The following is a 71,642-nucleotide window of genomic DNA, read 5'->3' as shown; positions in this document are numbered from 1 at the left end:
GTACATTTCAAAGCTAGAAAAAAAAAAAGAGAATATCTCTTATGTAAACTACTCGCTGCTTTTGTTCTAAACATACGTGCTCATGCATTCAGTTTTAGCAGGACCTTCCCCAGGGGGAATCAAACCCTTATATCCGGCCACTAGAAGCACTGAACTGTATAGAACAAACTGAAAGCTGTTTCTCTCCCTGAAGTGGCAGCCAACTGTTTGCCAGTTCGTCAGGCCGCTGGGCATGCCGTTGCAATGCTCCTTACAATCCCAGAGGTGTGACAACTTCACTCCTGGCCGACCTGTTTGGGTGTGGGTTCTCGAAGTTCTATCTTTGTGAGGACCAAATGTCTTACCAGTGATGGTAGGAGAATGAGACCTTCTCTGTCAGTGATTCGCTGATTTCTCCGGGCTTGGGTTTGGGGTTATAAATTGGGTTGAGATTAGTCTATGGTTTTAGGTGAATCTAAGGTTTGAGTTTAGGGAAATAAATGTTTGCTTTAACATTGTCGGTCCTTGCAAAGATATGGAAACAAACCTGTGTCTGTGGCTGTGTTTTGTGAGAGAGGGACTGTCAGATACTCTCATGGCTCTGCTCTGCAGTGGAATTTTTCACACATCTACCTTTACCTTTGAAATCAAAGCCTTCGCTCCTCTCTGTCTGTCTCATAGGGCTAGGCTGTCTCCAGACTGTCTTTTGTACCCAAATGTTCAGTTCTCCTTTTTTTCTGCCTGTGTTCCTTTTTCTTTGTGGTTGCCTTGTCGTGTGGGTGTTAGTTTGCAAACACCTGTATTTCTCGGCTTTCTGTCTTTTTCTTGTGGCTCCCTTTGTTTTATAACCTTTCTTTAATTTCTTTTAGCTACTACCAGTGACAGCCCCTCCACCTCCTCCACATCGTAATTATTTGGCTCAAAAGAATTTGATATCTTTATACTTATTTTATATGTATACATACAGACGAGTGTGGCAAAAAAAAAAAAAATAATAATTTCACTGTTTTCATGTATTCACTTTGCAGCAGCTGATCACAGTATTTCAAAACCATATATTTTTTAAAAATTGTCTGGAAAAGGTCCAATCAAAATGTCCACCCTTTTAGAACATCTTGCACACAGAAGTGCCTGTTGGAAATTTGCTGTACTGAGCCACTTGAATCATTAAGCTAACTTTAAAGCTAAGAATGACACACACACACACGGGAATTAAATATTGCAGGTAAAACTATTTTCCATCGAGCCTGGGGGGGCCCTCACGCAGTTTTCAGGACCGCTGGGTCTGGTGAAAACAGCTCTGGGCTGACTCTCAGGGGCGTGGGAGTGGCTAACGCAAGTTTTAGGTTTTAAATCCACACGTGGTCCGGGTCTTGGGCTTGTTTGGCACCGCAGACGCTGCTGGAAACTTCGAGCCAACTCATGCCAGCGAGTTGCCCACGTTTATCACTGCGGGGGCAGACGGGATCGGACGAAGCTTTTCATAACTCAGCAAAATGCCATCTTACCCCAAACTCAACCAGTTTGCTGACCTGGAAGAGATGATGTGCAAGGTAAACGAAAAGCGCAAAGAAAGTTGAGCGGAGAGTGGAGCAAAAATCGGCTAGGTCAGTGGAGGGGTTAATGTTAGCTTAGCTAGCTACTCTGCTAACTTTACGCTTGTTTGCTCTCTTCATCTGTTCCAGTCACCTTCTTTTAGCTGAGTCTCTAGCTGCGGTGTTTTAACTGTTTGTTGTTAACCAGGGGCTTAATCGAGCCCCCGAGGGTTTTATGTGATTTGAAAGTTAGTCCGGACCCGAGGATAACTTGTCTCAAAGTGGGAGCCTCGTTGAGGCTGGTGTTACAGTTCATCGCAGCATGGGCCCATTAAACTGCCTACTTATTAGCCAGCCCGGTCGTTGAGTCTGAGTTGAACTAGTTTAGCTAGAAATCTGCCACCACTGGTGACCTGGCAGGTTACAAGTGATATCGGTGGCTTGCAAACGGTAGACGACGCCAACAGGTTGAATCAAAACACCCCCGTAAACAACCGGAACTTTTTGTGCTTAAAAACAACCAAAAGTTGCTAGTCGCAGTTGTCAGGCTGCGCTGACAGCAAGGAGATGTTTAACTCTGTAACTGGGAATTAAAGCAAGTAATGCAATGCTATTATTATTATCCTTATTATTACCATTATTATTATTATCATTATTTTATGATGACGAGGGCTTTAACTGTACTATACTGCGGTGTATAGCAGCATGCTGTAAGTCGTGCTTACCTGTTTTCATCTCAATAGAAGATGCAAGTATGTGTAGGATGCCAGGTTGAACCTTGGAGGTCTTGTTAAGTGTGGATTTAAAAAGGTAGGAAAGATTGTTGCTGGATTTTGATACAGTTTGTGCAGGAATTACGGGTGGTTAGCTGTTAGTCTGCAAATGCATCTGGCAAGTTTTTAAAAGAACCGCAGCTGTGTAGCAGCAATTCAGATGTTGTTGTTGTTGTTGTTGTTTCAATTTTCAACTCAGCTTATTGTTGTGGCCAGTCTGAACAGTCCTATAGCTGGTCACCGAGATAAGCACATCAGGGTTTTAACTACTCCTCTGCCAATACAGTACTGTACAGTCAAGGTTTACCACACTGGGTTTTACAGCGTTACTGCTCTGCCTTGAGTATTGCATCAGAGTGTGCTCTTATCTATTTCTGAATCTTCATTTTTGTCTTATGGCTGTTTGCATAAGACAATCGATGCCTGTTAGGCCCTGAGAGGAAATTTATACTAGACAACATTAAGATGATCAAAATACAAACAGAAGAGGGTGGGTCACACTGTACATATTGCTGACTGAAGTACCTATAGCTAACTTCATCTGCGTCTGTATCACATGACAAAAAACAAAACAAAACACTGTAGGGGTTGACAGAAGTTCACAAAAATTGAACATTTGGCAAAAGTTCACATTTTTCGTATATTCTTGTACAACAATATTTAGTATCCATTAAATTCAGTTCTTTATACATAAATTTATTCAGGGTGCCAGACACAAAAAAAACCCTCATATTTCAAGTAATACCTACCAGAAATCACACTCACAAACATAAAATGTTATGTAAAAAAAAGCACAACTGTGTTTCAATTGTTCTGTAGTTTCTGTCAACACATGTCAGTTAATAGACAAGTGCAATCACTGGACAAAGAACATCCCGCAGTGATTTTTGAAAATGAATCACCGGATATTCATTGTAAAAGTTATGGGCTAATGTTGTGTTGTTGTCTGTTCTTGTCTGTCTATACAGCAGTTACTCAGTCTCGACCTGAGGGAGTCAAACAGACCGCTACCATCCCTCAGTCTGGCTATGAGAACACCAGGTTACATCGGTCAGCCACGTGGCAACACATCGTTTTCCCTCTCGTCTCTCTCCTGTCTCCCCACTGACCCTTCAGACAGTGTATTTCTGACTTCCAGCCAATGGGGGCAGCAGTCAGAGAGCCCGCTGCCCTCCCTGCTAGCTAATTCCTCCCAGTGGGGAAAGTCAGGCTTCCTTGCCCAGCGTTCCGTCAGCATGGTAGAGACCAGCAGCACTGCAGCAGCAAGTCTAGGCTGGCCCGGGACTGACATAAAGCACTCCCAAAGAGACATCAGCCCCACTGCACTGAACACTAGCTCCTCCTCATCCACATCATCTGTTTCCACCTCCTCTTCCTCATCACGCTATAAGACTGAACTGTGCCGTTCTTTCACCGAGAATGGGTTGTGCAAGTATGGTGGGAAGTGCCAGTTTGCTCACGGGCCAGAGGAGCTGCGGGATCTTAGCAGGCATCCAAAATACAAAACTGAGCCGTGTCGTACGTTTCACACCATCGGTTTCTGCCCCTATGGGATCCGCTGCCATTTTGTCCACAACAGTGAGGAAGAAAAGAAGCACTCCTTCTCTCGTTCCTCCTCGTCCTCTTCCTCCTCCTCAAGCATTCCCCAGCAGCCACCTTGCTCCTCTCACACACACAGACCTCCTCTCGTCAGACAGAGCTTCAGCTTTGCTGGGTTTCCCTCTGCTCCTCAGCAAGCCATTCAGCATGCCCTCACTGCTCATCCTCCTCCTGCCACCGCCTCTTTCACATCTGCTCCCTCAGCCTCTCCTCCTTCCTGCGCTGACATCACTGACCTCCTCTCTCATGCCTTCCTGGAGATGGACTCTGCCTTCGAGGCCTCCCCTTCCCCTCAGCACCAACCCCCAGTGGGCCAGGCCAATGCAACAGATCCCCGGTCTCCATTCTTGCCTTCCCCAGACTCCGGCTGCTCTCCATGTGGGCTTTCTCCGACTGACTCCCCTTCCCTGAGGCAGAGTCCCAGTGCTACTGGGGTCTTTTCAGGGCCACTGGGTGCCCGATCCCTGTCCTACACCTCTCTGTCAGATCAGGACCAAGATGGAAGCAGCTCTGCTAGCTCACTCAGTGGCTCAGAATCTTGCGGTGGCATTAATGAAGGCAGCGGCAGACGCCTGGCTGTATTCAGTCAGCTCTCTGTTCCTGAGGATGCTACTGGGTTCTGCCTTTAGGCTGCATTGTGCTGGACCACAAACATACATATTTACATACACTCAGACACAGACATACAGACCCTGGAGAGTCTGTTTAGACACAATATATGCAGCACACACATCCCTGCTCAAGCACACATAATGCTCATACATTTGACACATACAAATTCAGATTCCCCTCTAACACACAGCCACTGGACCGACACCTCACACGTTCTTTGCACCTGTGTGGCGTCAAAGGAAACAAAGACTTTAGTAACTGACTCAGAACGCTGAAAGAGATCACCTGTTAGATATTGGTGGATAAATGCCGCTGTCGTGCGTAAGGGAAGCCACAGTGATGCTGAAACTAAAATGTGTGTTGCCACCAAAACAGAGTACATATCAAGATAGAAGTCTAATAGTGATGGAAGTGTTTGACGCCTTATCAAAAAAGTATGTTGAGATGGCAGATTGTGAGAAACATATTGTAATCACTGTGATTGGCCTCAGTGCCACCTGTTGTTTAGTCCAACCACTCCATTCATATGTACATTTTATCAGTATCTTCAGATTGATCTAAAGAATGTGATAAAGCCAAAGACATCTGTTTGTAGCTCAGACTTTTTGATTATGGTGGGACAAACACACAATATGACCTGTGTTCAGGAGTTGTTGTTTTTCCATTAACTATACACAGTATTGTGTTTTAATAAGCTGGTGAAATTGTCCCCCGCCCCCCCGATAACTGTACAGTCTGAGGTTATGTTTAGATCAATGGCCTTGAACCTGAATGTTACGTTTTTAAACAACTGAAGTGCCTGTAGCGTTATTTAACAGGTCATGTTAGTGTTGAACCAAGATTTCTAGGTGTTTTGGGAGAGAGATGTGTGGAGGGGTTGTGAATCTTTTTTTAAATTTAGTCACATAAGCTAGTGTGAGTTCAGGTCTCTATGTTAAGATGTTGTTCTTCTGTCTGTTGTGCATTGTTGACAGGCTGCCACCAGTAAAATGCCAAATTTACCAAATTTAACCTGCCCTACAAGAGGAAGAAGAGGTACTCAGTTTGAGCTTACAACAAAAGCCAAGTGGGCTTGATCATACTTTTACAAATCCCATGGTAATGACATAATGTTATCTGTATGACTTGTCAGCTGGGAAAACAGGAGATGCAAATTTTATGGGCTTTGATATGTGAAGTGTGCCAGCACAAAACGCAGGCTTTACAGAAATCCATCTAACCTGGGAGTCAAAGATGGACAAACACCTAAATGAGATGCCATCTGTTGGTGTGAGCATAGCTTGGGTTTCAAGGCACTTGGCACAGAAGTTTAGTCAAGTCAAATTACTACTTCATGAAAATGCTGTTTTTTTTTTTTTTTTTACCTTTGGCAAGAAGACTTGTTGCGCTAATGTGTGTTTTTAGATTATCTTAAACACAAACATTCCCAGGAGTGGGATTTTTTTTTTTCCTACCTTGTCCACAGGCAGCACTGGTGTTACATTTTTGATGAATATTCATGTTTTTGTGACTCTCACCTGACCATCTTCCATCTCTCTGTCATTCAGTATTAATTCTTCCTGTTACGACTTTGTACTGTTACAAATGTGAAGCACAGTTACATGTATACCGTGCCCCCGGGTTTGTTGCCTTACTGTGCTAGATCCAGCATACTGTAGGGTTAGGGTATGTATGCTTAGTGTTTTAGAAATGTTACTTGGCTGTTTTGTGTGTTTATGATGTAGTTTGTTAGATGAGCAGACACTGTGCTGTTACTGGTCTATTTAAAATTGCCTTTTCATCAACATGTTTGAGGCCTGTTCAGTGTTAAAGGTGATAATCTTTAGTAAATTAATTTCTTTAATTTATTTTAACGTATTTATAGAGGACTTTGAGTTGTTTATGCTTGTATCAAGTTTAATATATTTGGGTTTCTTTTGCTTTTTTTTGTACTGGAAATAAAGTTTTGTTTTTTTTGTTTTTTTTAATCAACTGTTTTAGTTTATTTTATATATTCACCTTCTCAGGGTTTTACTACATCCTGTAGAGGTAAAATCCATGCACATACAGGCACTTCTGCTCGGAAACCTTGTATTGCGGTGCTGATGCAGCAATGCAGAAGTTACGAGGCTTTTGTAGGTTTCCTTCCCTGTAGAATATGCTGTTATAGTGTATTTGCAACAATGTTAACTCATTTGTGACGTTTTAGATGCAAGTTGCAGGCAGGAAGGAACCAAGCATGAAACCACTGAACTGTCATTTATGGTTTTCATTTTAGATCCTACTTCACCAGTGGCCCAGTACAGATGAGGTTACCTGTATCTGCACACAATGTCAAAACTGAAGATAAAGCTAATACGCTTCACTCTGAAGTTGATATCTCAGACCAGGGGTGTAGTGAGTGATAAGACAATGAGTATTGTTTTGAGCTCTGTGAATTTTAAGAATTTAATTGATTTTTATGGCAGGTGTTTAGTTTCTTCATTATTATTATTATTATTATTGTTATTAGGTTGAGACTCAAGTGAAGTGACTAGATTCATTATCTGAAAACCTAAAAAAATCATCAGATACTGGGACATGGATTTCACTGGATAGCTGCACTGGAAAGAGAGCTTTAAAAATTTCCTTTAGTGTGAATTTTAATTAGTTTATTCTAGTGTGTATTCAGACACTAGAAACCTCTATTTTCATCCACAAGTTACACTACAGAACTGAAACACAACAGACCCTACATATTTCCAGGTGAGACTGCACCGGGGAGCAGAAAATTATTCACTAAATTCCTCCATGATGCAGCCTCTGCCTGAAGATTGTGCTTACAACCCAATGTTGATGATTGCTCCTTGGGTCAATAAAAATCTTAGCAGGTTTTTAAACCTTAAGGCTTTAGCAAGCTTTCCACGTCTTCCCAAATGAGGCAGGAGGAAAGGGTATGAATAATTAAGCAAATGCAAACCATGGACACTGCCGACTAATGTGAGGTCTTAAAGGTTATGAAAATAAGAAATGTGCTACGATGTGGTCTTGCATTTTAAAAGGTCAGGGCCAGTTACACATTTTCTGATTCAAAATTTGCAAATCAAAATTGATTTAAGCCAGTTCGCCCACTCATGCCTGTCCCCGCCCACTGTTCTGTAGGATAGCAGGGCACTGGTGTACATATGTGTGTGTGCGTGTGGGTGTGTGTTGTCATGCCTCTAAGATTTCATGTGGAGATAAGAAGTCTTTTGTTTGGGTTTTAATCTTACCAACCCTAGGCTCCCACCCATTTCCCTTCTCCCTCACTGCCTCCAATGATTCCATCCTTCCCCTTTCACTTTGTTCTTCTCCTTTGCTTCAGTTACATCCCCTCACATGTCCCTCAATGGGACAAACCCTGTTTACCCTGCAAGTAGTAGTTTCATCTGCTTTAAACACAAAGTTGGTGTTTCCATTGTTAATGCCCCCCCCCCCCCCCCAAAAAAAAAAAAAAGAGAGAGAGGGCTAAAGATGCATGGCTGACCCTCCAGGAATCTCCCTGTCATGCACACACACACACACACACACACACACACACACACACACACACACACAAGAGCTATTATCTTGTCACCTTCGACATGAGATGGCCTGACTGTCTGGGAGTGATTAGTGGCTGTGAAGGGGTTAAAGGCATGTGTGTGCTCGTATGGTTTCTGTGAGTGTGTGTGTGTTTGTGTGAGTGTGTGTGTGTGTTGCATTGTGCCTGATAGACATTCTCCCACACTCTTGCCCTGTGGGACATAGGAGAGGCAGGCAGATGGCTGTATTCAGGTCCACCGCGGGTCAACATATGGCCCCGGGAGACAAAGTTTGTGTTTGTGTGTGTGAGAGACAGAGAATCTCAGTCTTAACTATGCATGAGTGGAGGAAGTTGAATAGGTAGGTGAGAAGTAAAAAAAGAAGTAATAGTGCGGGCAGGAGAGAAAAAAAAGCTGTGGAAAAGAAGCTGTGAGATAAAGAAGGGGTGGTGACAATTTGAGAGACTGAAAATGGGCAGCATCCTGTGAGATCACACAGGTTGTGAAATACAGCAACTTGGTCTTCTGCAGATTTCTTCAGATGCTCTGGAATAAGACTTGCCTGTTGAGGCCGTTACTTTATTCTTCTGAAAGTGTTGTATACTACAATTCATTTAGGAATAAAACATCCAAGTAGATAAAATCAAGAAGAAAAACATTTAAAAAAAAATGTCGGAGTTTGGTCACAGCTTTCATAATGAACCGTTACTTCTTGTTGACTAAGTTAATGTAACACAAAAGATTCTTTTTTTAGCTTAGCTAGCAGGTACCTGTTTACTAGTCCACCAACCACCCATGTTAATGCTAGCTGAATCGGCTTGATGATTACAGTGCTACTGCTACTTAACCTAGCTAAGTGCTACTTAACTACTAAAGGATAAATAAGTTTAAATATGAAATAACTATATATTCAGCCGCAGCATACTTCGTTGATAGCATCCTTCTTTTAGCATCCAGGTAGCGTCAAATACCTGCTTTTTTTGGACATATGGATGTTATGCATCTGTACTAGTGAGCTTACATTGTTTGGGAATTTAGTATTTGATTTTAATTTAATGGCTACTACCAAATTGTCAGGGTTCAACGATGATTTTGAATTGCAACTGGTGATTTCCAACAGACTAAACTGAAGTGAACTGCTTTCAGGCAACCTAACCCGGATCAGTAGTCTCTGTCAATTTCTCACACTACAAAAGACTTTAGCCAGCCTACGTGGACAGTGTTACTGAATTGTAGTAAGTCATCAGTTTGAGAGAATGAATGCTGGTTTTACTTGCACACCCCCAACACACCCTTTCTTTCTTCTGGTCTACAACTCCCCTCCTCCTCCTCCTCCTCCTCCTCCTCCTCCCTCCCTCCCTTTCTCCATTCACCATTCCTCTTTGTGAGTGTCTTGGTGACATTGTGATGCAGGCTGGAGCAGGAGGAAGCAGAGCAAAGCCGTGTAAGAGCAGCACAAAACAGCTGTTGCTGAACCCTCACGGCCAACTCTCAGTTTTGCTGTCCCAAGTCTCCAGGTTCCCTCCCTTCATACTCTTTGTGAGACATTTAGGTACAGGAAGAAGAAAACTCTCACGCCCTCACCCATTCCTCTCCCCACTATAACACCTCCTTCATCTTTCTATTTTTTCTACACTGCTTCCTCTCCGCCCCCACGTCTGATAAACTTCTTTCTACCTTTCGTTTCCCTGCAGCCTCCCGTAGAGGCGCTTCATTCTCTCCATCTCATTTTCACCTGCCCACTCTCAATCTCCTCCTCCACCAACTTTCTAAAATTCCACCCCCCCCCAGGCCTTCTCTCTAATCCCTCCTTCTGATTTTTTTTCTTCTTTGCAGAGAGGATTTGGGCTAAGTGTTTAATGGGTTGCAACAAATGGGCAAAAGAGTGGGCTATAGTCAGGTGCTGCACATTTAGGCAGACGCCTAACTCAAGTTTCCTGACTGTTTTCTTCTCTCACAGCATTCGTACAATTGTATAGAAGTTCCAAAAACCACACATTTTGACGTGTTCACGTACGATGCACTACGCAGATGAGCAGGGGTAGAGCTTCAGTCTACTTATAACCAGGGATCTTATTTAACTTTTCTTGCACTCTTAAGCTCATTCAAGTACTCTTGTCTTGAGGGCCTCCATACTGACATAAGGACACGACCCAGCTTGAGTACTAACCCAAAATTTAAGACAAAACAGAGTTAAGAATATATTAAAGGGGTACTACAGCGATGTAGCATTGCATTTCATTGAAGCTGGAGGACTTGCAAACGTTTGCGAAGCATTTGTGTAAAGCAGGGACAACAGAAATGGTCAGCACATACTTTTGTTACTTTATTACGAAAAACATTTTTGCAGGAGTGAAAACCTTCAAAACTACGATATAAACAAAACTTTTAAATTTTTATCGTTGCCATTAACACAGCCAAACTTTGGCTATGCTTTCTAGGATATCTGTTTATCATCTACTGTGTTTTAAAAAGAAAGCATGTTTAGATTTATGCACTATTGCCTAAACGTATATGTGCATGAGGTGATCTAAATTAACTGGCTAGTGAGCATGATTTTGCCCCACGCTACTGACAGCCCTTATTAGCACCATTGTGTCAAATATTCAATGAAATACTGAGGCTGGGGTTTCTCCTTGTATGGGAAAATACAACTTCCAAGTTGGGTCTAATATGGATTGTAATGACACAGCAGTAAGAGCAAATATGGGAATGAAGCATCCGCAGCAGTTTTTCAGGTCCCCGCCTGAGCGACAGACACGTTGGGGGCACATTTAATGGATAAAGTTTCATGTAGAGACCTCTAATTCTTCAAATTATTACACTGATGGCAGTGGAATACTGGAACAGAGCCAGGGATACTTTATCAGAGCAGAGACTAAAGTAACAGCAGAGTGAGCAACATAATCCAGCTAGCGCAATAATGTCAGTGGTCCCATACCAAAACACAACTATAACGAAAACCCAGAGGGCTAATACCCAAACTTTAAAATATATGTACCAAATCTGATGATGGATTTGACTGAACCTGGTTGAGCTCATTGTGAATGCTAACTTAGAGCTACGATTGACCATGATTTTCTTGTAAATGTAAAGTTAGAGTTGAGCCTGCTGGGACAAAACTTTTAAAATGAATACCTCAGAAGTGCAGTGCACTCACATACAGTAGAACCTCCTAATACCAAGCTCATGATATGGATCAGAAACATGAGATAAATATTTATAACTTAAGCAGGGATGATGGTAGATTGAACAGCTTTTGCTAGTGCACACTGTGAAATGTGTTGTTAAGTAGAGGAGTAATAAAGAGAGAAGGTAACACATCAGTTTACAGTAGAACAATAAAACCAAACAGTTCTCCTCCATGTGCATTTTGTCTGATCTTTACAGTGCCGTGAAAACGTGGACAAGTTCTGAATTTTTGGCATAATTTTTCTTGTTGCAACATGATCTTTTAGTTCCTTTTTTCAAGTCAATAATGTGACAATTTATTTTGATTATTTTTAAGAATTAACACACCATGAATGAAAAAAAAGGATGTGCAGTTGGTATGTGCACATCTTATGTGCACATACCAATCACAGGTTAATTGTATCAATAACAAATATTTGAAGACTTAATGGAAGAAACTGTGATGATTCTTTGCTGTTCAAGATTTCTTTGACACAAGACACATCATGCAAATACACAAGGGGTGTTTTCATGGCAATTTACAGCCAAGTTTGTTCAACTATGCGTTCTCCTTGCTCCCACACATACACTGGGAGTACAAAACGATAAACTGGAGATTTGAGACAACAAGGGACAGCAGACAAGGTGACACTGGACGTAACTTGGTAACATGGTAAACTGGTAAAGCAACAGACATGAGAATAATGACAGCTTTATGTGTCCCTCTAGTGGCACAAAGAGGCAACTACATCAACCAGAGAGGTGAATTTCTTCGTCTTTTCTTTTTTCAACAGGCCTTGTTGTTTTTGTCAGAACATTATTATTCCATTTGAACAAAATGTTTAATTGAGAATAAAAAATAAATAACAAGAACACCACACACTTACGGCTTATGCTGTGTTAAGCTGTTCTAAGACTCATATTTGAGGAGACTTTTATGCAAAGCAAGGTGTCACCCAGAAATCCATGTAAACTGAGTTCAAAGCCTTACAACATGACTCATTTGTAGCTTACTGTATAGTTTGAAAATCTCAGTAATATACATTTGTATATCAATGTTGTATAAAAGGACAAAAATGTACATCTTAGTAGAAAAAAAACCTGTAAACCCAGTCTGAGTGGTCAGCTTTGAAATGAGACATCACTACAGAGGAAGAGAGTGATGCTTCACAAGCAGCTGTCATTCCACTTTCATTCGTAGAAAAGCTGGGCCTAGAAACTTATCACATCTAATAATATATCAAACATAATTAAACTGAAATTGCTGTACTAATGACTCACTCTGGATTAAAAATTTGCCTTATATTGAAAAGATATTTAAATGACTGCCAGCATATATGACTCACCCAGCTCCTAAAGGCAATCTGCTACAAGGCAGAGCAAAGCACCAGGTGCTGGTTACAGAGAAACAAGTGCTGAATAATGAATCTGATGTGTCTGGTGTAATGATTTTTACGGAGCCCGTCTAGGGTCAGCTGAGAATACAAAAAAAAAAAAAAACAACAAAACAAAACAGCATTTGTAAATCTGTACTCGTCATATACAAATCCTTTCGCATGGGTAATGAACCGTCCTCTCGGATTCGTAATCCGGGCCCACAGATTTGTAAACGACTTCTTTCTTCAGGTTTTGGCGTGAAAAGCACAATAAATACATCGTTACACAATGATAGATGTGGAACGAAATGCAAAAGACAATGTAGCATCAAATCTACCCTTCAATCTAGATAAATTAGACTGACTTGGCAAATGCGGTCGCTGTCAAAATGCTCCATTCCTTGTTCTCAGAAGAAAGAAGTTGTTTACCACAGATTTACACATGGTTTTCTTCTTTTCTCACATGACCCTAGGGGGGCTCTGTAGATTTTCAAAGGCTCATTAGCTAATATCCGGATGGATGCTAAACGAAATGGTTTGGCAGTTGATAGTTCACAATATCATCTAAAGTGATGTCTTATCCAAGATTCTGCTGATCGTTCTGCCTTAAGTTTTTTCTTTTTCAATTTTTTCTTAGTAAGCACTCAGTCTGACTCAACACTGCAACACATTACAAAGGAAATTAAATTACCTTGTCATTAACAATACATTCACATTCACATTATTGTATTCACAGCCACTGACAGACAATACTTCTCAAAGCCTGGCTAAGTGGGGTCAGTCCGGGCCAGGCTCCACTTATTTAGTTAAAACTAAAGTTGAGAACATCATACATTACTTAGCTCAAGTGGGGAAAACATCTACATCAAAATCAAGATGCAAAAGGGATTCAACAAATGTTGTTCTGTATCAGAGTACCACAAATAAAAGGTAAGCTCTGGCTAACCCTGCCAAGGGTACCAGGATATCAGCAAAAACCGGCTAGTCCTGTTTGCCCCAACTGTGGAAGTCAGGGTGGTGTTTGATTCCCTCTGTGGTTGAATTGCTCAGTCGGAGGACAGGAAGTGCTATCCTCTCTTTTGGATTAACAGCGCCCCTCAGGGCCCTGTTCATCAGCACTAGGGTAGCATAGAGGATCGGGTCACAACTTCTGGATCACCACCTGGAATTTACCTGGCAAAACAAAATGAAGCCGAGGTTAACCACTTGTTTGGACCTTAACAGATACATCCAAAATTCAAATATTTAAGTATGTTGCTCAAGGACACATCGTATGAGAAACGGCAGTTTGGCTGCTATTGGTAGCCACTGAGCACGTTTTGTCGCCTCACTCCTTCCAATAGTAATCAATAGTAATCATCAATAATCATGGATTAGCATACTGATAGTACTTACAGGATGGCATGACAGAGACCTCAGCTGTCACCACACTGTCCAGACCTAGGTTAGACAGTGCTCCTCTCACCATGCCACATGAAAAGGCGAGGTGCTGAGAGAAAAGACACACATACAAATTAGCCATAGCTACTGCGACTGATTCTGATTTCTTTCACTGTACACCAAAAAACAAAGCCTTAACTGATTTGACATTTGATCCCCAGGTAACAGCAGTAGAACTGTCTCTTCATATGTGCTTGTGAGAAAGAGAGAGAGAGGGTGTATACTGACCTTAGGAGCCTGATCCAGGTACTGTTTTCCGCTGGAGAGCTGAACCAGCAGAGCAAACTTGTTGTCCTGTAGAACATAGGTACCCTGTGGTGGATCATAAATAGAGGTATAATAGCCAACCTAGTAACAAATTAGAACAACTAACTAACAACTAACACTGAATATGCATATATATTTTCAGTACTTAATTAACCAACCAGGTTTCCTAGAATTTAAATTGGATTGAAAGGTTCACTGTGGAGTCTTTGACCTCTATTAGCACTGGCTTTGCAAATAATTTATGAGGAAGAAAATGCACTCAACACATTTGTTAGACCTCAAGAATACACAGTCCGTTTTGGTGACTAACACTGAACAAACATAACTTCTGTTTTTCTACAAGACAACTCCACAAGGAACCTTTAAATCTATGCTCATATGACCTTTACTGTAATATCTTTGCCTCAGTGATATGTCATAAACAATAATCAATCACAAACAAAGTCAGACTTTTTTTTTTCTTGTATTCTTGGCAGCCGTCCAGATATTATTTCTCTACACTTTAATTTTACCTGGTGGTTTGTTCGGAGGTTGTCAACCTGCCTCCTGAACACCTTTGTCCAAAAGTCTTTGCAGATGAACTTCATTATATCCAACTCATCCTTAAAGCTGGGAGAGTCCCTAGTCAACCTGGACAGAACAAACATCCACGTACACACTTGACATAAGTGCGGATGCATGTCACAGCATTTCCTGTTGTACATACAGTATGTTTGTGCTCGTCTACCTCTCAATGAGTCCTTGTCCCACCCTGAAGCCCATGCCTTCGAGGACAGACACACAGACAGCTCTGTCCTGAAGAGAAGAAACTCAAGTGGTTTATTCGCTCAGTGGACCAAAACCAACTTCATGTGTGTGTTGGTATGGTGTGTCCTGTGAATGGCTGTATTGTGGGTCATGTAGGTTGCAAGTTTTCTGTGTATTATATGGGACTATGTTGACTGATTCATGCCTTTATTAAACGCACCTTGTTGTCCATCTCTCCTTTACTGGGTTGCTGCTCCTTGTAAACATGGGACACGATCTCCATATGGAGAAATTCAAACAGAGCCTCGTCTGCCATTCCTGACAAACACACACACACACGTGATTATACAGCCACACAAAGCTAAAAAAAAAAAAAAAAAAAAAAGTTTTATTTAACCTTGTTAGTTGTGCTTCAAATCACAACGTCAAGAGTAAATGTGAAAACACTTTGCCGCAGCTTAGCGTTAGCTACATAGTTAGGTCCAGATAGCTAGTGTTGTATGCTAGCAACATTGTCCAGGCCGTGATACCTAGATTTTTTTTTCTATCGCGGCATATGAGAGAGAATAGGAAAAAGCAATGTTTGTGTGTCACATACATACAGTTGATCGAAATACATTTAAAAAATGAAAACTGAATCTACGATACCTGTAAATTTGCTGCGTGCTACACGAAGTAAATACGAGCCTGTTTCCTAAGTTGCGCTCGATATTAACACTCGCACGCTCCTTTGGATTCACGTAGGCAGAGTTAGCCGGAATCAGCCTCCAAAATAGCGTGTAAATCGCACCCGGTGACGGTGCGTGCAAAGAACTCATACATCAAGTGATAAAACATAATGTTCTTAAGTGGAGGGCACCAATAAAGCTCGTAGCGTACAGCCAGCCTGAAACCTATTTAAAAAAAAAAAAGTGCGTTCAGTTTCGGCGTACGCCGGTTTTTAATTACTAACAGACGCTGGTTCTATGACTTGGCACGTCTTCCAATCGTGGTAGGAAACGTCATATAACACGTGACGGTTGGAAAACAAGCCACTTCCTTACTGCTCATGTGATTTCATAGAGAAGGTTTGGCACTTTTTCGATCTATTTCAGTATTTTTTTCAGTATATTTTGACATTGAGCGTTTAGCCAACATTACACTATAGTTTCTCACTGAGTTGCGGCAGACCTTGTATGTCGCTTGCGTTAGCGTTGTTGCTACCGTTATTTAGCTTTAGTAACCATCTATACTCGGGTTCAGTGGAGCTACATCTCGATGTGTGTGTGGGTGTCTGTGTGTGTGCGCAGCCATGTCCAGCAGGTACCAGATAGTGGTGCAGGGCGAGGCGTCTGAGACAGACTCTGACGATGAAGTCTACATCACCTCCCTTTCTGCTCCACAAACTGCCTCAGTCGGAGCCAAGGTGTGTGTGTGTGTGTGTGTGTGTGTGTGTGTGTGTGTGTGTGTGTGTGTGTGTGTGTGTGTGTGTGTGTGTGTTCGTGTTCGTGTTCGTTCACGTTCACGCACGGCATACCATTACTCCTCATCTCCTATTATGAATCTACAACCTGTTTTGTCTGTGATCTTGGATGCTGTCAGGTTCCTGGGGAGGCGTCTGAAACAGACAGCGAGGATGAGGAGAAGGAGCAGGCGGACCGGGCCTCTGCAGTGAGCCTGGAAAGCGCTCAGATACATAGGAGAGACCTGCCTCCTCTTATCGTAGTCAGAGACCATCCAGATATACAGTCCATAGTGGAGGACAGGCCAAGCCCCACACACAGACCACATGGTGAGGAATGACAGTCATAATTCTAACAATAATTATTCCAATAACAATACTAACTGTGTGACAGAAAGCTCTAAACTCAAAGGCCCACGCACTGGCTTTTTCGGAGCTTTCAGATGCTCAGACATCTCAGTCTTCATCAGTAAATGGATCATCTGGATGTATGAATGAGCGCACGTATGAATGGAGCCAGCTCCATTTCCAGATCAAAACTGATGCGTTTGAGATGCCGTCGAAAGCTCTGAAAAAGCTACTAAGTTTAGAGTATCCTGTCACAAAGGTCAAAAAGGAGCCTCCATGGTCAAACTATAGCAATTCATGAAAAATCCAGGTAGCCCTGCTTAAGATGATATATCGTGGAGTGGTAGTTGTAGTTATAGTGATAAATAATCATTCTTTTAACCAGTAATTGCAGTTTATTCTCAGGCAATTCGGTGTTCATTTTTTGTGTTAAATTTTTCATTACACTTCATCAATATTTTGTCATGGGTGGCTTTGATCACATGGATAAGAGAAAAATAAAAGGAAAGCCAGGACATTTTAGTCATTTCTCCGATCTGCCAATCTGTTAATTTTCCAGGGGACACACTTTTACAACAGAAGCTGCAGGAGTCTAACAGCCGGCTGTATCATGACGTGTTGCAGACACTACGGCAGGTTTATGGCGGTGCCACCAGGGAGGTATGCTGATGTGTTTGACTGACAAAACTTATTATTATTATTAATATATATATAATCTAAGTCCCCCAAAATACCCTTTGTACTACACCATTACCACAAAGGCTGCTGCACTGATGCTGTACTGTTTTGAAACTGGATTAGAATATTTGAGCTTAAAACATATTTCTTTATACAAGAAAAGTAATCGGAATAATGCTGCAAAAGACACTTTAATGCAAACCTGTCTTAAATTGAGCATCTAGGATGGCTATGACAAAGTAAGCGGGCCCTGTACAGTCAGAAGCATAACATTAGAATGGATAGAAATTACATACCAGTCAAAAAGGGGTGCATCTTAAGTGGCTGCAGTCAGACTTAAAATGATAAAAAGTAGAATAGAACTGAAAAATGAAATGATGATTTGTCGGACTAGACACAATATACAGTAAGTATGATACTTTTGTCACTTGTAACTTTCTGTAAGGTTTCTGAGTCTTGTAAATTTGAAAAATCATTTACTTTACATCATTAGTTTTGCGTTTCATTTTTTTTTTTTTTTTTTGTAAAAGGTGCGCAGTGCAACAGCTCAGCTGAATACGTCGCAGAGCGCCATCATCAACGCTTCTCACAGCATCAGATTAATTCTGGATGACCTGAAGGCTGTGTCCGAGAAGATTGACATTATCACCAGCTGTCAAATACTGCCTGATATTAACATCAGCAATCCAAATAATTACACGGCTCCTGTACCTTAAAGAAACAAATAATTTTATATAAAAAAAATAAATATATCATTATGATGTTTTAACATCGTTTTGGGTAAATTTTCAGTGAATATCAGAGAGTTGAACTCAGGCTGTAAAAAATAGCATGTTGGCTTTACTTCAGTGTTTACAAGCAATACCTATGCATATGAACAAGTACATGTATTTAACAGTCACATACTACATACTGTATGTATTTATCTGTCAGGTAATGTCTGTTACTGCGTCTGGAGCTCTGGGGATATTTCTGTAAAGAGCAGGAGTCAAGGAATAAAACACATGTTCTGTCATCTCATGTTTTGCACCTCTCTTCCAGGATTACATTTTGGCGTGCATTTTACATAGGAATTAATTGACAATATTTAGTTTTGTTTTTTTTTTCCCCCTGCAGTACTCTGTAAATGTCAGTATATCTCAATGTAATATCTTAAACACTGAGCTGATTTTTATATGGCATATCATTTTCTACCTTTGGTGTCCAAGGTGATAGGCCAGTAGGAAGTTTCTCATGCTATAATTTTAATTTTAGTTTCTTTTTTTGTTCCCCGTGTGTTAAAATTGTAAAATAAAAGAAACTCAGTAACAAATTGCCCTGATGGTTCACTGATTGGGAATTCATATAAATTTATTTTCAAAAAACCTGCATGAAAAAAAAAATGTTGCTAAGCTGACTGAAGCTGTAAATAACACGAACAGTAACTGCAGGTGGAATTTGCAAAAATATGTCACTTTTATTCACAGACTCAACAATTTGCCCACTGTTGACTACAAGACTACAAAGGCCTTTGTATTGTTATGTTGTATTGCTAAAACACAGTCGTGCGTTCCAAACATCCGTCCCTTCCTTCTACCTGTCAATCCATCCATTGAACAGCTTTACCATGAATCCACACAGTAACCTGTCTGTGGACATGTCAGACGGGTGTGTAGATATACACTAACACCAATACCAGCAGGTTGAGGACTGTTCCAACAATGCCCACAATGCCAAGCATGTGCTCGGGGTCCACTTTGCATCGGGCTGATGTAGGAAGCACATTTACAGGATCAGCCGACTAAAAGAGACAAAGACAGAGAGGTGAAAAGCATGTGGCCAGCGTGTAGAATTCACAGTCATGCGCTCAGAGCAGGAGATATTAGGTTACAATTTGTGTCTTGACATGATTCACGCACCAGATGGCGCCACTGATACAGACATGACATTACCCAGAAAACTGCTCTTTACTCTTCTGGCATCCTCTCAGTAAACCTATTCTGTTCTGTTCTATTCTGTTCCATCAACTGTAGTCGAGTCCATATCTGCGCACATAGTGTATGTGCATACGAGTACGTCTAATACATGTGTCATGTCCTGTGTAATGTATAAGTAATGTTTAATTGATTTTCAGACAGGTGACAGTCAGAGATACTCTACTGTTTTCTGTTCTACTATGGTTCATTATTTGCAGCTACAAACAGTGAGTGCACACATTTTATCTACGACATAAGTATGTGCAATATCCTGCACGTATTAAATCTTTACTATTTGATATGCAGCACAAGTTATGTGCAATTCACAGACACTTCATGGTGAGAGATTATTACGATAATGTTATATTATATATCATTGCATTCTTTTTTCTTCTATTTGACTCTGTTCTATTCAGTTCCATCATTTGCAGTTAGGTCCATAAGTGCTCACATTTTATGTCCCACATACAGTATGTACATATGTGTAATATACAGCATGTGTTATATCTAATGTAATAAATAATAATTATGACTAAATTATTTACAGACACATGATAGTGAGAGGTATTCTATTTTATTTAGTTCTCTCTGTCTAATAAAGTGATACAGTAAATCAGTAAATTAAAAATTGATCTTTGCTCTGATGAGCTAAAGAATTTTTTTTATTTTTTTTTAATTTACCTCCCTGCTGTTTCTTTTTCCTCTCAGTTCTGTTGCCGTGGTGGGCTCCATCTCTCACTCCTCCAACTGGCTCAAAGCGAAGTCAAAAACTACTTCAACCTTAATCCTGTCCAGTCCCAAAACAAATATATCCAAATATTCACAGGGATGACAATTTTCAGGCACCACTGCTAACACTCAAGAGTTTTAAGTCTTCTTTATCCTCTTCTCTCAGGGCTCCAGAGAACCACAGGTCTGTAATAAATGAGAGAATAAAGAGATGCTGTTTTGTTCAGCTGTGTGTCTGAAGGCACACATTGTCCCACAAGGCCAAGAAGCTGCTCAGCTGCCCAGTAACTATTTCTGTGTCAGGTCACACATAGTTGGTTCGTAGCTGCATCTGTGTGTGTCCAGTGGGTAATGTTACTGAGGGAGTGAAGAGGCCTCATGTACTTTGTGGTGACGTCACTAGCGCCCTCTTATATCTGTGTGTGTGTGTGTGTGTGTGTGTGTGTGTGTGTGTGTGTGTGTGTGTGTGTGTGTGTGTGTGTGCGCGTGTGTGCGCATTCTGATTATTGCTGTGTCTTGAAGTGAAGATTTGCCCCCTTGTATCTGAAGGTGTCTGCGAGGAGACAATGTGAAATCTCTTTACGGAGATAAAGAAAAATTTGATCGTACTTAAAACTAGCAGACACTGTCATGTCAGACTACTCCAATTTACTTTAGGGAATTAGTTTTCATATTACATCACTGTTCATTGTTCATCTTAAAAATATGAATCTAAAATGAACAGATACACACCCACGCAGTGCAGTGCTAATTCACATCCATCATTTTTAAAGCAGACAGAGAAGCAGAGAGTTTGCCATTGGACAGCCTTGATAATGGAGATCCACTGAGGCTTCATTATAGGCAACGCTGCGGGGCAGAGGTGAAGTGATAGTTATGGTCGTAATGAATCTCCTTCATTCGTCATCTCATACCACGGGTTTAGTCCATGCAAATAATAACATGACTTAATTAGCCTGTAAATTATTTAGAAAACATATGCTTTAGGTCCAGGAAAAAAATGCTCATTCAAAGCCACAAGGGATATTGTCTGATTACTGCTACCCCAAACTGAAATAAGAGGGTTAAATTATAAATCCTACTCTCAGTAATCATTTGTAACACAAGTTAGATTCACATCCTCTGCTTTAAAGCGCATGCTACCAAATGATGACAAATCTCTGAAGATACTGTTGCATCCTCCAAAACACCGCTCTAAATCACTTTCAACAAAACTAAACATCATAACCTTAATGAAGGTCGGATATATTGCAGGACTTTTGGATTACACTGTTTCTCACCGGGACATGAGAAACAGCGATCTTCATTTGAGGGACCAGCTTTTGAGCCAATCCCCCTAATATCTATTGTTTCTCTTTCCATTTTGTGTGTGTGTCTGTCTGTGTATCTCTCAGTCCCAGCCGTGCTGACTGAGCTCCAGGCTTTGAGGGCTTCTTGAGTGATAAGTAATTTGGAATGAGGGCAAACAATGAAACACCATTACGACTGAAACATCAATGTAATCAATGACAAGGAAAAACAGCACCACGTCAATGATGATGATTATTGCACATCCTCCTATCCTTCCAATCACTCCCGATTATAATGAAATTAAGCTAAAATAACAGAAAATGGAAACATGCAGTTGAATAATCTCATCCTCTTCTCTAAAGGAAACTAAATGGTACTATCAACATGTTGACTGTCAAATAGCAGTATCAACGACTTAATACTGATGGCCTGTAAATGTAAAGTTGCAAACCCATCGATTTTTGTAAAGGAAAAAACCCGAGCAATATGATTTCTGATAGTACTTTACATTTTTGAAAGTATTTTACTGAGTAGATCTCTGCTTTTTAGTAGCATATACAATTGCATTTTAACTATCAATTACTGTTTTAATTGTCATTACTCAGGAAGTCTTACTACGAAATATATCATTCTTTGTTCTATTTACATAAGCACGATATATTTAAATGTTGATATGGGTATAAATATCTGAATGGCGGTCAACATTCAATAACAAGATTTGAGCCTTTACGTCTTCCTGGACAAGAATATTAAGGATTTTTTACTTGATTTGTATAAATTGACATATCAGTCAACAATGATGCTACTTACTGTAATCTGTGTCCTGTTTACTGTGTTCTTATTGTAAGGTTAGTGATATATTGTCATGAGACTAGTTTCCGATTTCTGCCAGTGGGAATGTGATGTAAATGACTCAGATCTTTCCAGACACACTCTAGCTTGTGCATTAAACAGAGATCTAGGTGCATCCGAAGTAGCATGAGCAAAAAACGATGTGACTCAGTGTGTATTTTCCTTCAAGGCTGGGTGAACTTCGGAGGGAATTGTTACACTCAACAGGCAAGTAGGACATTATATTACTGTTTACATAAAACATCTTTCCTTGTTCCACTGACAGTGGCTTGAGGCCCAGAGCCAGGGATGGGGTTCATGCTTGAGCTGGCAAACTAACTAAACACTAAAATAGGAACATAGCAAACAATGGACCAAGGCACAGAGGAGAGAACATAAATGTTTGCAGGACAGAGAGTGCAGGGGGTAAGGGAGAACGGGGAGGGAGGAAAGCGACACTAGATTATTAAATCATACATATGAGTGGTAGTCAGATCTACAGTATGCTGGACACTATAGGCTGGTGTGTATGAGTCTTTGTGTGTATATACTGTATGTGTGTGTGTGTGTGTGCATGGGGCTGCCACCCACATTAGCCAGGTCAGTGGCTGTCTCACGGGGTGCCTGAGGACACATTGTTAGTTTATCTGGCTGGCTGAACATGGCTGCGCCCAACAGCACAGGTCTGCAAAAGTAACTATACTACTTTAAAAGGAGCTCGGCTCTTTTGGGTGATAACCTTGTTTTCGTGCGGCTAGTGCATTTAAGACAACGCAGAATTAGGATGCTTCCCACTGACAACCCAGGAGAATAAACACAAGGAAAAACCCTCAGAGGAGCTACAGGCAGCGACAGCACCAAGCACTCAAGTTGAATCTCGGCTGATAAAAAGTGAAGCTGTGAATACACAGCTAGATTAAATTTTTAGTCCTTAATTTAGTTATTCCAAATACTTTCAGTGATTCTCCCTAAATAAGAAAACAGAATTTGGAGGAGTTAGGATGAGCACACGGCTTCACTATCTTGTCAGCTGAAAGAACTTACTTTCAGGCTCCACGATATGTTTTAAGGCATGAGTCAGGGTAGCCCGATTAAAATCCCCAGTGATACAAGTATGAAAATGAAAATGGGAAGTATGTTCTAGAAATCTACGCATTTTCTACACATTACATGTAATCCATGACAAATGTTGTAAGTATACCTAATGATATGCAGATAATGGCAGGTGGATCTAAATTATGATGCATTCATTTGTTATTCAAATGCAGTGCACAAAAAAGATGTGCAAAACACACCGGTTAGCAAATGCCTCAAAATCAGTCTCATATTTTATATGAACACTTATTTTGACATGTGAAAGTAATGTTAAAATTAGAATCCCAACAAGAGAAGTTTCGGATGTTTTTTGAGTCAGATTTTGTTGGGATTGTCATCCAGTTCTCCTGACCTCATCCCAGCCTGGTCAGGATTACAACTAACTACAATGGATTCAGGAGGAATTGGCCTTTCCCAAACTTTTAGCTCAATTTTCATGAAAATTCTCAGTGACAGTGAACCCACAGAGAGCCGCTTTCTGCTCGCAAAATGTGTGGTGCCGCCTCATTTAATCTCTGGTTTTCCTGTGGGTCGTATATATCTGTGTAGTTGGAGAGATATTACAAAATAATATCAAGTCCAGGCAGTGGGCTACATAGGATTTGAGACTGTAATACCAACGGTTTAAGTTTTTGACAAAACTGATTATATAGGAGTACAATTTTGCCATTTTTATGAACAAACAGTGAAACACTGAAAGTGCTGTTTTTCATTTTTATTGGCATTACTATAACTATACATTATATATAAACATTACATGAAAGTACACCAGATCTCACAGCATTTGTTCAATGGTTAATCTCAGGGATTGTTACAAACTGTTTCTTTATCAGCTTCATCAAAAATGGACATAATGCTCTTACACAGTGCTAGAGGATATCATATCGCTCATTTGACAATATGACTTCATCACTTGCTGATAGAAGTAAACATAATGGGTAGGGGAGTCATGCTGGACACCTCCCATTTCAAATCTACAGTTTGCTTGATTAGTACTGTAGCAGCTACTGTGCTGGAATGTTAGTCAGTAAATAATTAGCATGTCACACAAACCTCTGGTGAATGGATCATTTCTGGTTCTCTCTGACACCTGGCAGTTGCTTGAATCACTGGTCCTGCCTTCTCAGGAAGTAACTGGCTGTTTAATGAAAAGTGACAGTGTGTGTCCAATGTGCCCACTCAGGCTAAAAATCAATTCAGCTCATGAATCATGAAAAAAACATGAGAATCTGTCTCGCAGTCGCTGGCTGGCTCAGAATTAGGATGAACATTTTTGAATCCAGTCTCAGAATGAACATTTGCCTGTCTTGTCTTTGAACATTGCTCTTTTGTTTTCAGTGTTCTGTGTTAACAATCCATGCCTGGGGCATTGGTTAGGGGTCCAACGTGTACTCTGATGCACCTGTTTATTCTCTGGCATTAAAGACTATTTCCATAACATCGGGTTTCTGCACATATTAGCTTATTCACACTGTAAAATAAAAAATAAAAAACAAATTAATAGGCATTAAATAAATGACAAACAATCTAAAGCTTTGTATTTTTGACGCTGGGTGAGATATTTGCGTTGCATTGTTAAGAAAAGTCTGTGTTGTGTGTGTGTGTGTGTGTATGTGTGTGTGTGTCTGTGTTTAGTGTGTAGTGTATAGTGGGTGTACAATGGGAAAGCAGATGTCCAGGACTCACCCTGTGGGCTCTCTCCTCTCCTTGGTCTGCTTGGAAGTGGGCCTGTCACGTTAACTGGTGTCAACCAAAAAAATTAAGTGCATGCAGAATACACAGTAAGACAACTTAATGAACTTTAATCTTAGATCAGTCAATACTGTGACTGCTGACATGATGAAGGTTTCTCCCTGACCAAGGCTACAGAAAGTCTATAAATAACCATTGTTTTTTTTAATTTTATTTCTTTGCTAATTTTATTTTTTAAACATATTCTTCACTCTGCCTTATAGAGTTTGTAATATATATTAACATTTAAATATTTTGGCAGGAACATTTAAAATATTAAAAAGATTTAATATTGGCACAAAATAAATGTCTTTCAGCTAAAAATATTAGGTTTATCGTTGGCCTTTGAAAACCCACAAACTCGTATCATATTCATGTAAGGCACCCTTTAAAAAGGGTTTATAAGTAATAACCAATTGCTTTAACAACAGTTAATAAATCATTTACAAATGCTGTATGCATGAAATAGAAGAGATCATTGTTTTCTTATTTATGATTGCCGGTTTGTGTGAAATCCCTTTAGCTTGCAGTTATTCTTTCTTTTTGGTAATAATACAGTTATAAATGTTGGTAATCACTTAAATAATGCTCATGGGTGTCAGCATTAGTAAAGGATAGCAAAGGGTTTATTAACCAATACTAAAACCATTAGTGACAACTCATGAATCCTTTATAAAACTGCCTTATTACATAGAGATAAACAAAAGTGCAACCCAAAAGTTGTTCTCATTAATGGGTTCTAACTGATCTATAAAGCATTAATTAATTATTTAGTAACCTTAATAAAGCTATTAGTTACAACTTATAAACCTTTTATAAAGGGTGCCTTATTAGACAGTGGTACCATGAAACCTTTGCCAGTATCTAAGTAAACCTGAGCTAAAATGCTGAGCATGCCTGTTCATTCTGTTTGTTTGCTAACATCAAGTGACCGTTTAGAGGCAACACAAAGTGGACCGAAAGTTGAAAGTATGCTTTGACTGTCACATTCTGACAGCTGATGTCAAACCAACCGGAGGTGGCTCATGCTTTGCTTTGGTGCACGCTTACCATGGGTTTAGCTCAACAAACGCCACTGTGCACTTATTACATGTGACAGGAAGTAAATGTGCAAGTCACATCAATCTCAGCATGCTAACTGTAGACTCTCCTGATGTGTGCTGAAAGATGGTGTAAAATTAAACCTTTGAAGAGAGATGCAAGTAGCTAGAATGTATGTGTGTGTGTGTGTGTGTGTGTGTGTGTGTGTGTGCATTTGTATTTCTATCTTTGTGAAGACCAGTAGGAGTTTTAGATGTAAGCGAGGACATTTTTGGAAAGTGAAGACCTTTTGGCTTTCAGTTCTTTAAAGAGCTGTTTGACAGTTGAAACTTGATTGTGGGGCTTAAGGAATTATACGGTTTGCAACAATCTGGGTTTTATTATCGGGGCTGGAGCCACTGCTTCCTGCAGTTACGATAACACTGTAAGTGCTGGCATCTCAGAACACAGCTACATTGCTCCAAGGGACACCTGTCAGATATACCTGTACAGGTTGTAAACAACCCTCCAGTTTAGCCAGATTAGCTCCCAGTCTGTTTTGGAGGTAAAACTTAAAGTGAACACACTGTAATATTGCTGATAATTCCTCATTGCACAGGAAAGCCACAAAACTACAACAAGTCCAGTAGGTCCAAGTAACTGAAAAATGTACCCTTTTCGTAATAAGAGCTAATTAATCCAGCATGGAAATTGTGGTCACTTGTTCATCCAGCATTCTGTAGATATTGCCATGGAAATACTTATCTGCACCTTCTACACTTGCACTTAGTAGAAAATAGACTGTGGCCAGTGGAACCGTAAATATTTGAGGTTCATCCCAAACATTTTCCAATGTGGCCATTGGGGCTTTCAGATTTGCTTGCAAGCTTGTCCAAATGAAACACTCAATGATAAACTGATAATAAAACTAAGAGCATATATACACAATGTAACAAGGAATCTTATTATGCAATGATTATCAAAATCTCAGCACTTGTTCACAGAAGCCAACATGTAAAATTGCATTAGGTTAAGTGAGCAGTCAGAGGTGCTGGTCATTCATTTTTGGAAAACAAACTGTTCCTCTGGTCCTTTTTGTTGTGCCTTTCCCAGAACCTCTGACTGATGGTGTATGAAATGAAGTCCTTTTCACAGGTATGGGTGCATTATATATATAAAAGTATTGTGCTATGTGAAATGACAGCAGAGACTCATGTGGGTCCTCTCAGTACTATGTCTTTTCTGGCGTAAGCTTGTTGGTGGAGAAGAGAATGACAAGGATGAAGTGTAGATTCAGGCCAGTCCTTCCTGCTCGCTTGTCAACTACATTTAGGTTTGCTCCTCCATTAGAGGCACAGTGTTTGAACCTAAAATCATATCCATAGTGACATGCAGCTCCAGCGGAAATGTTGTAACCCAGTCCCAGGGAGATTTGTGTGCCTTCATGAGTTTCAAGACAGATGGTGAGGCCTTGTGCAGAGGTTTTATGTCCTCTTTTTTCAGACAATCCACACTGGTTCTCCCTGATTTCTTTGTTACTATTGAATTCCTTTGTGTTGCACTGCAAAAGTGCTGTGTCTTGATTTGTGTGACACTGTCTCAGGTCGACACTTTGCCCTCTCTGATGCTGCCCTTTGCCTGGATTACATATCCAATCACAGAAACATGACACCAGAATATACAGCGTTATGCTGTGGTACCAACTGTCCACAGAGGGATCTTTGCTAATGTGCAGAGTTGCTGCACAGACTGAAACTTCAACACCATCCACTTTCATGTCTGGGTGATTAAGCATGTAGAACTACAGAGATGGCATTTGTTTTACATCAGTTGTTTTAGTCAAAGCATGATAAAGAGTATTTGATTATAGCAATATACGGTTAAGTAAACATCTCATGATGCACATATACATCATGAGATGAGCGAGTACTTCATCTACAAAAACACTAACTGAGAAAAAAAAAGTGTATTTTGTGAAGTGTATTTCTATTATAAACCAGTCTGTAAACAGCTCACTGCTTTTGCATTTAAATTCTCTCATCACCTTCCATTCATCAAGTTCCCCACTATTATAAGAATATCACTATATTGTTTCGCACAGAAACCGGCCTAAGATAACATGTAATCCCAAATAAGCTATGAATCAGGGTGTTCTTAGGTACAATATATACATGTGTGGTTGAAGAACATGCTCTGCTGCACAATATGATCAATGGAAGCCCCCGTCTGTTAGGTAGAGCTGCAGTTACTGAAGGTGTGGCAAGTCATCTCATAACCGATACTGCGTTGAGGTGCACACATCAGATGGAGGTGTATATGTAGACGAAAACAAGCAGCAGGAGGTTGAGTACAATGCCAATGACTCCTAACACAGCCAGGAATCTCTCCTCTGGTGTACTCAGGTATGGACTCATTAGGTCCATGTAAAACTTTTTCAGTGACCCTACTAACTACATGAAGATCTTCAGTAACGAGTGATCACCTGTACATCTGTGCTGATGCTCCGCTCAAGTAGATTTAACAGTGCCCGGGAGCAGATAGCCCTAAGGGTCCCTCTGTTGATAACTCAAATGGCGATTTTGGTCCCTTGTATAATTTTAGCAGTGTCTCACCCCTCCCCATCTACTGATTTGGTCAAGTTAAATCAAAGTGTTGTGTTTGTCAGACTATTTTGATAAATTTAACTGTCAGTGACAATGTCTTAAAACTCATAGAGGAGCAAGATAGTTGAAAAAAAGCAACTGAAGCCATAGACTTTCACAGAGTTATGAGACAAAAGGTCAGATGCAGCACAGTCAAATATGAGCACCATCAAATCAAAGACACAGAAGAGGTCCACCGCAGCTGTGTAAGCAGTCACAGAAACATTATTCCACCATCATCGATCAGTATGATTACGGACACATTACCAGACTGGACAGACTGTCAGCGGTCATTTGACGTGGATACGTGAAATTGTTTTAAAAAATCTCAAGGAAGACTTTAAAAGTGAATGGACGTGCAGATGATTCCACCTGTAGCTCCTATTCTGTGATGGGCAGCAGTCTTTAGGTAACGGAGCAAAGCTGTCATAAGGGATAAGCAGTGGTGCAGGTGTAGATAAATATATGGCTACTATCCAGCTGAACACACTGCCAATGATCATCACATCTCAGTGTTTACTCTTCATAATCAAACCCTCGAAGTATATGAATACTTAAAGAGGAGGGTGGGTGTAGTGTGGAGAGAAGTTGGGGACACTGCCAACGTCTCTTGTCCAAGAAAACCCTTAGGTGACGGAGGTGTAGATGTAGACAAATATAACCACTAATAGATTGAGGATGGTTCCGATGATGCCCAGCACGGCTAAAATTCGCTCCTCACGGTCGTTCGTGGAGTCTTCCTCTCTTGTGTGAGCGCTGCAGACATAGCGGCTGCCGGGGACCATGGTTACCATCACAGAACCCCACCCCCACAGGGCGCGACGCCTGGATATGGAGACGGTGATTGAGGGGGAGGGGGGTGGAGAACAAAGTTGAAAATTAAAGAGAGGAGAGAGGCAAATGGAAATGGAAGGGGGAGGGAAAAAGATAGAGATTAATTATGTCCGACACAGAATAGCTGAAAATGGTCTCTCATCTTTTCAGTTACAAACTTTTTTTCCTGCATGGGCATTTAATATTAATCACAGAAGGGTGAAAAGTTAAAAGCCAGTGGAGAATAAAATTAGTTTTAGACTTTGTTTGCTGGCTGGCCCATATCTGAACAAAAAGCAGAAGTTTATGTTACTATAAAACATTTCTTCTTCTTTTCTTTCCTCCATTTCCCCTCATTCTTGCGAACCATTTTGTCCTCCTTGTCCCCCATCTTGGCCTACATCTTGTTTCCTTCGCTCTTTTCCTCCTTTCTGTTCTTCCTCTCAGTTCTACTGCTCTTTTTCTCACTTCTCACATCTTTTCACTGACTGTTCCTTTTCCTTCCCCCATATTTTCTCACTTCTTTCGCATCCCACTGCAAGACAAGTCCAACTTGACAGGACAACATCTGACGCAATGCCAACAACATCTAGCTTTTGTAAGTTGTTGTGTGTATTGTCCAGGCCTTCTCACGTTCACCTTATCTGTCTTTCCCATTCACTTCTTCCTTTCCTTTACCATCTTATATAATGCTCTCCCCTCTTTTCTTAACTATTGTAACCCCTATAACACCCTTTGTTGATTAAAAAAGAATATATATATATATATATCATATGAACGTCCACACACTTTTTAGTGTTGTTTGTGGCAATACTTCAATTAAAGCTTGTGTTAAAATTCCTCAAGATCCCTAGTCTATAAAATTCATTATACTCTTCATTCTTCTTTTTTTCTCTCTATCTGTTTTTTCCATTTTTCCTTTGCCACTGAGCATTACTGCTGATGAGGGATCAGTTGTGTCTGTTAAAAGTGAATGAGGTTGGATGCTGATGAGGGAATTATCTGCAGTCCTATGAGAGAGTTTGGGAGCACCGAGGGAAAGGGAGGTTAGGATGAGGACAGCGAGAGTGTCTGCAATTATATCTCTTGCTGTCCGTGTGTGTGTGTGTATGTGTGCTAAAATGAGTATGACTCCTAGGCTTTACGCAAGATTTGAGGTTTCTACTACAGTTAACTGTCCATAATTAAATCCACTGAATTATTATTGACAAAATTGGATGGGTTAATTGACCATCCTATCCAATTTAGTCAATAATTCACACCCTTCCAAGAAAAGCATAGACAAATATAGACCATAGGAAAGACATGGTTTTATGATTTATCGGTATGGACAATCACTAACCCTCCCCGATCACAGTCAGACTTTGTGACCCCTGGGCTGCAGGGGTGTGTGTTTCTGTGTGCGTGTATGTAGAATACGGGCTGGAACATGGCACTATCTTTTGATGCAGTTCAGCCATTCAGCAGTGTAACATGATTATTTCCAACCCAATTAGAGGGGATGCATGGCACACCTCAAACTCAGGGCGGTGAAGTACACAGATAGTAGAGAAAAAAAGAGAGAAAAGGACTAATAATGGGAAAAACAAAGAGTATCAAATAATAAAGGTAAGTACAATACATAGGAGAAAAATCTGATAATTTGCTGGTCTACACCGATATATAGATCAACACAGATATCTGTACTTAAATAAACTGTTCCAATAAATTGTGGGTTTGCATTTGCTCCCTGGAGCTGTGGAAGAAAACACCTGACCACTTGTTAGAGTGTCTCCTGTTTTACCCACTTAAACCATCACAGGTAAATGGAACCCCTCAATTTTGGTCTATAGCTGAAGCTCCAATCCTTCAAAGAAAAACCTGGATATCAGTTTATAGAAGCTATATTTACACAGGTTGAGCTTTGTTGTATACTACATGTGCTGAAAGTTGACCAAAAGCACATTACAGAACAGAAAACTAGTTACCAACAAATGCTGCATGTGCAGCAGGATGTCACATAGAAACACTTTCCAAAGGTTTTGTATTTGTCCAATGTCAGACTCTTGGCTTTCTGGGGCACCATGACTGTAAAACCTCCACACAAAACAATGTGTGAAAATAATGGTCTGAGGATCTCTCGATACAACTGAGTTTTATCCTTGTCTGACTTTTGATTATGTAACCCAAGTTCCATATCTAAAATTACTATCATTTCTTCAAGTTCACTTTCTATTTCTATTTCCTCTTGCTTATCTCCTTTTTAAGTTCTGTGAACACTGAAATACCTTCTTTGTCGGCATTTGTGCAGAATTATGTGGATTCCTCCAGGAATTTACTTGCTTACATTTATATGTGTACATGTACATTGTGAATGTGCATGTGTGTGCATATTATGTAGTCTTGAAAAAGAAGGAGCGAGATTCAGTGCTAGGCCCGCAGGCCCTTCCACAAAGAAAGAACAAGCATGGTTTTTCACACATACTGTACATACTGCCTACTGTATCTGTAGTTTCATAACTGCAGTATTCTATCTTATATTCACAAGCTGGAGACAACTACTACTCCCAATACATTTCAAGACATTCAAAGACCACAGACTCTTTGTCTTCTACTCTTTCTCCTCCCTCCTTCCTTCTCTCTCCTTAAGAACATACATCTTAATGATCCAGAGCAGCTCAAGCCTTTAGTCAATTCAAAATAACATTTGAATATAGCCATGCTATTTCACTCAGTCAAACTTCTACCTTTCCGCCCCATTACTGTAAGTAAAAGAGCAGGAGGAATCGGCTGTGACTGTCTTGTGATAACTTAGATCACATTTGGCCCTTAGCAATGTTTAAAAAAAAATTCTACTGTAAAAAATATGAAATTTAATTTATTATTTGTCACTATGAAGGTTTTTCTCATGAACCCACTATTGTCTCGGGTAAAAACAGTTTGTGTTTTTTCATGCAAACAAAGCATTACTTGAGGAAAACATGACATTAAAGTAATTTTAAAGTGATCATAATTACAAACGTTTACAAATATTACTCTAAACTTGTTATAAACTAAACAGTGAAGACACTGTGCAGTGCAGTGCTGTGCACAGTAGCAGTGCAAAATTCACCAGTGGCTTCCCCACTGAATGAGCAATGCAAGGCAGCCTGCCCCATGAAACTCATGCATAATATTCACCTAATTGATGCAGATAGCTACTCTGCTTATTTCACTTTCAAATTAATTTATGTAGGGTGTGATATAAATTCCCTATGGAGGGTCCATCTGCAGTGCAGTGTGCATTACAGTAGGAGGTTGAGAGGTTACGTTGTGATTCACCACCAATGTAATCTCGTGGAAAGAGCCTGTGAGATTTTTTTTTTAAATTACACAAGAAAAAAAGTCAAAAGATATTAAGTAAAGTAATATCTTTGAATGATTTTTCTTTTTCACTAACACAAGTAGTCCTTCCTAAACAAAAACACGAAACAACACGTTTAATTCTAGGTCTAATCGGCAAGATTTCAACGGGTGGAGCTTTTTCGAGGGCAATGCAACCCCTGCATGACAGCACTGCCTGAGAAACCTTCCTGAGGGTGAAGAAAGTCTGTTGAGGATGAGGTTTGATTTCTTTCTGACATGGGCTCACCACCGGGGGTCTGAATTGAATTATTTAATGAGGAAAATGTTTCCAGTAGTATTGCAAAGACTGGACAAAATTACTATCTTTTACAACTAAAGTGAGGATTGCATAAAATGCAGGACTGCAGAGCTGTGGAGGGAATGACAGAAGTATTTTCTGCCTTTAGCCATTATTTATGGAATGTAATTACTGCCTCACTTGGCATAAGTGTCTCCTCGAGCCTCCATATTTTTGAGTATCGTCTGTTCCAAATAGCCTACTGATAGAGAGATAGATGTTAGCAAACCATCGGCTTGAAACTGCATTGAAAGTCCCATCGCAAATATTGTAGTCAGAGATACAGCAATAGAAATAGATATAAACCAAAGACGTAAATAAAAACATTGAAGAAAGGAATTGAAAATGAATTGCTCAAGGATGGAAGAAAAGATGGAGGAATGAAAGATTGAAAAATTCAACAGACATCTTGGTGAGGACAGTGTGTGCATATGTATGTTCGTGTTTGGGTATTTCATGAACTCTCAAACAGCAGCAACATTTCCCTGTACGATGCTTTAATGGTCTTGTTCTGATCTTTGTCTAAAACATTAGCCAAACGTCGAGTGCACTGTCTCCACATTTCTGTAATTGCACACACACTCACACATTCACACGCAAGACACATTACATCTCATGTGTACTCTAATTTGTACTTCTAATCTCCATACCTACTTCATTCATTTTGTAATAGAGGATTATACCATATTAACATTTATCATGCACATGCTCTCATCTCACGGTTGTCTGTACATCCTCACGAGTTCCTCTTGTGTTTGGAGTGAAGAGTGGATATACAGTAAAAACAAAACAAAACAAAACAAAAACCCACTATAGATACACTACTAGATACACTTGTCAGAGCCTAGATTACCCACTACTGCAGTGTGAGCAGTGTAAACCCAGTACTGAATGTAATCAAAGTTTTTACTTGAAGTGACTAGCACTGACTCCAGTGCTGTTAATGATCAACAGACAATGCATAAAGAGTTTTGTCCTCTTCATCAACTTTGGTGGCTGTAAGTTCACACTGAATACTAATGATTTGAAGGTAATAACAAGCAATATACGTTTCAGGGATCGGCTCGAGCCCCAGTATGTTGCAGTGATTTAACATGGAATAAAAATCAGACTCCTCGAACAATCTCTCAAAAGACTGAGTCACACTGGATCAACTCAAGTGCTTTTTCCACCCAGCAAACACAGTCAGTGCGATGCTGATGGCAGTTGGGATAGAAGCAAATTTCATTTTGTTTCCCCATGAAAGGAAGTTTTTGAAAGCAATGAATTTCATTTTGTTTCCCACAGCCACCAGCACATCACCTGTGCCACATGGCTGGCAGATGTTAGCCATCACCAAGCCATCAAAGATAGAGTGTTTGAATGAATGTTTTATTTTTTTTTTATTGCTTTGTTGCTTATTCTCCTCCCAACATGTCCTTTTACTAATGTGATGCACTGTAATCTGTCAACATATGCAGTTTTTGAATATCCCTGCTAATCTGTCTCACTGTCGCTTGTGTATTCATATAAATACAGTTATAGGGGATAAAAAAAACTTGATGTAAAAGATATTTTAAAAAGTACTCATCTTTATCATAGCAAAAAGATCTTGTCTGTAGACTATCACAAGCATACTTAACACATACAGTAACTGTCCTACTTTTCAATTTTTTCACTGATCAGCTGTAAGTGGCTGCATTTATTTCTCAGCTTCTTTGTCATTCTGGACACTCAGAGCATCGTCCATCAATCTTCACATATCCTTGGTTGGAGTTTTGGCCATTATTATACTGAACTTTTCTCCAAACTCAGCTGATTCAGACTTCAGGATTCCCTGCAGGCTCTTATCTTCCCAATCTGCCAGTCATTGTAAATTAATCTTGTCTAGGGGTGTCCTGGGTGCCTAGGGGTTTAAGATGCTCACCATATAATTGCAAATTCCAGGTCCGTCATCCCCCATCTCTGTCACCTAATTTCTCGTCAGATCACTGTCAAATAAAAGCAAAAGATGCCTCCAAATACCAACAAATAAAGGTAATCTATCTCACATTTCTGTCTCATCCTTGCCATGTGATTATTTACTCAGGCAAATAATCTCCAGCTGTAACTGAGATTTTTGACAAATTAAAATAACCAAAAACGATGAGAGCACTGCTCATAACTTCTTGATGCTGGGTGAGTTTTTACTTTTTCTCATTGTAAACTAACAACATTGACCTTTCATGTCGAGGAAATCTGACCCCTTTAACCCTAATCATGCTCCATGGTACGCGATTATTGGTAAGCAAGACAAAAATAGTAATAATGTCAAATACAATACAAACAAATTGAGTTCCACCGCAGCACACTGTACTGTGTCCATCAGCTGTACATGCAGTAGTGATCAGACAAAGAAGGAATTGCAAGTATTGATTGGAGTCATTGATTGGTAGTGTTATTGACTCCGCAGAAAGTCTCTGTCAATGATCTTACAGCTTTTGTGTTTGCTACAATACAGACACTGTGCTCAGTCTTTGCAGAGATCAATTACACACACATATGTACACATAAAGAGAGCTTTGGTGTGCCAACACTAAGCTGTACAGACCAGCTGTTTGTTGCTGAAAGATATCTTTTTGCATGGTTAGCAGTAAGACAGAATCATTATTCTATGAAGCCTATATAGAAAAACATACAGGCTTTACATAAATTCACAAAGCCTCTTGTTGCTTCTGTCTCTCACACACACTCAGAAAGAAACACACACACCCTGAGCTGATGCACATAGTGCGGGAACCAGATCCGTATGACACTAGAACGTTCCACAGCCTCATTAGGAGCTCGAGGCCAGCACTGCTAGGATACAAGGCCAGCAGCCACGAAGCGACTGTCACTTCTCCTCTTCCACAGCCCTGCTTCCTCCATGTTTGTGCATGTGTGTTTTTATAATGTGTGTGTGGGGGTGCTTGTGTGTGAGAGAGATCGAGAGCGGGAAAGAGAGAATGAGGTTGCTTACTGTAAGACTTCGTGTATGTGCTGTATTCATGACAGCAAGAGAGGGGAGGAAAAGCATCTGCGTGGAGGAGAAAGTGTGAGGCAAAGACCAATGCGTGTGTGTTTGGTTCAGCTTGTTTTGAAACAGCCCCTCTTTTCAGGTGATAGCTCAACCCATTAGAGCTGAAGAATGAAAATCATTATATCAGAGAGGTTAGAGAAATTCTCGTCAGAAAACAAAGGACATTAAGAACCTGCTGAACCAAAAGTAGCATTGATGGGCTCAGTTTGAAACTGTGTTTTTGCACAAACATGGTAACTGACAGCTCTGGTTTGTTTTCTGGAACAACAAGGCTGCATTGTTTAGTTGGCTATATGACATTTTTCACGCTAAATATTTTTTTTAGGTATGTGCTCAATAAACAAGATTGGTCTATGACACTTTGAGAGGTTCTCTGGCTTAAAACTCCTGCAAAACAACAAAGGAAGTAATGCCAGTACCCTGCAATGTGTGATGCATTCGTTGCTGTAATAACAAATATGTTTCTCACACAACCGCAAGCACCAAGCAAAATGGAAATTTTATCTGACAAAAACAAGAGTGTATTACAAGATCAAGGTGCCCATATATTCTCTCCGATTTCAGCTTCAGACTTTCAGCTTCAGTTTTTTTCTAGTTGTTCGCAAATATTAATTGGCCATATGATTGCAAGCTTTATACAACAGTAGAAGTAAATAATGCCTCAGATGTAGCTGGTATTATGCACATCATGTGATTTAACGACCAGTTGATGTTGGTACATCACCTAAAAGCATTAATTCATGAGAATTTATGTAAGGCAAAGACAAAATTTGTCCCTGTCTATTTGAATGTATTACGTATTACAAATGAGTGTATATTTTGATGAAACATCAATGTATGATTAAACGTGCCTTGGTTTAGGTGGTTGGTTACGTTTTCATTCAGGTGCCAGGCTGGATGTCACGTGACCTACTGGGCACCAACATCATGTGACCTACATTCAACTGTTGAACTGCTGAATCAGTGGATGGAAACATAATATGAGCCAGTGACTCTACATATCATGTGGACTCTATCAGATCACATGACCCTGCATCCAAAAACGAGAACTATCTTAATACTCTTGAACTCTGAGTATTCTAACTGACCTTTCACCTTTGACCTTGGCCAACCTCCTGAGGGAGTATGATGCTCACTGGTGGACGTACAGTGTACATGCACTCACACGTATGTACAGACACTGACACACATGGCAGCCATGAAAGTGTACCATGCAAGCAGAGATGTGTACTCACCAAACATTGCACCAGGGAGGCAGCCAAAGACTCCTTTGTTTCTTCTCTTTATCCGAGCATGTTGTCAGTTTTTTCTTCTCCTCCGTCCTGCTGGTTTCTTTCACCTCCCTCTTCTCTTCCTCCTCCCCCTCCCTGTCCCCCCTCTCACCACTGCTGTTCAGGTCCAGCTCTATCGCTGGTGGGGAGAATCCATTCAACACACGCACACAAACACACACTCGCACACACGCGTGCGCGTGCACGCACAGCTCCGGGCGACACTTTGAAAATACGCTCAGACACAGCTGGGTTCAAAGCTTTGCGCACACACAGACATACCTCTGCACCCACAGTCACACAAGCATAACGCACAAACACAGCTGAGCTCCTCGACAGTCCTTACACCCCCACGCAGCCACACAGCCAGACGCACACACGCAGCTGGCCTATCCGCAGCTGGATGGAGACTGTGGCGTTGTGTCTCACTGCGTTATTGTCGTGTTTTTTGGAGGAATCGGTGATTCGGGTCGTAGAGAAGGCAGTCTCTAGATCAATGCCTTGATAACATTTAGAGCCACTGTGATTTTATACAGACATTGACACAAAAACTAAGCATAAATCCTGACTCCAATTAAAGGATCCCTTGTGTTGATGCACATCAAAGCTTTTCCACACTTATATATCCTCAAGCCATGAAAGCAAACCTCCACTGGCCAAGTCTTTGTAATGAGGCCATTTTCAAAGAGTTGGAACAGCTCTAATCAGTCCAGGACAAAATAATGAGAGGAAACATTTATGAATGCTTCAGCAGTCTTTGTCTTATCTCATTTGGCAGTGATGTGCCTCAGAGTGGCAGCCAATCCAAAATATAAATCTGTATTCATCAGCCAGGTTCTGTTTCTTGGTCTTGTAGAAAAGAAGAAATTGTTCTAATCCTGGTGTGATCTCTCAGATATTGACTCCCTTCTTGCTTGCTGTTCCCACACAAGATAAAGGTCCAGTTCTCTCTGTAGTCATTCCACTCTTCCCAAGAAACTGCACAGCTGGCCCAAAAAAAAAAAAAAAGCCCTCCAGGAAACTGAGTCTTGGCTAATTTGTTAGTCTTGTCTTAATTTGCAGTAGCAGCTCAACTTCACCACACTCGGCTGTCTTCTGACACAGCGGTGTAAAAATCCCTTAGAATAAAAAAAATCAACTGTGTTTCTTCCTGCTGCTCCCCCTTCTGTGGTGCAAAGACTGAGCTTCTTCCAGAGTGGCCTGTCGGCATCAATATTTAACAGGAACCTATTGCTGTGTTGCTGTCACAGTTGAAGTTTTCACGTCCCCTTCATTGTGCGTCGGTCAACAAGTTCACTGGTCTGCAGTGTTTTCACTTCAGCTCTCTTACTGGCCTTTTTAGCTATTGCTCTCTGCTTGGATATTAACTTTTGCTCTCCCCTTGCCTGATTTGTTCTTTATGTCCTGTTCCTTGGCGTTATCTGTTCTTCTTTAACCTCTTTACTCTCTACCATTTTCTCCCTCTCCTGTGGTCAGTCTTCTTGAAGCTTGTCCTCCCATATGCTAACCTCAGTCATTTTCTCTCCCTGCAGCAAGACACAGTTACTCAGGACTTTCAGTTACTTTCTCCCCTGTAGCTGCTCAAGCAGTTTTTCATAAAGCCTGTCCTTCTGTCCTTTGCAGTTCTGTGTCCACTTTCTGCCCTGCAGCAAACCTTCATTCAACCTTCCCTCAACCGGCTTCAGTCATACCAAATCCTCCACTTTCTAAACTCACCCTCTTCTCGCCTTCCTCTCCCTCTAGCAAGCTGATTCACTTGGCCTAGATCTCACTCACCGCCTGCCAGTGTGGCTGCTTCTGTCCTCATCCTGTCCTTCTTCTGTCTAACGACTGCTCAATTCTGGTCAAGTCCTCCTCTATATTTCCCCCTATATCTCCCTCATTGCTCCTCTATCTCCCTCTACCTCTTCTCTTTCATGCAGATTACACAGCATTCAAGCTGCTGTGCTCTGAGTCACACAGCTCTCTCTCCTCCCTTTTCCTTCCAGAAGCTTGCAAATGTTCTTCTGTTTTTTTTTTTTTTTTGGCTCCTCTCTCTAACAGCACGCCAGGATCTGTTCAGCATTTCTCTTTGTCCCGAACACCAAAATGATGCTTCTGCATCCTGCTGAGACAGATGGAAGGATAGCCTGTGGATAGACAGTCAAGCAGAGAGAGAAAAAGGAAAGAGAGTCACACTTTCCCAAACAGAGGCAGGAGTCTGCCTTTAAATGCTTGACTGTTTCTCTCTGTGTTCTTGCTGCTGCCAATAGTCTCTTAGTTTGATTGCAGGTGCCTTCTTTTCTCCTCTTCATACAGAAGAAATGGCTTTTTGCTCGCTGTGGTCAGTGGTGCAAGTTTGCCCTTTATTTCTTCCCTTTAACCCCTGCTGGTGCCGCTCCTTCTAGTCCACATTTGTGACAGTCTGAAATTTAAAAAAAAGACAGGATAAAACAGCAGTAAACGTTACCTGAAAACACAAAGTACAACAGCAGAGAGACACTCTGAGAGGGAAAGACAAGCATTGGAGAAGAAGGATGTGGAGATGAATAAAAAAAATGAGATGCCTCAGGATCTATGGAAGTGACAGCAGAGGAGATATGGAGGGAGATAGGAGGGAGGGAGGAAGAGGAGGAAGAGGAGGTGGGAGGAGGGAGGTTGTGGAGAAAAGCTTGTGTGTGGGCGGAATGGAGAGATGATTGTAAAATGGATATGGAGTGAAGTGAGAGGAGGAGCTTTGTTGGGGAAAGGAAGGAATGAAAAGAAAAGATGGATGGAGGGATGAGTAGATAGAGGCATGTGGATGGATGGAGGGTTAGATGGTGGATAGAGGGAAAGAAGGATGGGCCTGTGCATTGTTTTATGGATGGATGGATGAATGGTTTGACAGATTGACTGCTCCTCTATGAAATCCAGGAAATATTTTGACGTTGCTGTCATGGAAATAAACGCCTCTCCCAGTTTCTATTTGTCAAAACTACTCAAATGATCCTCTGATTTATAGCTATTTAATATTTTTTTTTACCTGCATGGGAATCCTGTCGTGCTCTCTCTGACAATGCACTGCTCCTCTCCTCTCTTAATTTTTACCTCTCTCATCGATTCTCTCCATCCCTCTGTCTGCCCCTGCAGCCTCAGTCTGTGCTATCACTAAAATGCAGCATCCCTCTTCCCTCCCTCCTCCTCCTCTCTCTGTCTCTCCCACTCTTTCCCTTATTTCCCTTCCTGCCTCTCCCCCTCTCCGCTCCCATTCTCTCTATATTTGTCCTTCTCTGAATCTGTCTCCAGTCTCTCACTCCCTCTCCTCTTCTCCAGTTTTCACCCTTCGTCTCTCTATCCCCCACCTCACCCCACCTCACTCTCTGTCTCTACCCCCCCCGCTATATTCCATCACCACCTCTCCACCTCCTTCTCTCTTTCGCTTGCTTTTTTCACCCCTCCCTCGCTAAGAGAAGCTTCCAGAACCGAGTGGACAGGCTCTGGGAGAGCTCTCAGGGCATGTGAACACCATTCATAACCCTGCCACATGAATAATACACACACAATACATTCATATTTTCTCATATGCAGGAAAACGTAGCAACACGCGCACACACACACACACACACACACACACACACACACACACACACACACACACACACACACACACACACACACACACCTTCTCTCTCTCTCTCTTTCTCTCTCTCTCTCTCTCTCTCACCATCTGGCTGATAAAAACAAAAACACATCCTGCTGAAAAATGAACACACAGCAAGGTTCTTGTTATGTGTGCATACCTGAGCAACATTCACAGTGCAGCTATACACACACACACACACTAAAACACAGCTCACCAAAGGCACCGATAATAAAAGATGCTCTTCTGCGGTGTGAGACCAAAGCTGCAAATCAATGAAAGACTGAACAGAGAATATATGTAGTGTATGTTCATAGGACAGCAGCCCTGCACACACAAACACACACAGAGTACACATGCAGGGTAAAGTACATCTCATTTGGAGTGGAAATTCTGTTTGACAAACTCCAACCGAGTCATTGAACAAATAAATGAAACATCAGCCCCAGTAGGTTTGTGTGACTGGCGAAAGAAAGATAGAAATAGAAGAACGGAAACAGAGAGAGAGAGAGAGAGTGTGTGTTTCAGTGGGTGTGTGTGTTTGTCTTCGTGCATGTATTGTATGCCTGCATGTGTCTGTAGTCCCATATTGAACATTAGTGCGTACATGTGTAAACTATGACATGCATGTCAGTCACATCGCTCTATGTGTGTGTGTGTGTGTGTGTGTGTGTGTGTGTGTGTGTGTGTGTGTGTGTGTGTGTGTGTGTGTGTTAGCAGAGCTGGTTAGAACTGTCCTTTTGGCCTCTAGCATCACCCAGTGCCACCATCTGTGCTGCCAACCAGATGGGAAGGGTGTGTGTCTGCATGAATGTGTGTGAATGAGTGTGAAAGTGTGTGGGAGGAGACCTTTATTTTGATGAACTGATTAAAGATCCCTATTAGTTATGCTGGTTGTTGTTTTGTAGATATGATATTTCTGCAATTCTTGTATCTGAGTGTCTATAAAGACTCTGACTCATCTAGGTCACAGGATAAATCTTATAGTCTAGGATGAGTCTTAATGTCCAAACGGCCCATTCCAGCAGTTTCTGACTTACTGCTTTTGAATACATTTAAATGTAATGTCAAGTAGTTTTAAATGTTATTAGCGATTGTAACATAGAGTGTTTTTTCAAACAAGGACACAATCCGAATGTCCTTGTTTGAATGGCTGTGCTGCACATTTCTCTTCCTGCACCTTAGGAACATTTCCACTGTGACTTTAGACACCAGCAACGCACCACCAACAGTGCCAGCCTGGAACTAGCTACTGTATTTACTTTAACACTTACAGATTTGGGAGCTCGGACAACACACCGTGACAGGAAAAGAACATGATGGCAACGAAATGGCTTTGACTTTTGGACCCACTTCAAATATGATGCAAAAAAGTGAGAAAAAGTGAGTGTGTAGTAACTTACTGTTGGGAGAGAAGCCCCACGGCTACAAAAACCCTGGAAAGAAAACCACAAAACCACACAGAAAATTAGGTAAGCTAATGTTAAGGCCATATTAAGCCAACTAATATGTTGTCAGTGGTTAGTCAGTTAAGTCAGTGGTGTAATGTGTATTAGCATTTTCAAGACAACAGGACATTACTTATTTTGCTTGCAGATCGGGGTTTAACCTTAATTGAAAAGTCAGTAGCCCAGCCAGCTACGTTGGCTAACCTTTTGCTTGAGAACGGTTTGTTTATTTTGGAGTGTGAAACATGCTCTCCATGCTAGAGCACGCACAGCTCATCTGCTACACACATTTGAGGTCAGGTCTTGTGGAATTTCTCTGGGTCCATGACAGCTAATATAGTCTACTGTTTATTAAAATGCACAGTATATTATGTAGAAGATTGGTTTTGGGCCTCAATAAAGCTGGAGCTAAGAGGTTCTAAATAAAGTTAAGAGGGTCTAAATATTTTCTTTTCAAATGTATATAAATGGTAGATTGCAACATATTATAAACACATCCTGTCACTGTCCTAGTACAACACTAACACTACAGCCTAAAAAAATTACAGAACGATATCAACATGGTTTTGGAACAGTCCTGACAAAACTTGTCTCTCTCCAGATTCATTGTTTCATCCTCTTTCATGTCTGTATGTATTGTTTAAATTAATAATATCAGACCAGACACCCTCTCTGGAAAGCTGCATTTTTAATCACACAACCTGTCATTTTGTGGCTTATTTTCATTTGAATTTTCTTGTTTTAGCCTAAAATCAGTTGCATGACATCTTATTTGAAAGCAGTTTGCTGATGTTGAACTAAAATGCTCACTCTGGGTCTTGACTAAAAGTCAACTGAAACATTCACAAAATTTTGTGAATGTTGGAATGAATGAATGAATTAAATTTTTTTTTTAAATGTCCAGAGTTTTAGACGACTAAAAAAAGTAAAATAGTGAGTATCTTAATTTTTTAAAATTTTATCTTGCATTTTTATTTCACCAATTGGCTCCCATATATCATTAGCGTTATATCGTTATATTGTTACCCTAGCTGCTAATGAAACTACACAGATGTACGGTAGAGGAGCATGCAGACAAATCTGGTCTTGTTCTTTAGGAGGTCAAGCACTGCACTAATGGTGTGATGAGGCCTTTTTCTTTTTGTAGACTTTATTTCTTTATGCACATACAACCAAATACTGGAGAGGCCATTGGTCATCTGTGGGTCAGTAAAACAATCCCTCTCATCACACTTTCAGTCTAAGATTCAACCCCTGTCTCAGCGTGTAAAAGCTATTTCTTTATTATCAAGTTTTTTGTTTTTTTATTGTCAGAGCACCCTGTGGTAAATTGTTCAGCAAATATACTGTACTCCCATCCAAATAACTTCCCGGAATCTGAGTTTGCCTTTCTGATGTTTTGTTCTTCTTCTCCTGTAATTAGATTCATTCTTCAACATATTCTGAATGAAGCACCTTGTGGATGCTTTGGATGCCAACAGGATATTGAAGCTCCCTGGTGTTTGCTCATGACATGCAAGTGAGTTTGGCAGCAAAGACCAAAAAGAAAACTGGAAGTGAGACGTGTTTTGCAAATTCCAATCTGTTCTATGATGACAGTTAGAAAAAATATAGAAATGTCAGGCATTGTCCTGATATCCTACATCAGTCTTGTTACATATACAATGTAGGATTAATAATCACGAGTAATAACCACTAGTTTAAAGCCCCAGGTGAGCAGATTATTTTCGAAGCAAAACATGAACTTTAAATTAAGAATGTGTGCATTATTTATAACAGTTGACTCCCTCACGAGTCACAATGTAAAAAAGCTGAATAGGCTTATCGCTTTCATATATATTGAGTGAATAGTTTTAACATTAGTGATACCAGTACGGGAGCACTGGTAAATCCTTTTGATAGTCCACTATTGTTTCTGTATGTCATATAACAATTAGATTAGTCTTAATAGATAAATAAGCTGTCATGGTCATGTCCACTCCATCTCCGTCTCATGTCACTTGCAGTAAAACCTGTCTTTAATCTCTGTTGCAACATTCATTCATTGAGAAGCCGAAATCTAAATGCATTTCAGTGCCAAATATGTCACATCAAGTGAACACGAGTGTACTTTTCATTTCGAGGGCTCCTCCAAATGTGACAGAGAGTAATGTCTTATCTTACTACCTGTACTATCTGAACCTTGCTTTCTGACTGGTTATCTGGGGCTAAAATTCTCCTTGACTGCTGATTCCACCATGCTTTTTCTGATTCTGCCTGGTCATTATCCGCTTTATGCCTGACTGACTCACTTGTTTGTTTACAAGATCTGCCTGAATGCATTACAGTGAACATAAATTCAGCCAACCACTGGCAGAAAAGCATCTGAAATTCGGGTCAACGTCTTCTCTTAAATGAGTAACTGATCCTCAACAGTTGCTAAACCTGCAATTACTGATTTTCTTTTTTTGTCCACTTGGAGGCAGTGGAAACAAGTTGTGAACACAACACTGACATAGCATCATTTTTTTTAACTTACTTAATTTAGTACGTAAAAGTTGTCTATTTACAAATCTAGCAGTTACTGAGCAACATTGTCATTAATTTGGAGTTATGTTTCTGGCCACCTGGTGAATTTAAGTCCAATATTCACTCTATTGGCTCTTTTAGCTCAGCTTTTGGTTTCTGCTAACACCTGATTGATAATCTGTCTCTTTAACTGCCAAATGCTCCACTATGTTCCTCTGCTAGTTGCTAACTGTGTCTATCTGCTGTTAACTGCCGGGCAGGTAGTGTACGGTGGGCTTTTAGATCTTTTTCACTGAAAACAAGTGCCTCCTGTGGACAAAATCAATGCTATGACACCATCCATCACATCACTATTGTTGTTTACAGGTACAAAACCCAACAACACCCAGCCTCACGGATAGATAGGTGAAAAAGGCTTTACACTTTCAAACACAGAGGGCAGTATTTGACTGCTTTTCAACCTGGTGTTAAGTTTCTTTTTAACCAGTCTCTTCCCTAAACAGTGTTTCAGTTGCCTAACCTTAAGCAGAAATCACTAAACTTAACCATACTTTAGTTGCAATGTCCACATATTGTTTAAAGTGGTCATTTAAAAAATGTTTGCACTGGTCATAAATCAATGTTGATGTTCTTGTCTGGCGGTAGGCGTTGCAATATGGACCTGGCTTTGACATCAGGTTTAATGCCAAAAAGACTAATGTAATGATGGTTAAAAGTAAAAAAAATATAGAATATAACACAATTTCTGCATTTTATGTAAGATGATATCTTCTAACATAAGCAGTGGGATTAAATATTTTGGTGATTTATCTATCTAAGTAGGCCATATTCATAGGCAAAATGTTCCCATGTCAGGCAGCTGTACATGAGGCAAGAAACCTCATGTACAGCTGTATGCACGGTACATATTGAATAAGGTACAGAGGAGCAGAACTGACACAGTGGTTAATCCTACTAAATACTTAAAAGACCCGACAACTCTGGTCCAGGACTCTATTCTATGTGCTGTGAATTGAATGTTTTACTTGGAAAGAGACAGAATAAAACAGAGCAGACAGACAGATGATGAGCAGTAAAAAATAATAATATAAATACTGTCATATGCATTTCTCTGGGGGGGGGGGGGGCAGTGTTTAAGACAGAAATAAAGAGACAGAGGGAGAGCTAAATTAGGAACCAAAGACAAGACACCGGGGGGAAGTATCTGGCATGTGTGTGTGCTCATGCATGCATTCCATGTGCATGCTTGCATGTTTGTGTGTGTGTGTGTGTGTGTGTGTGTGTGTGTGTCTGCATTTTTACAAAACCCTTATCAAACAACAGGCCACTTAATTACTACTTGCCTTCCTCTTACTTGCATTCTGTTTTGTTTTAGGATCTTTTCTTTCTCTTCTATAATGAAGTCATAGATATAGCTAAAGCAACATGTATGAGATTTCTTTTAGAAAGGAAAAAACTGAGGTATCATTATAAAATAGAGTATTTGTTATCTGGTAATTTTGTTTATGTATATCTATCAAGTATAAAACCCAGAATATGTAAGGTTTGTGACTTAGGTGTAAATATAATTTATGTCCTTGCAAATTTGTTTAATATAAAAAGCAATTATAAAAGATACATTCCAGTAGGACAAGTGTTTTACCTTGGATCAATAGGACATCCAATCCATTCCTTTCGAGTCCCATCCAGTTCAGGGATATTCATCGTCTTAATCAGACATAGATCCATTAGGGATAATTAACATCACAGTTAGATTGTCTGCTGGCAGAGATTATTGTCATTCTTGTACTATCATTTTTCTGTGCCCTCTCTCTCTCTCCTTTTCTATATATGTGTCTCTCTCTGTAATTGTCCTAATAGATAATATATCAATTCTGACAGAAATACACTCATTCAAGCTTAAGTTCTAAGAAGAGGACCCCCCCCACACACACACACACACACACACACACCTTTACAGTAGAAAGCTAAAAGCTAAATGTCCAAAACTGGAAAATTCATCTGCACCTTTGAATCTCTGTTAACGTACATACACAGGTGCACATATGCTTTGTTTTGTTTTTTTTATTTTTTTCAGCATAAATCTGGGTCGACAGCAGTAGACGCTAGACTGTGTAAATATTTGGCTGTAATAAACTGCACAGGGTGATGGCTCTCCCCTGCACTGATGTTTGGGACTGCAGGATGTTCTGTAATGGATTGTTTCTTACAGTGTATAGTCATAGATATGCTTGTGGTGAGTGAATGTCGTGTGCAATGCATTGCTATATTTACTCATTTTAGCCCCCAAAGTCTTTTAACATGGGAAACATGTTGATTAGTGGTTGACCAAAAGTAACTGAAATTAGGTCTTTACATCATTAATTTGAATATTATTATCTTTACATCCTTGCTGCAATTAGTGGTGTTGCAAAAAAGACCCCAAACCTGATGACTGAAAGTCTGACAAAGCCTTTCCACATTTTGAATAAAAAAAATAGTTGTTGTATTTTCTTTTTTTTACAGAGGCTAAACAACAAATGAAAGAAACATGTACATGTTGGTAACCGCATCCTGAGACAGCTTCTGGATGGAGACATTGGATGCGTGCACGGCCATGTGCCCTTGAGCAGTGCCTGATCCCCAGCCTGAATGAAGCTGCTCAGGTGCGAATGCATGTATGTATGCAACTCGCTTTACATCTAAACCCCTTCCTCAGGCTATAGCTGCTGATGGAATGTGTTTTCAGTCACCTTACTTTGTGAACAGCTGCGAACCAGCTCGCTTAAAAGCACAGTTTGATTGTATAAGCATTTGGTAAGTCAGTGCAAGTGGTACAAACAGTGAAAATGGCACAAATTCACTGATTGAAAGCTAATTTCCCTCTGGATAAATAAAGTATCTATCTATCTCCAAAAGAAATAGCAACAAGATCAATTTTCAACTCCTGGTTGCTGTGAATGTTTTCAATTTCCAATACATTGATACTTTGATAAATATGATTTAATGCTATTGTCTTACCCATAGCTTATCTCCAATATGAGATACATTTCACGCATAAATGTACAAATTCTGTATTAAAGCCATTCATGAGAACATTATTTGATGAGATTATCTGTCGACTGATGACTTTTTGTGGCTCTGACGTGCATGACTCAGTAAGCGCATTAGGCCATAGACTCCATTGTAGTGACAGGTGTTTGTATTGAAAAAGAAAATCATTTTATTCGTAGAGTAAACTGTGCAAACTGATGGAAACATTGTCTTACCGCATACATGATCGGTGTCATGCACTGTTCTCTTCAAGAACGGCCACTGGTGTTAAAACTTGATACATGACTGCCTCCCTCTGGTGTAGAAGCAGAAGCAAAATCATTTTGTATCATTTGTTCACAGTGTACTCTACTTAGAGAGGCTGACTGATATTTAATTTAAAAAACATTTTAGAGAAAAGTCCTCTTTGATTTTACATCTATGATTTTTTTTTAACTTAAAATATAAAAATTACAAGAATGACAGCAGAATTGCATATTAACACCGATGAACTGTTTTGCTTTTCTTTCAGTGTTATATCGATGGAGTTCATTCAGTTTTCATATACTGTGCATATAAATCCAAACCTAAACAGTGAAGAAACCAGGTTTTTATTGTTTGTAATTGTAATTTTCACATTTAAACATAACGTTTTACAGTATGGTGCTCAATGGCATCACTGCTGGGTGTTTTCTTACCTTCACTGGACTTGAAATTTTCCATCTGCAGAGGTCAAGGTAAGATGATGTGTTTCATTACCATTTTATTTATTCAAAATTCATTTACACTTTAATTTGCCCAATCACTGCTTCTGTCTGTCCATTCAGCCATTTGTTCATAAATTAGTTTGATACTTTTGTAATTAGGTTATATTTCATAGTCTACAGATATTGACATCACCATGATGGCACATCATTCTCTGCCAAAGCCATCGTCTGATTCTTTTCTACCACTTTTTGTTGACTATATGCCATTTGGCCATTGGAGTTGCATTTATGATTATTTAACTTACTTCCACAGGCAAATATTACGCAAAAATGCCTGGAATGAGTGAGTGAAGAGAGAATGTAGGGAATTAAAAAAGAAGGGGAAAATTCAATTCAGATTTCAGACAAAACCAAAACCTTTCTAGTCAAATTATAGTTTAGAAAACATGACAGAAATGCTGATGCGTGCCGCCTTCCAACTCACTGAACTGTGATTCCTTTAGAGCTACAGTTATATCCCGTCATCACTGTCTGAAGATTTGTATTTAAGCAGGTAGGACAGATGGACCTTCTCACCCCCAAAACAAATTCTGTTTCAGATAGCAAGATGTCCTTGAATATTTTAAATGCCTGTAAGATATCTTGTCAAAACAGTGTGTAGCACTGGGAGAATATTTGCATTGGGATAAAGTGTTTATTTGTTTTGTTTGTGCATCAACAGATAATAACGGCTTATAATGAGACAGTTAAACCCTGCAGAGTGCCTGGCTAACATGTGGTACTTGAAGCTTGGCAATCTGATGATCAACAATATGGTTCATCTTATAATACTGTTTCCTGACATCTTAATCACAAAGATATAGTATGTTTTACTTCCTGATTGATCACAGCCTCAAAGTGAGAAAAAGTGAGTGATAAAGTGAAACACTGGTGAGGTTAAAGACTCTGTAACCTATCACAGAGTTTAGGTAGAGAGTGCTGCTGGAGAGAAATCAATTTGAATCAGAGTGAGCCACCATCCTTCAGCTCACTGGAAAACACTGGCAGAGAATAATTGAAAATTACAAGAAAACCACTTTGCGGTAAGCTTTATTCATATCACAGGAAGTCTGTGCTGTTAAATCTCTCAATATAAAACTGGAAACATTTTATTACATTCAGCGTAGAGAATGTCCTGCATTACCTTGTTAAAACTCTTTAGTTTTTTTTCATCTTAAAACTACATTCAAAAACATGTTAAAATGCAAATAGAAAGTAGACCCGTTGAAATTATACAATACAAAAATACAAATATCTTCTTAGAACACAGTTGGTTATTTTAACGGGCGGCTTTTCACAAGTAAATATGTAAACAGAATAGATCGAATGTGATTACGGTTTCTCCAAAACTAACTTACTCCATTTTGACAAATTTTGTGTTAATTAACATTTTTATTTATGAAAAAAAACCGATTAAACCTCTAAGAGTACAAAAAGTAACAAACATGAAACAACTTGGTAGTATTATCGTTTGCACTCTTTCAACAAGGCTCTTTCATCAAGTGTTGACTTTTTTACATCAACAATACCAGTGTATTGTCTTGTTTGTCGTGACGGTAAATCCGTTTTGCCAAAAGTGCCAGGTCACACTAGAGAGTGGCACAACAAAATTTATTTGGGCATCTGTCAAGATAAGCGTTGTTTGAAGCTACAGACACTGACGTCGAGACTATTTTGACTTGTGGTCACTAATCATACAGTTAGCACAGTCATTTCAAGGGAACGTATTTTTACCATCCTCTCCTGCGTCATTACTGGCAGAAGTAGATGCAAATCACTCTGCATCTCATTTGTGGAGCAGTTTACACTTTGGTAGAGTGGAGTTTTGGCATTGTAAATTTGGATAGCGAACACGTGAACTTGGAGAGTTTAGGCAGATTAATTCCACTGAACGCTGCATTTCCACTGAAATGACACGATTTGGCTGAAATTGTTGCCATCACAAATGATGAATTGACCGGATCATTACAAAGGGGTTTGTTTAAGCGTTGGGTGAGTTCATGCAGATTCCCTTGGCTGCTTACTGTCACTGAAATTTTGAATTATTTTTAGTTTGTATTTTACAATTCACTATAATCATTGGTGTTTACTGTATGTACTTGGTTAGTTTTTACACAACAGTTGACTGAGTGAGTTTAGGAGAAGCCGTCTTCAAATACGACCAGACTAAACCAACGAAAGGCCCCAAGTAGGGACATGCACCTCCTCTACGTGTCTCCCTTCTTTGTTAGAAATGCATAGTAAGAAGAGTGAGATAATGTAGATGGATATTTGTTGTTCAATTCACAGCCACTGCTAAATGCTCAAACATCAATATGCAAAACAGGCAAAGAGGAAAAAATATGATTCATGGAACTTTTGGCAAACTGACTAGAACGTTCTTGCTTAAAAATGTGCAGTCTGTCATACCCTTTTATACCTTCTCCAAAAACTCTTCGTCTTTGCTCACCTCCTCCTAATCCTATCACTTCCTGTGTGTGACAGTACCATGCATCACTCCACTGTCTCCTCCTTTCCTTCCTGTGCTCTTCTACTTTCACCCCTCTGTACTACCTGCATATCACCCCTACATCCTCCCCATGTGAGCAGTTGTGTTTCCCGACCCTGGATCTCTTGCACTCCAGCAGCGATTTTTCCCCACCCTCACACTCCACGTCATCCAACAGGATCCTGACGCTGCTGTCTGCTGCCCCCAGTGCAGCCCTCTTCACCACTGCCAGTGCCGTCGTGAAGCCAAGCTGTCGACACACCACAGTGCCTGCCTTGCTGGTGAACAGGTCATCGCACACTGTCCCCCACTCTCCACGGATGAAGATCTCCACTCTGCCTCGATCTCTTAAACCACCAGCGCTCACCAGTCGCACTGAGCCAACCCTCAGCCTTCGCCCTCCTCTTCCTCTGTTGTAGATGTGACCTCTACCTCTTCCTCTGGGCCTCTTATATACTTGGTTCCCCTCCCCAGCAATTTCTGGCCTCTCTCCAAGCCACCGCTTCTCTTCCTGTACTTTAGGCAGCGTGGCGTTGATTGGCTGTCTTTGGGTCTTGTAGGGTGACATGGTGGGTTTCTGGCTCCAATATGGTGGACGAGGTGTGGTCAATGCTCCACCACGCTCAGGGTAACGTGTAGAGGTCAGAGCCATCTGGGATCGTTTCAGAGATGTTGTGGATGGAGAACGAGGAAGCAGTGGTGAGGTTAAAAGTTTGGAAGTGGTGCTACTAGGGGGATAATGAAGGGGTCTCCCATGTCTCCTTGTTGGACGTGTGGTGATGATTGGGGTTTGAGCAATCCTAGAGGAGACTGCAGTCATGACGGTTGTGCGATAACCTGAGGGAGAGACAGAATCACCCTCTTTATTTGAATATATGTAGTTTAACAATGTGTTAAAGATTTTTTTCCTTTAAAGTAATACAGATCTATACTGTAAATATGAAGCTACTTCCAGCAGCTGGTTAGCTTAGCCTATGGCAAAAAAAACTTGCCTGGCTCTGTCCAAAGGTAACAAAATCTGCCCTCCAGCTTTGCTGGATGTTATTTGGTTCGGTTTTAACACATTAAAACCAAAGTGTAAAAACGCCCTAAGAAATGGTTCAGCACATAATTCCTTTAAAACTGCAATGTAGCCGATTTGGTTACCCTGTTACAGAGTCTGGCTAGCTGTTTCCACCTGTTTCTACTCTTTATGCTAAGCTAAGCTAACCGGCTGTTAGTTGACAACCTATATATAGTGGACAAACATGATAATAGTATTGATTTTCATCCAACACTCTGCAAGAGAGTGAATAAGCGATTCCCAAAATGTCAAACTATTCATCTATCTAATACAACAAAGTGGTGAATTAAGAGCTGAGTATGACTCAGGACCTGACAGCTCACCAAAGCCTTTTAAAGAATTGTTCTCCTTGAAGGCAGGCAAAGGAAAGACATAAACACAGACACACAAAGATGAATGTCCAAACTGAGGCGGATGCACAACCATTTATTCATAATAATAAAGCCAGTATACCTGATTTAACTTAAAGTAGTGCAAATACTTGACACATATATAAGCACCATTTATCCCGCTTTAGACTACCAGCTGAAGAGTGGCATGTAAACTGGAAGTCGGGAATTAACGCCACTTTAGCTAATTCCGCTCTACCTGAGTTTGTCATAAGCTTGTGCAAATGGTTCATCCCCCAGTCTATATCTGAACATGTGAACATCTTAATTAATGACATACCCAGTAGTTAAGAAACTGAACACACTGTAAATAATATTAAATTTCCGACAATTTGACTGCAATTTTATTAACATTTAACGCTGTGAATACTGTTAATCTTTTACTCATTCCAAGATTTTTTATGGTTTCTTTCCTTCCAGTGCTGAGATGTTGCAAAGTAAGTGCAAAGACTGATAAGATGCATAAACAAAAGAACAAAACTGCATCAAAGAATTGTCTGTTTTGGGTGGCTATGGATTTATGGAGTCTAACAAGAGGTAAAAATATATAAGTAATAGCCTATTAAACAATAGCCTATTAAAAGATAAAAATTTCGGTTTTAATAGAAAATGTTATTATAATCTAATACAATAGAAATTATCATGAGTTCAGTCATTTTAATGGACTGTAAAACAGTTTTTTAAAGTAATGTGCAAAACAACCCGTTGAATAATTTAAAATAAATAAAATACTATCTCATTTATAAATTAAGCCTATTTGCTGTTTTACTGTCATTTATTTATTACCTCGCTTAGCACCTGTTTAATCATCCTTTTCTATTTTCTAAGCTAAGTAGCTCATCTCCAACATACTGCACAGGCTAAAATAAAATATTTTTGGCATTTTTTGCTATTCTTGCATATTCAAAAAAAAATTTATGGAGCTTTAAATAAAATGCTGTAATAGCCAGAATTGTACTATAATAAAGTCCATATCTACCCTGTAGTACTTCAAACTGATATACAGATCAAAAAGTGGTGAAAAAAACGTCCCTTTGCATTTTTAAGTCAAACTTACCTGCCAAACAGTTTAAATTTCATATTTCATATGGTTTTAGTTCCATATAACTTTGAGTCAGTAGACTGCCTGCAGCCGACATCTGTAGCAACTAAGACCCCAGCAAACGTGCAAACGTGATATATAGTTTTCTAATTATATTATTAGTCTAATTATTCTAAAAGTGATGTGATTTTATCACTTGAAAGTAAATTGCAAAGAATCTTCATTTATTATATTTGAAAATATACCTGGAGTTGGAAAATGTTAATTTAGCTAATAGCATGACATAACTAAAATGTAAAACAAAAGTAAAGTGCAGTAGAAGAGACCACCTGGTTTGACGCTGTTGGCTTCTCCCCAAGGGGAGGTGTGTACTGGTCTACTAGTGGGCTTAATGTTAGACCTAACCGTCGACTTAGTGTTTGGGTTAACAGTTGACCTAGAAGTTGAGTAATCAGTGGAGCTGGCTTGGTAAACAGGTGCACCAGTAGGCCTACCAGTGGGTGTGGTTGGGGCAGGAGTTGTTGCCATGGCCATCTGCACAGTTGTGGGTAAGGTTGTTGGTTTTATTGTTGTGGCCGAGGTTGTTTTTATTACTGTTGCTTTTATAGTTGCCGTTGTTGGTGGTAATGTTGTTTTTCTCGTTGTTGTTTTTCTTGTCGTCTGCAATGCTGTTTTTCTGGTTGTTGCTGTTGTTGAAGGTGGTAATGTTGTCTTTCTCGTTGTTGTTTTTCTTGTCGTCTGAAATGTTGTTTTTCTGGTTGTTGCTGTTGATGGTGGTGGTGGTTGAGTTTTTCTTATTGTTTTTCTTGTTGGCATTGGTGGTTTTATTATTATCATAGGTTTTCTTGGTGGTTTTTTTGTTGTTGTTGTAGTTTGTCTTGTCATTGTTGTGGGAACAGGTGTTGTGGTCGGTTTCTTGTTGATTACAAACTCTGCAAACAAAAAAAGGAAAAAAATCATTTGTACAGTGTCAAAAAAAACCTATCCAGACTTTGAAACATATATTATTTAACTACCTGTTGCACATTGACAAGATAACAAGATTATTAGACATGATTATCTTGTTAGCATTCAACAGATGAAGCTTCAGTGAGGTTTTGGTTGGAGAGTGTAATGTTTGTATGAAGAGCAACAACACAAGAAAACCAAAAGTGAAACAGAAGTTAGCGAGGAATTGTTATAAGAGAAATAAACATTATTTTAAGATTTCCCTTACCTTCTTTGGGGTGGAAGTGAATCAGTTTTCCCTTTATCTTAACATGTGAAGGCTTGATGCTGCATTTTCCTGGTGGAGCTCGCCTGCGGGGTCAAGAGAGAAAAAAATTAACACATGTAACCTATTACATGCTTTCCTAAAGTTCTGTATTATTTTAAAGTACTTCCTGAGTAACTTTCGTTTATTCTAAGAATATTTAATTTAGTCAAGGTTTACACTTGTAGTCCTGGTCCTAGTTAGTTGTTAATCATTTTCCTGTCTGGTGAAGTTTACACTCTCATAGCTGGCCTCTTGACAAGAACAAAAAAAAAAGTATTATTTTAGAGGCTGTCTAAGATTTGATCAGAAGAACCTAAACTTCTGCACCACGCAGTCGTGACGAAGTGCTGTAATGGTTAGCTACCTGGAAGGGTCCACAAACTTAAATACAACTCCTGCTCTGGCTGCGGCACTCGGGGCTCCTGTGGCTAAGAAATAAAGTTCACCTAGAAGGATGGTCAGGAAAAAGGGAGAGGGAGGTGGGGCAGACAAAAAAGAATTTTGGCAAGAAAAAAGAGAGGGAGGTGAAGGAAGAGGGAAGGAGGGAGATATTTACAATGAACATGGATAGGAGAAAGAGCAAGAAAGTAGAGGAGAGAGGGAGAAAAATGGAGAGGGAAGAAAGAGGAGAGAGGACACGTAACACGTTACAAAATGTGTGTTGTGGTAAAAACAAGGGAAGTTCTCTCACATTAAAGGGGTTTGGACTTGAACTGCTTGAACTTTTCAACTTAATTCTCCTCCAGAGCACTTTCAGAGGGAGGGAAGAGATTATCTAAGGCTGGCAGCATTTGTGCAGCTTTCTCTCTTGTAAGTCAGCAGCCTGCTCTCTATAATCCAAACCAGATTCTAAATCAAACCCAACCCTCAACTGGAACATGTAAACTCAGAAATTGAGGCAGTTTACTAAATTAAAATGTTCACATCACTGAAGTGTATTTACCATCACTTGTTTGTTAAGTATAATTTTAAATTTGCAAAGTTGCTTTGAAGTACAGTCGTTTCATGAATCAGTACGAGTGAGTTAATATTAGAAACAATTACACAGGAAAAAATTTGTACTGTTGGGAAATAATAATATAATAACTTAGGTACATTGGTTGGTTCAAATTGCAAATTTCTGACTGTTTGGCATTACCTGCCAAACCTCATTAAAGAACCATCGAGTTTGCGATAACATTATTATATGTCTTACTGGCAAAATATGTTTCTTTTTCAAAGTCAAACACGTACCACGTAATCGTATTAGTTATGCAACACTAGTGTAACATTCCCCCTGAATAACATGTCCCCTGTCACATACAGTCATTACCTGCCTCATCCTCAGCAAAAGAGATGATGTATTTGTAATAACTGTTGATGAGTCTGGGGAATCTGCAGGTCTGGTCTGTTCCCATACAGATCTCATTGTACTGCCATTCACCTGTGGTGACATCCTCCTTTAAAGACATCAGACGCCTAAATAGAAAAAAAAGCAGAGGCACATGTACATCCACATCAGTATAAATATTTCCCTAGAAATACATCCATATAGATTGCATAGCAGAAACACATACCCACTCATGAAATCCCCAAAGATGTAGAGTCCGTTGAGGTTGGGCATTTCACAGCCTCTGTAGATGTATCCTCCTGTCACTGATTTGCCCAACTTGTGGGGGTAGGCAAAGATAGGCAAGATGTCGTCTACACAGACACATGACAACACATCAGGTTATACTCTTACATGACAAGAACACAATGCTATAGTTACGTACAGTGCACTGTAAGTGCATAGAAGGATAAGGGTTGTGCATAGTATTAAAATAAGGCAGGCGGAAAGCTTTGGAGCCTGATCTCACAAACCTTTAATTCACTAAAATTACTGAAAGAGGCTTTCACACAACAGAAAGAGTAAAAACATTTTTCCTTCTCAGTAGCTCGTAAAAAAGTGTAAGTCAACAAAACATGCCATAGCTCACATCTGTATACATTTTGCAGAGGCTATTTCGCTTCCCTCTGTGTGAATATTAAATTCAGTTTATAGAGAGTAAAGTCGGTGACAGCAACCCAGAAATCCAGCTCACCTAGAGATGAGTTTTGGCAGAGTTTGCGATCGTAGCAGCTGAAGCCTTCTTTGGCCCTCCATCCATAGTTTCCCCCTTTGAACATGTGTTGACACAGTTAGTAAACTACTCAGGAAAAAGCCATTGTACAATTCCTTCTTATTGGAGTTTTTTCATTATGCTGTAAATATACTTTTGGACTCACAGAACTACTGTTTGGCTGGAAAAAGAAACATGTAACTTTGATGTTTATTTCGTGCCTTTTTTTTTTTAACTTAACATAACCAGATCCCAGTCACTGTAATTGCCAGGGAGCAGACTGAGATTAAACTATGATGTCCGACTCGCTGTGTGACTGTGTGGTCTTTGAGACAACAGCTTTATATGATGTGGGGCTGAGTAGATAATAACAGCCATTTCGTGTACTATTCAGAGCGAACAACTTCAAGTGAGGTCTTGAATGTAGATGCACACGTGCTAGCAAGCAAGATCTCCCTCCACAATGAAATGCTGCTTCAAACTAAAATCATCGTACCTTTAACAATGAGGTCCACCTCTTCATATTTGTTCTGGCCCACGTCGCCACAAAACATCCTGCCTCTCCCTCGGCCTGTAGCGGGGTCACCACGGTCAATGCAGCAACGCCACATGTTGCGCACTCCATAGGCATAAATCTCTGCAGAGAAAGAAAGAAAGAAATGTACATGTTGAAACAAATAGCACACATCCCTTGTAATGACTGAATATATAATTTACAGAAACCCATTTACATTTCTGGCATAAACTGTAGTTTTGCACCTGTCATAGCCTCAAGACATGTTTTTTTTAAAAATATATATACTGTATATATATGAAAATGGCAGTGTTTAGTAATTCATTTACTTTCATGTACTTAGATGTTTTTCTCAGTAAGAGTGGTAAAGTCACACATTATGTGAACTCTTTAGAAAAGCTAAAATAAAGTTTAGATTAGGCATTTACAATTTTGCCATCCATCTTAAATGTTTAAAGTAACCAGACACGATAACATTATTCCACATATATAGAGTATTCTAAGGGATTTACCAGGTCGCGCTTCATTCTCCCCCAGGAACGGGTTGTCTGATGGAATGCTGTACGGGGCGCCATCGTCATTGTTGTCAACATCAATCCGCAGCACCTTGCCAAGAAGTGTCGACCTATCCGACACAAGGAGTAGACGAGAGAGTGTGAAAGATTCAGAGAGGTACAGAAGTACGAATAGGCCTTGACCTGAATCTTCCATTTGTTTTACTTTCCAATTTGTGTATCCTGTCTTACGTCTTTCTTTAACTCCAAAGTCCCTTTACTCTGTCCCATCATCCTCTTTCTATTTATTGTGAAAAAAAACCCTAACTTCCTCTGGATTGAACCTCCTTGCTTTTTTTATTTTGTTAGTAATATTTCCTTCATCCCATCTTTGTCTTTATCTCCACAACTCTGTTCTTTAACCTTTCACTGATCCTCCTCCCTCTTTTAAGATTCTTCCCTTAAATCTTTTAAAAAATTTCTGCAAATCATTCCACCGCATACCCATGTGTTCCTCTCCATCCAACATCCTGCCTTTGGTTACTGTCCACTTTACCTTTCTCTCTGAATCTCTGAGTTTGTCCTTTTCCTCCTTTCTTCCTATTCCTTTATCCATCTTTTTACAGTCTTAAGTAAACCCTCCCCTATCATTCACTTCACACATTTCTCCTTATCCTTATACCCCTTTTCCACTCTTTCCAATCCCACGCTCCACTCTCTCTCCCCTACGCATACCAGTCTGTGGTCGGCCGCAAAGTGTAGTGTCAATATTAGACTTGGCGGGTTTCTCCTCTGTCATTCCCAGAACAGCTAATACAGCATGTCAACAAAACCCCTCAGAAACTAACTAGCTAAACAGATAAACTGCAACTGTCTGGAAAAACGGTGTCGGCATCTCAGCTAAACCATACTAAAAGTTTCGTAAACTGTGTTATTAACCTGATGCTGATAGTGCTTCAAATGAATGTTTTTCTCAGAGGGTTTCCCCACCTACAGTCCTGCTCCGATTTTTGATTTTTTTTTTTGAGACAAAAATTAGGCTACCATTAATAATTAACTTTAGCTCTAGCCTCCCTATGAATTTAAAGGATAACAAGGTTATTTTTATTTTGGCATGAAGCTTTAATAACAATTAAATCGTTTCATATTTATATCATAGTCGCATCTTATTTCGTTCCTTTATCCATGTCCAGGTATTGTCAGTTCCACAATTCAGAGTTAACTATTGCGTATGTATACTACAAATGAGCAGTGATATTTACGATTCCTACCTTTTTGTCTTTTGTTAGTTATTAACATTTAAGCTACTTGTGGGTTAATCAAATGAGAATGAATAATGACAGTTGCATTTTATAGCTGAATGACAAATCTTCATTACAGTAAAAAAAATCCACATAATAACATCCACGTATACATGTGCAGAACTCAAACATTGTGTTTCTGTATAAACATACACACACAATGCACATTTTCCCTTAATGTGAATGAGTCAGAGTAAGTATAATGTAAAGGTCATGTGCTTTGAGAGCTGAGTAATGTTTACCAACAGAGTAAAAGACAAAAAAAATGCCCTGCAGTCCCTTTAATGAAATTTCCTTTCATAAACTATATGTACACCGCTCTTGGCATAAACATATCCTGCCACCTCTCCTTGACTTGTCAACTAAATTATATCACCCACCAGCAGTTCTGGACTTCCACCAAATGCTTAAATGGTTGGGTTTTTTTTCTCCTTAATGAAGAGTGAGAACAACAAGTCCTCTCTGCCTGGTAAATCCAGCTTTAAATTGGGAGGCAATAACTGACAAAAAAACAACACATCTATAAGTGCTGCTCTAAGGATGAACATGCAGCATGAAGTGTTACTCTACATTCAGCACACCTTTGCAGAAGTGATCAGTGAGCTTAATTCTACGTTTCCCCACCATTACTTAGTTCAAATATGTAGTCTATTAATGGAAACCTCCATCTCTCCTAGTCAGTGGCCGGTTCATTCATACTGCTCCTGCAGTAATCTGCTGGCATGCATACATTCAGCCCTGTTAATGCAGTTACATAGTCCATAGTCCAAGTTTTCAGAACCCCTCATTTCAAAGTACACTTAACTAAGGTCTTCTCAATAAACCCTAAAGTATGTTTTGGGCCAATTTTGAAAATGTATTATAAATTAATTATTGAAATCTCAATAAACAAGTGCACAACAGATCTTGGCAGGTTTCAAGGATGAATGTTTATGATAATTTGTTCACACAATTTTTTTGATTTGTACCCTTGAATTACTAATTTGAATTATATGAGCAGGTTCCCAGCCCAAGGAGATGCTTGGTTTATGAGAATTTTTATAGGTGGAAGATAACCAATCTTCAAACAGCTATCATTTACAGCTGTCACTGAGCAACAGTTCTGAAGTTTCTGTTCTCCATAATTTTGACTCTTTTCTTTATTTAACTGTAAATTTAATTAACTGGAAGTCGTTCTTTGCAGAACTGGCTGGTTCTAACTAGTCTTTGGTATTTTGCTAATATACATTTATGTAGACAACACCTCAATGTCAAGGAGATTTTTTGGTCAGCAATTTCTTTTTCAGTAGAGTACTCTAAGGGATGTGTTTATCTTATTTGGTTAAATTATTTTAAATTACACATAAGACTGAAGCTTTGAAGAAGTATGATTTTTTTAACCAATTGTGTGTCAAACTTTTCGTGGGTTCATGTTATAGATGTGCTGCATATATTGGGTTGGCTTTTTTGGCATGAACGCATAGTTTGTTACAACAATAGTGTCCTAGCTCCAGAACCTGATGTGAGGAGTTGGCTGATATTAAACTTAACATAATTATGCCCCTCCCTTGAGCACCTAAATTTGTTAAATTATAATTACTTGTTCTGTGAATTGCCAAACTCCCCAAAGGGGTCACCAGCTCGGCCACCATCACCGATGAAGATGTACAGATAGCCATCATGGCCAAACAGAAGCTGCCCTCCATTATGATTGGATGCCGGCTCTACCACCTCAAGGATGGTTCTACAGCAAGAGAGATAAGAGGAGGATGAATATACTCACGTCATTTGAGACATACATGGATACATTGCAATCACACATTGGAGTATATACACACAAAACCATACAAGCTACAATATGTGCAGTTCAAACAGATGAAGTATGACAGAATGTTTCTGTCTCTTTGTTTACATTTCTACTTATTTGAACTTCTCACCTCTCAGACGAGTGGTCTAGTTGGTTATCATCATATGTTGACAGTGTGAACTCGCTGATACGTATCCTCTCCTCCCTCTTGACAGACACAGAGTAGTACACATAGGCTTTTCTGACTGTTGTGAACCTGGAGGGAAGAAGAGAAGCTAAATGTTAATGTCCAAGTCATGCTTTTCAAATAGTGTAGGCACAGTCACCTTTTCGTTTGAGGACAAGCTGTTCAAAAAAGCCACTGTTGAGTTCTCTGCATAACCCTCACAAATAACCGGTGTCACTGTTATTATGAAAGTATGAACCTTGGGTGCAGAGCTATGCAGAGGAATCCCCTCTCGTCTCCGGCCCATGGTGACGTGAGGACAGCCCGGGTGAGGTTGAGGAAAGGACGGTCGATCCTGGAGCCGTTGGCCAAATACACCCAGACGTAACCCAGCTGCTCCGCCACAAAGAAGCGATGAGTTCCATCATCTGCATGAATCATGGCCACGGGGTTGCGGAGCCCGTTGGCAACCTCCTCTAAACACAACTCCATACAACCTTTAGGATTTTCACGTACCGAGCCGAGGTTAGCATTTAGCTCTGGGGACAGAAAAGTAGATACGCAAAGGGGATTTATTGTATTTATAGATTTATGATCAAAACAAAATCCCTTGACCAAAATAGCTACATATACTATATATACACAGTAAAGGAAACAGGAAGAGCATTGCCAGTCTGTCTGTTGCTCCACCACTTTGGTCCAGACAGAACTCCACAACTGGCTGGATTAACATGAAAATTTGTGCAGACATTCATGGTTCCCAGGGAACGAATACTCATCCTAACTATTAGATCAGACTCATCTATGTGTTAGTGTTGACTGGTGTGTGTGCCTACTGGTGAACATGAAAAACATCTGTCCAACACTGTACCTGCATTTGTCAATACATTTGGATAGCAGTACTGTTTGTCCTTCAGCTCCAGAAAGTCACAGAACTTTCTGCGATCTTCTTCTATTGTTGCCGTCAGGTTCGCAAACTGCTGCGGGCCCCCTATGTCCTCCAAGAGGAGACTGAGTGTGTACCGACACTGATGCCAGTACTCGGAGCAGTAATCACCACACAGTCCAGGCAGCACCCGCATGGGTGTGTTAGCATCTTCAGCATCATACAGGTGGGCAGCGTATGGAGAACACTCCTACAAAGAAAAAGAAACACAAATTTGACAACTACAGTTTGGGTAATTTTTTTTATGATTAAAATTAGAAGGAAGCCATAAATGCCGCATTTTTTTGTAAATTAAATGTGTGCCACTGTAGACGAAAATGTCTGCTCCCTTCTATGTAGATTTTTATCAGGGGTGGAAGTTTTAAAGCATCTATACTTATTAACCCTCTTTTAAGCTGATATGTTTATCTCAGAGGTAGAGTTAAGGGCATGTATGGATCAGATAAACAGAGGATTTGTGTAATTATTCTGCCACAGCCTCTCACCGCCTCACTATAACTGGTCAGGCCTGGGTTATATACAGCCTGTCTGAGTGCTGCCTGGTATAAATGGATCCGAGGAAGGTCCAGTCAGTTATTAAGTCACAACCACACCGTCCACACCCGGAATAGTGAGCTGTAGGCACAGGGAGGCACGGCAACCAAACCACTGTGTGGTCGACTGGGGATCTTTTACTCAGCGCCAGATCAGCCTAACTGATCGTCACCAAAGAAGCAGATCCCAAAGATCAAAGAGCATAACATCACTTTTTTTCCTCATAAAATGTTTGGCAGAACACAAATATGAAAAACCAACTGACCAGAATGTCAACTGATGCACAAACTGTGATTAAGTACAGTGTTGGGGAAGTTTAGTGTTTGTTTAAAAAGTGGGACTTAAATCAATTTCAGTTTGCAGAAGATAAACAAGGTATTTAGTTTCTGATGGATAATTTTTGGAGATGACAACACTTTTCCAAAGAATGTTTTTGGCATTTTGGCAACAAAAAGTAAGTGGAGGCAAGAAGTTTAAATAATTTAGCACACAACAGAAGAACCTCCAACTGAATCTTATTGCTAGTCCACATAGCAGTTGTGGTCCTTGAATCCCAATGTGCTGTTGTCTCTTACTTCCCAAGGAGAGATAAAGAGCAAAGTTTCAGCAGTTTTGTGTCATAGTCTGACACTCAACCTCAGTAGCTGTACAAATTGGGATTACTGCTTATCGTTGTTATCGTTGTCAGTGGTGTTTATAGTCTCTTTAAAAATAATGTCGCCGTGGTCAAAAATAGTATTTATTTGACATTTTGATGCTGTGAGTATCATCATCTAACTGCAACCACATGTTAATAACCTACTGTAACGATAACAAAGAAAACTGGTTGATGAAAACACTCATTGGTAAACATGCACATAGACAAGAAACTACAACTTTTATGTGTACACCTACACAGGCAAAGTTTGTTTGGAACAGTGCTTATTTATGCTTTTACCTGAAGAAGACTACTTATAAATAATTTCCACTCTTATTTCTTTGTGCATGTCAAGCTCCAACAGCCCCATTAACTGTGACGCATTATTATTTATGTATGTAATACAGAGACAGAAAAGGAAGAAAGTTATGTGTGGGTGAGTCACAATGTGTATGTACTGTATGTGTAGGTATTACTGCATGTTTTTGTGTGTATGTATTGGTTTAGTTATTGATTTATTTTGTCAGTGTTCCCCCAGGTTATATACAGGTATGTTTGTATGTTTGTATGTGCATTTATTTATGCATACCCATAATTTCAATATTTTTCACATTCCTTAGTTATTACATAGCTTAGTTAGTTAAATCCCTTAGCATCCAATTGCTGCAATTTGTGTCAAGATTCATATTCCCTCTTGAAGTCATAACTCAGTCAAATCTCAACATGCATACATAATACGCCCACTTTTAGATTCAGTGTGACTTACACTTTCCAAGGATGTCACCATCTCCGTTGTCCATTATAATAAAGGTCCATAAATCCACTTAGAAATCAGAGGGAAAAGATGCTCCTTTTAACTCCAGAACTTGCCTGACAATCGTCATGTTTTTAAGTTTTCTGATTTATTTATTTTTTTTAAGTGCCTGTACATCCAAAATCCATTAATATTGACTATCACTATCACTATCAATGTTTTCTGACATTAGTGTAAACAAGGGGTGTAAGGGCCCTTTGGTTTACTGTGTTGTCAGCCTCTATTCTGAACCCCGACAAAATGCGAGTGTTAACTTTACAACATTTCACCTCATTTATTTGTGTCTCCCTTTTTCTTGGGGCCCCATGAAGTTATTAATGTAATAAGTGGTCGATGTGATATTGTTTAATCAAAGTCGATAAGAATGTATGTTTTTGGCTTTATTTAATTTTGTGCTCACACAGCTGCATAGGTAAATAATACCATTACCTGCCAAAAAGCGAATCTTTAAGTGACATGAAAGTACATTTCTGGGCTGTGATCAGAGCCTTCCTGGGATAAAGCTTTAGCTCTACAGGGAGAAAAACAAAAGCTGTGTTCATTCTGAGCTGCTGGAACAGTTGATGACAGCAGTTTTTGGAGCAAACTGGGGTGTGGAGCAGATGGAAGATGACTGAATTGATGCCCACGCCTCCTACAGTTTGATTTATCTTTTTTTTACCATTCAGTAGGATACTCTATTTCAGGCATGAGTCATGCAGATGTTTCACACAAAGGTGTCTGGTTTCAGAGGCATATAAAAGTAAAGGGAACATGTATGATACTTTAAATCATTGGATGCTGACTCATCATCGCAGCTACAGGTTTACATTGTCTTCACCTTTTCTTGTTTGACCCACTGAAGCTGAAAAAAACAGCCATTGCTCTGAGACAGTCTTATTTTGAGTCCTACTATCGTAGGGTAGGATAAATGCATGTAACTACTAACAGCTGTTCCCTAACAATGCAGCCACTTTGAACTACTATAATTTAGTGTTCATGCTATCCAATTAAGAACAGACTGAAATTCAAACTTGAGAAGGAAATAAAAGCCTTTTTCAGTCTTTCTTACTGGCATCTGTCCTGCTGACTTATTATAGCTGAGAGAGAGAGTTCTCGTGGTAAACAGATGGTTGGTAAATCTGTGAACTTAAATTATGACTTGACCCCTAGGAGAGAGACAGACAAAGAGGACAGTGGGAAAGAGAGATATAGAGAAAAGAGAGGGACTAACTTTGCCACAGCTTTCCTATAAAACTAGGCCTGACCCAACTCCTGTCATTCATAGCTGGAGTCAGATACTGTATGTGGACGCTAAACTCCCGTAGTTGTGATTGTGGTCAGAAAAGGAAAAAAAACAAAAAACAAAAAAAAAACAACAGCAGCTTTTTGGGTAGTGTGTCTGTGTGTTTGAGATTTGTTGTGATATGGTGCATTCACTTGCTGTGGGGAAACCTGAACATCTGCAACTTTCTGTTGCTGTCAGAGCAACCTACACCGGCAGACGTTTTAAACTGAGAGTCTAAACGTTCTAAAACATTCGGGAACACTGCTACAATACTTAAAAGTGCTTATTAAAAATGCAAAAAAGTGCGAAAGGGAAACACTTAATGTTCTGTTCAGTGTTCTGTTCTATTAAGTGCTTGCTAAATCATTTCAGGTTGCCTCAGGTTAGGTTTTGTTGGTTTTTATTTTAATATCTAATGTACTCTGTATATTAAAAAGGAAGAGAAAGGCTGAGCAAAAACCGCAGTTATAACACACACACAAAAAACATACACAAACATACACACACAACACACTTTTTATTCTACACTGCATTAAACTCATGACCTGTGTCTTTTCTGCCAGATTTGATCCATTTCACTGCTTTTATGCATCTCTCTTTCTCATTCTCTCGTTTTCCTCCTCTTCTCGCTCTGCCCCTCTCTTGGAGGAACTTGATATATCCTGTATCCCTGGCCAGAGGAGGAAATGGTTTGTTTGTTTGGTCAGTTAAGCCAGGGGATCATGACAATCTCACTTCTGTCTCCCTGACACACACACACACACACACACACACACACACACACACACACACACACACACACACACACACACACACACACACACACGCACACACACACACACACACTCTCTCTTTGACTCTCTATCTGTCTGCCAGTCTCTCTCCCTCTTCCCTGTGTCATTGATATCAGGAAGCTCCTGCAGTGCAGCTGGAACAGAGGGGGCCTCAGTGTGTTTGCTTTACTCAGGATAAGTGCCCTGGCACTAGGGTAACTTGACCACCTCGAGGGCCTCTTTTACCTCAATCCATCCACCTGGGATTAACCACAACCACAGAGTGGTCCAAAGAAGATTTAAAAAAATATATATATATCTAAACAAGGTGTTTATGAAAACAGAAATAATCATCACTCAAAGAAGACTGAAAACATAAAAATGGAAAAAGTTTGGAACCACATTAATTTTGTTTACTTATAAGATAAGTGCTCATTTAAGAAATGAATAAATTGTCCCTCTAAAGTACCTTGTTAACTAAAAATAGCTCTGTGTGTGACTTTAAAAAAGAGACACCTCTCCAGGCTTTACATATTTACATTGTTCTGGACTCTTTCTTTATCTATGTCAAGCTAGAATAACCTCTGAAAATTGTACATGCGCTGCAGTTCTGTCGTTATGCTCAAGACACAGCCTGTGCTGCTTGGAAAGACACTCGGTAGGCTATAATTACCACAATGACAGAAAGCTATATTTAAGCAGTTAGAGGATTTGTCACTGTCTTTACATAGTGTTTGATGTTTAAAATTTCCAGTAAGACTTGCAGTTTGTGTTTTCCATTCTTTTGGTGTTGGTATCTTTATCGGTGTTGGTAGCCCTTAGCCCGTTTGTTTTGGCTTCCTTAGAACAAAGATCTTATCTGAAGTATACCGACTAGACCCAAATTCTGCTGCACCAGTCATTCGCTCACGATCTTCATGTAGTTCGTGTCTGAGCTGCAAGTTCAGCGCCTAATTATGCAATCAGCGAGTGGGAATGGCTTTGAGGCTCACTGTCTAAGATTACTGAGCTCAGAAAAGAAACGACACCATAGTTATACTGAAATAGAAATAGTCATTATTCCCCAACATTTACTAAGATTGCAATCTCACTTAAAATAGAACTCAAATTTATGACAATATTTAACCTTATTTTATCAGACTAATGCAGCATGAGTCATTGTATTTTTTCTTTTTAGAACTGCTCGGTCTTTACTTCTAAGAAACTGTTACTTTTTTAAAACAAATTCTGTGCTGATTCCTTGCACAATTTTTTACCATCTGCTCACTGTTTGTCTTCTGCCATTGGGATTTTCATCAAATACGGATTAATTTAGCTTACCTATCTACAATTTAGGGTAGCACAGAGATTTCAGTTAATACACTTGACTCTTGAATGTCCAACACATTCAAATTCCTCTGACTCTTGGGGTGATGTAGTTAAACCTTTAAAGTGTATTTTGTGGCATTATCAAGGAAAAAGTACCATAAATGTGTTGTTAAAATGTGCTGCAATCTTTTCTCATACAGTTGTTCTGCATCAACATCTGGAGTCCTGTTAACTGCTGCCTTGTGAGAGAAAATACTAAACAAATGTTTTCTGTGAAGCTGGAAGGAAGAAGCATAGTTTACTCTTTGTGAATTTACTGTATGCATTGCACACATGAGAAAACATGAGCCGGTGAGTCGTCTTTGTTTGACAATTTCAGGTCAAGAATTTGGTATGCAACTATGTCAAAAATTCACTTTCAAAGTTTTGGCTCAAAGGATTTCATCTGACTTTAGTTGTAATGTTCCCATCAAATGGTCATTTTTTGTTCTTTATTCCTAACCAGAGTTAAAAAGTTGACTTTATTGCACTGCATTATTTGGCTCACTTAGGTTAACACAGCCCATTTACAAACTAGCCCTTCAAAAACTCATGAAACGTTAGTTTGCGTTATCCCCCGTGTCTGTTTGTTTGTTGGTTTGTCTGTTTATTTGTCAGCAGGATTACAAAAAAGTACTAAAATGATTTGCACCAAACTGGGTGAAGGGATGGGGCATGGGCCAGGGAAGAACCCATTAAATTTTGGAACAGAGGCTAATCATTTACCATGAATTTGAATTTTTTCCTCTGAAGTCTGGTGTATATTGTTTGACTTTGGCCTTGTCAGAGGTTTTCTAGTTAAGACTGTGGTTTAGCTCTCCAAGCATGAGTAACTAATGTCTAAAAGATGACAACTTCTCCATGTAGCCATTAAACCACATGTTTTGTTGGTTACTGCCCTTAGGTTCTCACTCATGATAAACCACACCACATTTTCCTTTTGGAGTGAGTCAGAATTACCTGACAAAACAAACCAGAGGGATAAATGCTCTTGAATTTTAATGTATTTATAAAACTGCTCAAAATATGCACACCGCGCTGATCTTAAAGACATCTTAGTGCAATAAATCAACACCTCTGCAAACATTTGCAGAAATCCAAATTTACACCTTGCATGAGAGACATATTTAGGTTTAGAAAATCTGAGACTGTATTTTCACTACAACACATGGTGGAAAAGTTTCGTGTGGATTCCAGTGAAAATTAATGTATGTCTTTCTTTTTTTTCTCTAGCAAGTGACGGGTATATGTTTCCAGTGCAATGATAAAGTTTCAGATTGCCATTTTGCTTCACATAATCAAATGCAATTAATAACAAATAATATCCCTTTAACATCTGGATACCCAGGAAGATGAAAGCTTGTCCATTTAATCAAACATAACAGTAATTCTTGAAATAATGTTTCTCTTACCTGGCAGAGGATGCTGCGTATGTATTTGCCGCAGGAGACATAACCTGAACTGTCAAAGTTTTCCATGATGTTGTAAAACCTGACTGATATCTTTCGATCCTCCTCCAGATCACAGCATCCAAACTTGGAGTACTCCTTGCAGAAGACCAATGGCTGCCGGGGCTCAAACGGAGGCTTGTAGTCCAAACACTGGGGGTGACAGCTCCCCCACCAAGCCTGGAGGAGCAACAGCAGCACAGACAGAAGTAGGTGAGGGAAGAAGGTGTGCTGCAGGATGCACTGGGGGACCAAATTACAGGTCTGTAGGGTCATGGTGTAAAAATGCTGTCTTTCAGTTCAGGACAGAGTGGCTCTTGACCCAATAATGCCGTTAATCAAAGTAGTTTGTATGTGATGTTTCAGTATAAGCCAATGTACATGTTACATCTCCACCAGCATCTGTCAAGCACAGGTTTGAAAGTGAAAGTTAAAATCCCTATAATATTTTATAGTTTTTAATGTCCTCATTTGGTGTCCTGGACTCTGCAGTTTTAGGCAGCCATGTGTGAATGTGTGTGTATCAAACACACTGACTCACACCTGCCTGCAAGTTGGCCAGAGACCTACAGAGCGATCAGGATTGCGCTGGTTAAATTATCAACCCACACATCCTGCTTCTATGGCAAGATGGCCCTGTGATGTGTGTATATAAGGCCACACTGATGTAGATCCAGGGAATTTCTTTTGTTGGTGAGGAGATCTGAAGTTGGTTGGCAGAACCGGTGCCCCAAAGTATGGTGGATCACAACACAAATTCTCAAAGGAGATGAGGTTTTCAAGTCTTCCAGTTACTGAAGTTGCTTAATGTCCATCACATGATAATTTCCCAAAAATTAGTTTTCTGGATTTTAAGCAATCCTCAAAAAAAAAACAAAAAAAACAGTCACATTTCTGAGAAGTATTCCAGCTTCTCAGAAAAAAAGGGATGGAATTCAAAAAGCATTTGAAAATTGAAAGTTCTTCAGCCAAAGTTTCTGAAAAATATTTACTTCCAGCTTGAAGTCATTTGGAGAGTCCAACTATGTTTGCTCTGGACATGCGCTCACTTGCTGCACCGGATATAAGCCATACATACAGAGAGACAGACAGCAGGAAAGAATGGGAGAGAGAGACCCTCTTTCATTCAGACACAGAGCCACGCTGCAGCCCTAGCTTAGATCCCTCCCTGCTCGCTTTCTCCCTCCTCCTCCTCCTCTCTTCTTTCCCTTTGCTCTTTCACTCTCCTACAAAGACACATGCATTCCTTCCCATAGCATGTGGTCTATATTGCCCTGAAGTTGCAACTTTCCACCTCTCCTCCGTCTGGGCTCCCCCCCACTTTCAGCATTCCCAGACCTCCTCTCTGTCTCTGCCGTTTCCAGACAGACTCACTCATACTACTGTTTGTGTGTGTGTGTGTGTGTGTGTGTGTGTGTGTGTGTGTGTGTGTGTGTGTGTGTGTGTGTGTGTGTGTGTGTCTGTCTGTGTGTGTGTGTTTGTGTGTGTGTGTGTGTGTGTGTGTGTGTGTGTGTGTGTGTGTGTGTGTGTGTGTGTGTGTGTGTGTGTGTGTGTGTGTGTGTGTGTGTGTGTGTGTGTGGTCAGATGAATCAGAACGTGTGCTGGAAGAGGAGACCAATGGATTCTTAAGGTACAGTTCCAAGTCTTATGTTAAAGAGCAGAACAGCTATAATTGATATTTTTATATACACAATGGAACCCATGACTACATGTATGTAAAAAAAGGTGCTCATAGTGAAAAACCCAAAAATTTGGGTTTGAGGCCAGCTACTTTACTGTTTCGGTTCACTCCCATTGTTCTGATAGTGTTGGTTTTGCTGCAGCAGTGAACTGTTTTCCACAAAAAAGAAAAAAAAAACACACACACACAGACTACGTTGGTGACTAGCTGGTGAACATTAGGCCCTGGTTATACCTGGCATTAACATGCATCTTGGGTTATCCAACCACAAGTGGACAGCTCTAACTACATCAGTTCACACCAGGCATTAGAATGCGTCTTTACATGTGTCTCGAGTGACCACTTGTGATCGGATCTCACCTCCACGCTCTTTATGCAAATAAACATTTACATCAGTTCCGTGTGAAGACCAAATGCAATGTTGTTGCTTTGAACCTGCGGGAGGCAGCATTGCACGGGAGGCACTAATGTCTCGTCTGCCAGACGTTAAAAGAATAACAAATCAAAACAATAGAGACTGGCTCTATTCTTTAGCATGTTCCAGACAAACCAAATCACTCAAGATGTTTGACGTAGTCATTATATATCTCTATGGGCTTTTCAAAATTTTCAGATGTCATGGACAAAGCCAGCTCACATGATTAGTACAACTTGTATTTGTTTGTGAATGAGTTCGTACATCCTTCAGTGTGGCCCAGGAAACATTCACGTTCACACTGCTAAAAGAATGTCACCAAAT

General features: G+C 39.9%; 4 protein-coding genes and 1 long non-coding RNA gene across 5 annotated transcripts; 3 read left to right on the top strand and 2 right to left on the bottom strand.

Moving 5' to 3' along the window:
- The first annotated feature begins 1,367 nt into the window (after window positions 1–1,367).
- zgc:114130 (uncharacterized protein LOC570332 homolog) lies at window positions 1,368–6,786 on the top strand. The gene is made up of 2 exons (XM_040131689.1): window positions 1,368–1,532; window positions 3,256–6,786. The coding sequence occupies exons 1-2, from the start codon at window positions 1,476–1,478 to the stop codon at window positions 4,513–4,515; spliced, it is 1,317 nt and encodes a 438-aa protein (XP_039987623.1). The 5' UTR covers window positions 1,368–1,475; the 3' UTR covers window positions 4,516–6,786.
- A 3,594-nt stretch (window positions 6,787–10,380) lies between these two features.
- Window positions 10,381–15,941, bottom strand: trappc6bl (trafficking protein particle complex subunit 6B, like). Its single transcript, XM_040130917.1, has 7 exons — window positions 15,669–15,941; window positions 15,241–15,338; window positions 15,001–15,068; window positions 14,786–14,903; window positions 14,235–14,318; window positions 13,962–14,055; window positions 10,381–13,739 (listed from the first exon to the last, which is right to left on the bottom strand). The coding sequence occupies exons 2-7, from the start codon at window positions 15,334–15,336 to the stop codon at window positions 13,708–13,710; spliced, it is 492 nt and encodes a 163-aa protein (XP_039986851.1). The 5' UTR covers window positions 15,337–15,338; window positions 15,669–15,941; the 3' UTR covers window positions 10,381–13,707.
- An 11-nt stretch (window positions 15,942–15,952) lies between these two features.
- On the top strand, window positions 15,953–18,502 carry bloc1s3 (biogenesis of lysosomal organelles complex-1, subunit 3). Its single transcript, XM_040130916.1, has 5 exons — window positions 15,953–16,087; window positions 16,310–16,425; window positions 16,602–16,791; window positions 17,369–17,469; window positions 18,018–18,502. Exons 2-5 carry the CDS (start codon window positions 16,312–16,314, stop codon window positions 18,201–18,203), a joined length of 591 nt encoding a protein of 196 aa, XP_039986850.1. The 5' UTR covers window positions 15,953–16,087; window positions 16,310–16,311; the 3' UTR covers window positions 18,204–18,502.
- Window positions 18,503–42,551: 24,049 nt separating this feature from the next.
- On the top strand, window positions 42,552–48,034 carry LOC120792485. Its single transcript, XR_005707820.1, has 3 exons — window positions 42,552–42,635; window positions 44,035–44,130; window positions 47,625–48,034. It is a non-coding gene; the product is annotated as an uncharacterized LOC120792485 (long non-coding RNA).
- Window positions 48,035–49,934: 1,900 nt separating this feature from the next.
- si:ch211-136a13.1 (HHIP-like protein 1) lies at window positions 49,935–70,438 on the bottom strand. The gene is made up of 14 exons (XM_040131185.1): window positions 69,187–70,438; window positions 62,328–62,592; window positions 61,716–61,995; window positions 61,421–61,546; window positions 61,084–61,227; window positions 58,222–58,334; window positions 57,692–57,832; window positions 57,178–57,252; window positions 56,671–56,797; window positions 56,427–56,572; window positions 55,479–55,560; window positions 55,076–55,158; window positions 54,354–54,791; window positions 49,935–52,202 (listed from the first exon to the last, which is right to left on the bottom strand). The coding sequence occupies exons 1-14, from the start codon at window positions 69,496–69,498 to the stop codon at window positions 51,427–51,429; spliced, it is 3,108 nt and encodes a 1,035-aa protein (XP_039987119.1). The 5' UTR covers window positions 69,499–70,438; the 3' UTR covers window positions 49,935–51,426.
- Between the last annotated feature and the right edge of the window lie 1,204 nt (window positions 70,439–71,642).

The sequence above is a fragment of the Xiphias gladius genome, chromosome 7 (genome assembly GCF_016859285.1).
Source record: "Xiphias gladius isolate SHS-SW01 ecotype Sanya breed wild chromosome 7, ASM1685928v1, whole genome shotgun sequence".
Lineage (NCBI taxonomy): Eukaryota > Metazoa > Chordata > Actinopteri > Istiophoriformes > Xiphiidae > Xiphias > Xiphias gladius.
The sequence above is the reverse complement of the archived record's forward strand: the minus strand, read 5'-3'. Positions and strand labels throughout refer to the sequence as shown.

Bases quoted from the DNA above. Each gene is read 5' to 3' on its own strand.
- zgc:114130 (XM_040131689.1), top strand. From the start codon at position 1,476: ATGCCATCTTACCCCAAACTCAACCAGTTTGCTGACCTGGAAGAGATG. The intron at 1,533-3,255 runs GTAAACGAAAAG...CTGTCTATACAG, and splicing joins TGGAAGAGATGATGTGCAAG to CAGTTACTCAGTCTCGACCT.
- trappc6bl (XM_040130917.1), bottom strand. From the start codon at position 15,336: ATGGCAGACGAGGCTCTGTTTGAATTTCTCCATATGGAGATCGTGTCC. The intron at 14,319-14,785 runs GTAAAATTAAAG...GATCCACCACAG, and splicing joins ACCTCCGAACAAACCACCAG to GGTACCTATGTTCTACAGGA. The intron at 14,056-14,234 runs GTCAGTATACAC...CTTTTCTCTCAG, and splicing joins ACCTGGATCAGGCTCCTAAG to CACCTCGCCTTTTCATGTGG.
- bloc1s3 (XM_040130916.1), top strand. From the start codon at position 16,312: ATGTCCAGCAGGTACCAGATAGTGGTGCAGGGCGAGGCGTCTGAGACA. The intron at 16,426-16,601 runs GTGTGTGTGTGT...GGATGCTGTCAG, and splicing joins CTGCCTCAGTCGGAGCCAAG to GTTCCTGGGGAGGCGTCTGA. The intron at 17,470-18,017 runs GTATGCTGATGT...TTTTTGTAAAAG, and splicing joins ATGGCGGTGCCACCAGGGAG to GTGCGCAGTGCAACAGCTCA.
- si:ch211-136a13.1 (XM_040131185.1), bottom strand. From the start codon at position 69,498: ATGACCCTACAGACCTGTAATTTGGTCCCCCAGTGCATCCTGCAGCAC. The intron at 61,547-61,715 runs GTTCATACTTTC...TCTTCCCTCCAG, and splicing joins TGCATAGCTCTGCACCCAAG to GTTCACAACAGTCAGAAAAG. The intron at 54,792-55,075 runs GTAAGGGAAATC...TTTTGTTTGCAG, and splicing joins TCACTTCCACCCCAAAGAAG to AGTTTGTAATCAACAAGAAA.